The sequence below is a fragment of the Adiantum capillus-veneris genome, chromosome 5 (assembly GCF_014529385.1).
Source record: "Adiantum capillus-veneris isolate H3 chromosome 5, ASM1452938v2, whole genome shotgun sequence".
NCBI classification, from domain to species: Eukaryota; Viridiplantae; Streptophyta; class Polypodiopsida; order Polypodiales; family Pteridaceae; genus Adiantum; species Adiantum capillus-veneris.
This window is the reverse complement of record NC_140935.1, coordinates 171736804-171808892: the sequence shown is the minus strand read 5'-3', so window position 1 is coordinate 171808892 and position 72089 is coordinate 171736804. Positions and strand designations below refer to the sequence as shown.

The 72089-nt window shown below is 40.9% G+C and overlaps 1 protein-coding gene across 2 annotated transcripts; it reads right to left on the bottom strand.

Annotated features, from left to right (window-relative positions):
• Positions 1-41295: 41295 nt before the first annotated feature.
• EGY3 (ethylene-dependent gravitropism-deficient and yellow-green-like 3) lies at positions 41296-46342 on the bottom strand. 2 transcript variants are annotated; one of them, XR_015188243.1, is made up of 8 exons: positions 45950-46342; positions 44886-45392; positions 44592-44789; positions 44278-44502; positions 42811-43049; positions 42400-42554; positions 41713-42254; positions 41296-41628 (listed from the first exon to the last, which is right to left on the bottom strand). XR_015188243.1 is itself a non-coding variant. In XM_086513216.1 (7 exons), the coding sequence occupies exons 1-7, from the start codon at positions 46340-46342 to the stop codon at positions 41899-41901; spliced, it is 2073 nt and encodes a 690-aa protein (XP_086369342.1). In that variant the 3' UTR covers positions 41296-41898. The 2 variants fall into 2 exon arrangements, 1 of the variants encoding a protein (XP_086369342.1); XM_086513216.1 differs by having other exon boundaries at positions 41296-42254.
• Between the last annotated feature and the right edge of the window lie 25747 nt (positions 46343-72089).

Below are 72089 nucleotides of genomic sequence, written 5' to 3'. Positions count from 1 at the left end.
GAGCCATCACTTAAATTCCACCTTGTGTGATTTCTTCAAAAAGGTAAGCATATCCATCATTATGTTGGCCCCTTTTGCACACAAAGTCTTACCAAGAATACTCCAAAGTTGGTGTGAAACCATGTTGCATTCTGCTTGCAATTCAGTAGAGCTACACATTGTATGCTAGCTCCATTTGTACATTTTAGCACAATTGTAATCCTTGTTGGTGGTTATGTAGAAGATATATGCCTTTTGTACTCATAAATACCGCCAAGATCTATTTTTGACTCCTTGGATTTGTCTTCACTTTGCATCCCCATATGAATTTGTTAGTTTGCATTTTTAGAGCTTTCTTTATAGCTTCATGAAGATCCGTTTTTCCATTTTTGATAAGTTCATATGACTGACTATCTTCTTGCTTTGTTACATCCTTTGCAACAACCACTATCTGCACTATGGATTGTGTCATCTTGCCGATATCATTGGTTGTAGATTTCTTCTTCTTTGGGGTAATCACTTCAATCCCTTTGGTTGTGTCCATTTGAATAACATCCTTGATTAAGCTTTCATAAGTGATTGTTTGGAGATGCCGCTACATACCCCTTCTAGCATAATATTCCCTATAAAAGCCGCATTGTAATATCTAAATGGCCCAGGCCCAATTTTTGGTTATGCAATTTGTAAAACCCACTTTCACTTTGTAAAGATTATACCCATGGGAATGGAACCTAGAGCTATGTTGAGCCAGCAGAGGATCACACCCACATTTTTGCTCACACTCATCATTTTGTAACCATTGATTGTAATAAATTTCTTTCCGACATTAATTTTGATTTGAGCCATTCATTAAGTAACGGGACTCAATTGAGTTTCCAGCTTGTAATCCCGAAGTAATTTCACTTGCTGATGTAATTAGTTAGAGATGTTCTCACCTCCAAGGCTGAGGTATATAAGCCAAAGTTTTTGTAACCTAAAAAAAAGGCAGATTATTAATCAAAGTGAGTTTTTGAGCACCGTGACTGTGTCTGAGAGAGAGAGAGAGAGAGTCTTATCTACTTGCTATGCGAGCTACGGAGCCGCCATTGGAGAAGCAACACCGCCATTGTGTTAGCAACGGCGAGAGCTACGCACAGATACCAAGAGTGCGCGCTATCGACTTCTATGTGTGGTAAGTTCCTACGAGCTTCGGTGTGAGTTTTCTTCCAACTCGTGTGTCAGAATTGAGCGTGCAGTATATCTATAGAACCACAACGAGTAGAGATACACATTAGTACCATCGGGGTCAAGTTTCGGTCACCTGTATATTTCGGCCTGTCTTCATACGCGTTTACCGCACGGAGTGGTTATAGGTTGATTTTGCAGCTCAAGTCTTTAGGGTGTTGTTCTTACCTAGTGTATAGACTTCCCCTTGAGTTTGAGATCGATTCAATGATTCTTGATCCTGTTTCGTATAGCATTCGTTCGTAGTACGGATTTCAGTCACTTGCGTATTTTAGAACTTAGATTTGATTTCCTTAGTAGTGATTGTCATTAGAAGGTCGAGTAGGTGATTTGACACCCACCTAGTTGTTTCCATGCGCCTGCGGGTCAAGCTCTGTCCTCGTCTGACAAATTCTGTTGTTGGTTGAGTTCTCGCTATTTAGCTTCCGCTAGCGGCGTAACCGCCTTAACATTTGGCGCCGCTGCCGGGGACGAGAGCCCTAAGTAGGTGACCTTAGACTAATCCTACTAGGTGAGTCGTATAAACTACTTTGTATACTTTAGTTAGAAAAGATCTAGGAGTGGTGGACTCCGAAGATCTCGAGAGATACTAGGAAGTGGGGTATTCCTGGGTCTTCCGTGTTGACAGTATTTTTAGTTTAGCTTAGATTTGTTTGTTGTTTTGTTGGTGTTGAGTAGTTGTTGATAGAAGAAGAATTTGCTAGTCCGTGAGTGACAGTGGATCTCTTTAAAATCACAATTACCAAACCCATCTTATGATTAGGAATAGCTTAGGTAGGACTTCATTTGATCCTGATCTGGAGCTAGTAATCATTGGAGTATTTGCTTGATATGGTTGATTGGATGATAGATCACTAAACCGTCGAGTTAGTAGTGAAACTTGCAATAAACAAAAGTCAAAGAAATTTTCTATGTATCTGAGAGCTGCTGAGCACTTGAGAAAGCTTTAGGAAGGATTGTGTGCCAAAAAACTGGAAATCTGCAACTTTAGACATCATACGCGTATGATGTCTAAATGACCAAACAGAGACCAAAACAGAAATTTTGACTTTACCAGAGTGTTCAAAAGGGGGGTTATACCCTAATTTCAACTTAAAACAAGAGCATCAACACTCAAAGAAACCCAAAAATACAAGCCGGAGTCCAAGAAACGCAAAGAATAGGAAATTTTGGATTCAGATCTTGTTTTTACATTCAAACCTGACAAAAACACTTGAAACTCAATTATAAACATTGGAGAAGGCTTAAAACCAAGAATAGTCAAAATCTGGGATAAAAGACATCATACGCGTATAATGTCTTTTAGCACATCCACTGCTTATTTTTTATATCTGACCTGACAAGATTGTTACAAACACTGTAGAAAGCATAAATATCAAGTCTTGACCCAAATTGATGAAAAAGACATCATACGCGTATGATGTCTTTGACCTAATTTTGGACATATTTTGATACTTTGCCAACACAGATCCATTGTAATAGCTGTCTAGAGGTTATGTTTCAAGTTTCATCCCATTTGGATCACAATTGACCCAAAACAAGTCAAAAGCGGAAAATTGCCAAGAAAAGCCTAAATTAGCCATAACCTTCTCAAACAGAGTTCAAACTGAATTTTGTGAGTGGACAAAGCATAAGGGGGCTACTGAGAGTGAGCATAACCAAAATAGTCCAAATCTGTGAAAAAAGACATCATACGCGTATAATGTCTTTTTCAGCATAACTGCAACAAAATTCTCACTTGATGAAACAGAAGTTGTCCAACTGACAAGATTAAACAATTGACCAAGTATCAATCAGTTTGGATCAATTCTAACCACAAAAACTTGGGAAAACAAATTGCCGAGACAGAAAAGTTAAAGTCCTTTAGGGGAATTGATGAATTTGAGATCGAGCAGGAATCTCCAGAATAACCAACCAAAACAAGGGGAACAAGAAAGTGTCATATTAACCGAGGGAAGTGTAAACCAAAGTTGGGTGCAACCATTAGAGCCGATCTTTGAAGGAAGTGTTTCTGATACTTCTTCGGAGAGATCTTACGAGATTTTCACCGAACACTTGGAACACTTGAACCTGAACAACAGAGAAAATATGGCAGCAGGATCATCAAACCCTTCCACCACAATGAAGCTATTGTTCATAAAATATCAATACGACAATGAGTAAGGTGCCAAGATCTACAAAGATGGAATGGACCGCTATTGTGTAAAGATAGAAGATAGACCTAGTGAGTTCAAGGACTTAGTGCCTGTGAGCTATAGCGGAGATAGATATCTAGATGACGAGGGTACCATGTACTTGGTAGTCCTAAACCCTAACATTGTGGACAAGTGGGGATTGATGGGCACCAAAGCCAAAGTAGATGAAGAACTCGAGGAGAAAGCACCAATAATGAACTTCCCTGATGCGAGGTTAAGAAAAGAGAATGAAACTACAAGGATCAAAATTGATAACATCTATGTGGGGCTATACAAATATAATAATGGGGAGCAAGATCTCTATTATAGATGTGAAGAACCCTACACCGGAGAGTTGACAGACAAAAAAAGACTTTATATCTTTACCTACACAGAGGGATCGGAAGTGAAAATTGCCGCTTGCGACAAGTATGGGAGGAAATACTCAACAATGGGCAAGAAAGAATTAGAAGGATATACATACTTTGGGGGACCACTACATCAGTATTATGTTACTTCTAGCTCACAAAGACTAGCACCAACAAATGGAGTGCAAAACCCAATGACGACAGGAGGACAAAGAACTCAGGCTGCTGACTCTTTCAGTCAACCTCAGTACTCGAAGCCCGGACCAGTGTGGCATTGTTTTGTAGCCTAATGGGACAATCGGCCACAAGATGTGGACCTCCACACTCATAGCATTGAAGAGGTGTTCTCTTGGCAGTGTAATTGATATTTTTGCCTCTTGAAGCAAGAGCACCTACTTGATAGACAGGTTTGACTTGTTCCCAATAGTCCTCCATGTAGTATTGTGGACTTCCTTCAAGCGCATCAATCCCATAGGCAGTATTAGGGTCTATATCTTCCTCACAGCCTTCCAAACAAGTAATAGATGACTCACAACCCACTTGATTCAAAGAAGTGATTCTCAGATGTGGTGGTTGCAGTCCTAGCACTGGAGGTGGTAAGGGTGTTGTTTGAACAACACCCTTACCACCTAGGGACCATGTGTTGTGACGTTTGTTCAAGAGGTGGGGCCGACGTCAATGCAGGCACTCGAGGTGTGTCTGTCCATGCTAACATTGGTCTATTGGCCATCGTGTGCTTAAAAACTATGCAATCCTTAGCTTGATGACCATACCTCCCACAGGCAGTGCAATTCACATTGAATTTTACTCTAAAAGTATGGAATTCTCTGGTACTATGTGGACCATAGTATACTGAGCACCATTGTTGCTCCCTTCTTAGATACATATAATTGTTTTGTGGAGCACGATTGTCTCTAAGACTCTCTTGAATGTCGTTGGTGAGATATGCTAAAGTCATCTCAAATATCTTTGGCTCCTTAGCAATAGGCTTTAGGGTCATTGGCTGATGCCCTGATGCTTGCGAGCTAGTAGATTTAGACTCAACTGACACTCTTTCTCCTTGAATCATTAAATTATCCTCCAGCTGGATCGCATTGGTGGTGATGGCTTCCCAAGTTCTAATGACTAGGTCATTGTAGATATCCTCATGTCGTAATCCCCTAATGAATCTATCAAGCAATTGATTATTACTGAAGTGCTCATTCGGATAACAATGAGAATTCAAATGCTTCCAGCGACTAATAAAGTCTCTCACCGAATCTCCTTCCTCTTGTTGGGCTTTTTGGAGCTGAGAGGCTACACCCCAAAGCACTCCCTCTCGTATTTATTCTTTGAAGAACAGTCTCCTAAGAGTATCCTTTTTTCTTCCACCCTTAGGGTTCTATACCAATCCCTAGCCTTCCCACTTAAGGTTAGGCTTAAAGCATTACTCTTATGCAGATCATTGTGTTCTCCTAGAGAATCACATATTTGTTCAAACACTTTGATATGCTTTCGATAGCTTGAGAAAATGTGGCCAAGTCACCTAAGGGAGCAGGCACCGTGGGTGAAGGTGCTCTAGAGAATACGTGTGGAGTAGGTATTGTGGGATGGTTGCTTGCTTTAGTTTTGACTAAAGAGAGCATTTTTCTCAAGCAGATCCGGAAGAGGATATACCAAGATCAAGTGGACAGCCAGTAAAGCGTGTGTCTTGTTGAGGGTCTACGACTAGATAGATTTAGTTAGGATGTCTAGTATTGGTTGTAGACTAGAGTAGTTGTTGGTTGAGTGATTTGTGAGGCGATAAAAGCGTTTGTTAGTCCATGTGGTGTGACAGTGAACCGTTTTTCCACTCATAAATGCAAAAACCCATATGATGTGTAGGAGTAGCTTTAGGTAGGACATGTTGATTATGATCTAGAGCTATTCATCACTCAATTATTTGCTAAAGTGATTGTTTGCATTTAAAATCACAAAAAGTTGATTTTGAGGATGAAAATGCAATAAAAAGGTTTTTGTTGACTTATTTTCATGATTGAGTAGTGTTGTGCATATAAGAGGGTATACACGTATGATGTTTGCACCAGGGTGTTTAGAAGGGGTGTTTTACTTGAAGTACAACAAAAGACGGAGTGTCAAAAACGGAAAAAAGAGAAATTTGTGATTCTGAGCATATCTTTGCATGAAAATTGGTAAAAGTGCTTGAAAACCAATGCTGGAGATTTAGGGATTCTTGTGGTTAAATTTTGGCCAAAATTTCATCAACAGACATCATACATGTATGATATCTAAAGGGTAATTTTGGCAGCCAAATTGAACTTTTGACTTTACACCCCTATCTTGCATATTGTGTTGAGCACATACACCAAATTTCATTTCATTCGGGGGATTTCCTTTCCAAAAAGTGGTGATTTTGTGCAATTTTGATTTCCAAAATTTGGTGTGAGCATATATTCTTGTTGTACTCATCAAGAAGCACCTTGGGTAGAAACAAAACTTCATTCCGACCACCTAGACATCATACTCCTATGATGTCCTAGAGGCCAAATTTGAGGTCAAAAGATACATTTGAGTGCACCCTTATGATCTGAAAGTCCAATTGCACTTTTGACCACACAGGAGGTTTGAAAATGATGATTTAAGTCTGTTTGCAAAATTTCATCTCATTTGGACACATATCTTTGAATTTAAGAAGATTTTTGTAGATCCAAGAAGGTTAAGGTAAAAAAGTAGGGATTTTGAGCAATTTTGACATCCAATTTTTTTGTCAGCACATGTTCTTGTTGTATGCATCAAGGAGCACCTTGGGGAGAAGCAGAGTGAATTTTGAGCCAAAAGACATCATACATGTATGATGTCTTAGAGGCCATCAGATCTATGTCAAATTAAACAATTGAGTATACCATAGTGTCCTAGAGCATAAAAGAAGTCCCTAGCCAAAATTCCATTGCATTTGGAGCACATTTGAGCTAAAAAGTGTCAAAAGACAAAATTTGAGCAAGATTCATGCTTGTATTGACCATAACTTGCACAAAAAGTGTTGGAATTGAATTTTGAAAGTTGTTGAGAGTTGCTTGAGTGATAATGAGTCTGTGGAATATAAGTCACTTCATTTTGCCACAAAAGACATCATACGTGTATGATGTCTCAAGTGCCAAATTAGAGGTCAAAAGTTACATCTGAGCTTACATACGTGTTTGCCATCACAAAATAGGCATAGAGACCAAGTTTCATTCAATTTGGATCACTTTTGGCTTAGTTAACCTCCCAGGGCAGTTGCAAGCAACCAGACAGAAAAAGGAGTGATAGACCTGTCTAAAAGTGTCAGAATCACAAAGTGATACTTGGAATAGAGTACATCAAGGAGAGTCTCACATTTAAAGTTTGGAGCAATTATGAGTCAGTAGACATCATACGCATATGAAGTCTCCAGGCACATGTAGACTGTTTTGGCCATAACTTGAGCTCCCGATATCGGATTTAGAAACCTTTTTTTATCAAAACAAAGCTCCAAAGTAGCTCTACAATAGTTAGTGAAACCCCTAAACAACAATCAAATATCCTTTGGGTCACCTATTTTTTGTCAATGCTCAAAAAAACGTCGTTTAAGGCCTCAAAATGCATCCAAAAGTTAGGGGTGTCTAAAATGAGAGAATTGTAAGAAAATGCTCACAATTTCGGACATAATTTTGACTTTTCCCCAACCAAAGAACTTGAACACATTGAAACAAGTCTCCTTGCATCAAGCTAGAGGTGCTAAGCCCCAAAACCATGTCTACTTTAGATTCAAATTCAGCTTATACAAGCTTCAAGATCCAAGCGAGCGATAGAGGAGTATCACCCATAATGGATCTTCCAAACTTGCAATTGATAAAGACCAATTTTTTTGAGAGAGTTTGGATGATAGATCATGAGAGTGAAGGATTGTATAGATACATTGACGATAGTGAGGTGAACCTTTATAGGTGCTTAGAGCCATATTCAGGAGAGCTAACAGATTACAAGCTCTTATATGTCTATACATACAGAGTTGACTGTCAATGGAAATCTATAGTTGTTGACAAGTATGGACAAGAATACAGAGCTGTAGAAAGAACAAATCCACGGATTGCATTAGAAATAGGTGGATCTTTGGTCAATGAAGGACCATAGATACCTCCACTAGGATTCCTACGAGAATTTAGAAAGGGAGCCACATGGATTCCCTCCTAGAGCGATAACGAGAGATGAAGCGATCACTGAGATGGCAGACATGCTTCCTCAAGTAAATCTCCCTTATGGACCAATCTCCAATAGAACAACCAATCCCTTTGAAGAAAAACCTAGGCATAGTAGAAGGCCTAAAGCTAGAGAAGGAGTGGGAGAGTCTATGGATAGACTTGTAGATAATTGATAGGTTAGACCATCCCAGTTCCAAAAATGGGTAAACAAAAAATACTCCGAAATAAAGATACAAGAGATCACGTAGTGGATTTCAAAAGATTAATTAAATCAGAGGAAGTTTTGAATTTTGTGACACAGTTTGCGGGATTCGGACTAACTCTGGAAGATGACATGGCTACATGATTTGACTCAGTGGAAAGATGGGATTTTGAGACTTTAGACGATCTGTTTGAGGAATTCTCACAGAAAGGCATAGCTCACAATACAGTCTCACAAATTCAAAGATTCAAGCAGAAATGAGAGTGAATCAATACGCAAGGCATCATTATGATTCAAGAGATATATCAAGTTATGTCCAAGAGCCAAATTTCTTATGCATGCACTATTGATGCTCATATTTATCCAAGGAATGAGACATGTGGGTCTTCAGAAGGATCTGCATATGATAAAGAGATTGACACTAAATGAATTGAGCAAACCAGCTCTTTATCTAGAGGATAATATTGAGGAATATAAAGAAAAAGATTGTAAGAGTCAAGAGGATGACACATCCTCTCAGCACAGTGATTCACAGATGATTGAGTCCATTGCAAATCAATGGCACCTATTGATCAAGAAAATTTTATCAATGAAATGGTCAAGAGGTTAACTAGTCTTGTAAGGAATGATACGAGGGAGCCTAAGTGGTGTGAAATTGAGAGTAAATGGACAAACCATACGAGGGAAGAGTGTAACTATAGCATGGAATAAGCTAGAGAGAGTTATGTATAACCTATTCTAGTATCACCTTGTTAACCACCGGCGTTTTTTCGGTCCAATAGGAAAGGGTAAGAGTGATTGCCAATGAGAGGTACACTCTAAATGGAACATTCAAGGGTTAGTTGGCTAAGCATGGGTGCCCAAGTGTGAATGGGCGAGCTCATATAAAAGTCACCTAAACCTCAAAATCACTCATTCTCTCATTTGTGCAATTGAAGAGTGCTCTTGCTCCATCTCCACCTTCTTCATCTCCTTCTGTGTGTGTATGTGTGTGTGTGTGTGTGTGTGTGTGTGTGTGTGTGTGTGTGTGTGTGTGTGTGTGTGTGTGTGTGTGTGTGTGTGTGTGTGTGTGAGAGAGAGAGAGAGAGAGTTATCGAGCATTGCGACGGCACGGTGGCGGTGAGGCGGTTGAGAAAGGCACGGCGGTAGCTCCCTCTTCTTTGCGGCGAGAAATCCTCCATGAAGGCGAGCATAGGGCGGTGAGTGACACACCCTTGCTCTCTTGAGCTTGCTAAATTAGTTTGGTTGTGTGCTTGCAGCCATTTGTGGCTCGCACACAATGTACGACAAGTCCCTTGCTTTGACACGTGCGACAGATGCACACATTTTTGGCGCCGTTGCAGGGTAAATTCCTTGCACTAAGCTCAAATAGCAATCTATGATGCTTTGTGGTGCATTATGAAATGTAGGAAAGGTAGAGAAAGAAGGTGTGTGGCTTGTTGAGAAGGATGTGTGACCTTTGTTTTTGCTGCAGTGTACTATTTTCTGTTAATAAGGTAATAGATCTATAATTTTAAATCTGTAAGGTACAGTAAGTAGATCTGTTAGTTAATTAGTTGTTGTATTAGTGTGTTAGTATGTAACAGTAGCTCTGTTAGTTACAAGTAGGTAGGTTAGTTGCAAGTAGGTAGATTAGGTGTGTGTGTGTACTCACACACGCGGCGCGATCGTGGGGACCTTATCCAAAAAAATTAAAGAATAAAAGAAATTAAAATTTTTAAAGGTAGGACCGAGATTGGGAATATTCCCCACGCCCAAGCCCAAGCCCACGCTCAAGCTCAGGCCTCAGTCACCCTTTAGAATTACTTATTTTAGCCTCACACCTAAGTAAAAATCGACCCTTTTGAGGACCAATGGAGCTTCATGCAACCGAACGCTATGCTATGAAGCACACCATGACCCTCTGAGTGATACGCTTCTTTTGAGCTATCAGACGCTCTAATCCAAAAATTGATCATAAAAAAACATTTAAAAAAATTCAAAAAATAAGTGAAAACGGGGTGAAAATTCCCAAAAAAATTAAGCGGTTAACCTTCGAGGGTATTCGCCGAAGCTTGTAGGGTGCCAAAGGCACATGCATCTATGCTTTGGTCGTGTGCTAGAGGTCGAGCAACTAGCAAGAACTTTGACTTATGTGGGTTCTCAATACCCACCTACATTAGGTTTTGGGCCCTCGACGGCGACCCAAGGTAGTATAACCCAAGACCCAAACATAGCGCTAGTGACTCTTCCTTTGACTAGAACATCATGGAGGGTTACCCAATACCTAATCTTGATAGCTCAAGCCAAGACATGCATGCCATGGGCCCACGGTGCGGGCTGAGCGTGCTTAGCCGCTTGAAAGAAACCTTTAGTAAAGCCACTCTCTCTGAACATGGAGCTAACGATGTAAATGAGGGGGGTGGGGAAGTAAATTTTCCATTCATGACCAACATAGAACCTATGATCTTAGAGAGTGTGCACGTGAATGGACCATTCACTGCACCCCCTGACTCTTTAGAGCTATTCCCCTCCGAGGTTATATTACCTAGTGGTAGAAGCCTTGCCGAAGTGCAAGAGGTTGAGATATATATCATTGCGGCTAGGAAAAAGGAAATCAAGAGCTTACGCAAGGTGGAGCAACAAAAAAAGTTAAAAGCAAAAGCCCCCATGTCAATATCCTTGCTAGGAGAGCAATCGAGTGCTCCTGAATTAGCGACCACTAAGGGTCAACCCATAGAGGGCCACATTGCATCTAGTTCAAAAGACACCCCTAGCACCTCAATCCTAGATGGAGCGCTCTTAAATGAGAACTGCGAGTACAAACTAGAAACGGAAACTCTAACCGACCTATACATAGGTCACACCTATCACGTGGGTTTCTTAGATGTCCTACAATCCACAACGGGTGCTACTAGTATAGAGGATCAACAACAAAGAGTTTGTGAGGTCATCCATAAGGTTATTGAGCTAGAGAGACAGAACAAGGGGGTCTACATGCCTTTAATGGGTCTCATGAGATTCTTGGATACAGGGAAGGCTAAACAACCAACCTTGTCGCAAATGGAGACTCCCTCGGTAAGTCCAACGAATCCTCCATATGTTGTTTGATAGGGGTCTCAGTGCAATTTGAGCCCACAAGTGATAGCTTTACCTTTCCAAGTCTAGCTCATCTTTCCCTTGATGACACCACGGCTACCATGCCTACCCCAATGATGGGCATGCCAAGAAATATGCCATGGACCTCATTTGTTAATAAAGCACCACTACATTGTAGCTCAATGCTTGCAATAGTACCTACAAGTCTACACCAATCGTATACACCTATGGATCCTCATACTCATGTAGCCTCTACCCCTCCCATTGTTTCAATAACCTATGCTCCACAACAACAACAACCAAGCTCTTATTTCAACGGGACCATACCGGCTAGCATTAGCATGCGACATCCGACGTCTGATATGCCTAGGGCCACACATATGAACTTTGGGCCACCACATGGCATAACACCGTACCAAACTTGGAGCGAATCACACCACCTATAAAGTGAATGCAACACTACCTAGATCAACATAATTTCATTCAAGGACAAAGATGACAAGATAGGTACACGAAGGCAATCTCTTTATCTTGTCAAGCTAAGACCGTCCCACACATACAACACTCTAGAAGGCTAGCTAAACGACAATCAAGAATCTCACTGCTTTCAACTACACCACCCAACCCACATACACACAAATGGAAGGAAGCTCACCAAACCATACCAAATTCGTACAAAACTTAAAGAACACCATGCCTCCCTCACTAGGATACACTTGTACCAAAGCCTCTTTAGTCGATATTTTTTAATTAACGTTGGTCAATTTAGTACTTACTTTAGCCCTAGCTCTTGTGTACTTCTCTTAGAGTCAACCTAATAGACCTTAACTCAATTGAATTTCATTCATGTACTACGCTTGTTCTAGTTGGCAATGTTACAATTCATGATTTTTTTATTTTTATTTTTGTATTTCCTAGAATATCATGTATGCATCTCACTTATTGCACGCCTGCACATGCTGCCTTTGAGCTTTCACAATGTTGTTTTTTGTTTGCTACAGAAACTTCTATCGTGGATCCAGATGCTACGTTGTTATATTCCGAGGAAGGAATCTACATCAGGAAGGGGGGCATGTTACCACCGGCGTCCACTTCTATAAGTAGTCATGGGCCGGATTTTTCGGTCCAATAAGAAAAGAGTAAGAGTGTTCGCCAATGAGAGGCGCACTCTAACTGGAACATTCAAAGATTAGTTGGCTAAGCATGGGCGCCCAAGTGTGAATGGGCGAGTGTTAGCAGCAAGCTAACTCGGATACCATTTTTTGGAGCTCTCATTGTAAAAACACTTATTATTTTGAGAAATCGAGAATATTGTAACTCCTATTTTTCGAAAATAGGATAAATCTTTGTAATTGATGAGCCGAGGCTACAAGCTTCCAGATCTTTAGTTAGAGCTTCTAGATTATTAGTTTTGACCACCAAAAACCTTCGCTACGGTATAAAAGCCAATTTTTGTAAGTTATTTTTAAGTTTTGGATAATGAAATACACAGCGTGAGCTAACGACGCTCACTTCTCTCCTTCTCGTGCTTCCTACTCCCTCCCCGGTTGTCACATTGTAGTCGCCTTTGTTGCATTTCAACCGCAAGACGTAAGAGCTCTACGCATTGACGTAAGCATTTCATAGTATTTTGTAGCTTTTGACGTCGCCGATCCGCGATCTAATTTCATCATAAATATAAATTTACACTTCAAAATCAAAAACTAAGTATAAGTGGGGTATATGGGGCATCATTGCTAAGCATTTAGATGCATTCTGGGTCAAAAACGATTAGGTCAAAAATCCACTGCTGTTAATAATCGTGATTTTTGCACTTGACCTAAAGTGGGATATGAGACCATAAGTAGGTGTGGTTAGGTCGTATGAACATGTCCTAGAAGTTTCATTACGTTTGGATGTCATTTGATGCTGTAACGGATGTGATTTGTTTGTCGATGAGCGATTGGCTTTTGGTGATTTCAGTCACTTGAGTGTAGCTTGAGTTAGATGTGAGTTGTTTGTTGTTTTCCGAGATATTGACAACCTTTTGTAGTCTCTATGCACTAGTCGAGTCAGCTTCGTTCCATGGATTGACACCTAAACTAGGGAAAAACATGAGCGTCTTGTGAATTTATCATTTAACTTTCTCTAGGATCTCCTAGAGGGGTTGATTTTATTTGCGAGTTAATCAATTCGTGTTTTTTTGCTACAGGTGATGCTTTTTCGAGTTTATAGAAGCATGGATTCCACTCATATGTATGCTCTCTGAGGTGGCGTTGTGGTATGTTAAATAAGTACCGAGGGAAGGAGAGAGAAGAAGGATTAGACGGAGAGAGAAAAGCATACTTGTGAAATAGAGATAGGATCAGGGTGTGAGAGTACCGACAACGAGAGAGAGAGAGAGAGAGAGAGAGAGAGAGAGAGAGAGAGAGAGAGAGAGAGAGAGAGAGAGAGAGAGAGAGAGCCTGAGAGTGGGAGATGAGGGGGAGAGAGGAAAGGTAGGTTCAAAATGAAAAAAGTCCGGCTAAAGTTTGGGCAAGAAGGTTCTCAAGCCAGTTCAAATTATTTCATTTAGTAACTTGGTATAGAATTGTTTATGTGTTGGTTTAATGTATATATTTTATAAATATCCTACATTTTAATTGAGATGAAAGTGGAGTTAAGTAAAAGTGGAGTTTTGTTGTGAAGAAGGAGGTTGTGTGCACGTTTTCTACTCACATGTGTGTGTGTGTGTGTGTGTGTGTGTGTGTGTGTGTGTGTGTGTGTGTGTGTGTGTGTGTGTGTGTGTGAGAGAGAGAGAGAGAGAGAGAGAGAGAGAGAGAGAGACTGGGAGATGAGGGGGAGAGAGGAAAGATAGGTTCAAAATGAAAAACGTCTGGCTCAAGTTTGGGCAAGAAGGTTCTCAAGCCGGTTCAAATTATTTCATTTAGTATCTTGGTATAGAATTGTTTATGTGTTGGTTTAATTTATATATTTTATAAATATCCCACATTTTAATTGAGATGAAAGTGGACTTTTGTTGTGAAGAAGTAGGTTGTGTACACGTTTTCTACTCACGTGTGTGTGTGTGTGTGTGTGTGTGTGTGTGTGTGTGTGTGTGTGTGTGTGTGTGTGTGTGTGTGTGTGTGTGTGTGTGTGAGAGAGAGAGAGAGAGAGAGAGAGAGAGAGAGTTTGCCTGTTCATATGCGTGTGAAAAGGTTCCAAAGCCGGATCCACAAATAATGTTTTCCGAGCCCTTAGAGAGGCAGTTAGTGTTGTCTACTCATTGCACTTTTAGATGCTTATAAATCTTATAGGGGAATAATAATCGTAGTGACAAATCATGCATATTTTATTGCACACCCCACTTTAAAAGTTAGTGGTGGAGTAGTAGACGATTATAATATTCATATTGACAAATCATGCATATATTATTGCACGCTCCAATTTAGCAGTTAGCATATGCTGCGTGGGACCCCTCATGTCACTAACACATGCCACTCTTCCATCACTATCAATGCTTTTTGAGAGCATGGTGCTTTAGCCTATATAAATGTTACAAGGCAAGCACCATATGCTGCACAAGTGAATCGGAGGTGCTAATCAAGAGAGATTTTTTCATTTTCCCTGTACTTATACAATGCTTGTAGGATATGCAACTACTGGTAATGAGGTAGTTGCAAAAATCCATGAAGAGCTTCACAAACTCCCCCCCAACACACCCCTTGAAGAAAAGAAGACGTTTACACAGAGAGAGCGTGACACAAACAAGGCGATCCGGATGTTCAACCACCTTAATCGCGCTCGCAACACCGGGGACCAGGAACTCAATGATGGCTTTGAGACAATGCGAGAAGCTCTGGGAAAGTGGGAGACATGGGGGTACATAGATAGCTCTCAAAGGGCCGCTTTACAGGCGGAGATTGACCATTTGCTTGTCTGCAAACGCACAATCAACCTAGTCGACATCTCTGGCTCTAATGTGGTTGAAGATTGAGGAAAGATTTAAATAATTATGCACTAAATAATATAGTTAAATAATTATGCACTAGCACATGATAAATTGTACTAGTGTGATGCAAGTTGTACTGTGTGTGTGCAGGTTTGATTCCCTACCTAATCATGTAAACAACTTATTTTAATTATATGATGCTTATTTTAACTATATGATGGTGTTCCACTCTTCAATGCCTTGGCGAGAATAATTCATATGTCTCTGTCTGACTTATTATTATTGAAGTAGCTGTGATACTTTTAATCGGCCTGGTCTACTAACACATCTTCAAGATCTGTCATAATTTAGGGTATTGTTGATATCTTGTAGCTAAACTGAACCGTCAAATGTAACTACAAGCTGTTTGAAAGCCAAATGTAAAGAAAATCTATGTGAGTTTTTTATATAATGCAAGAAAAAGATGAGCATGTCTTTAATATTTACCCTACTTTTAGTAGAATATACTTTCCTGTCCATGTAGGTGTTGTTGCAAACAAGGATGAATCCCTAATAAGCCAATTTGAAACTAGGAATCTAAAAAATATTGATGGTTGTACTTGTTTGGGCGAAGACCTCAAAGTAATGATACACGCATAGACTCTTGAATATAAAATAGTAATTAAGAACACTTTACTGAGTTGAAGAACTGCATACGTACATAAACACACACATATAAATAACTATATATATTGTATAAACAAGTACTTAAAAACACTTTACCGAGTTGAAGATCTCCTTACGTACATAAACACACACATATAAATAAATAAATAAAAAGATATTATATATATATATATAATATAAATATTATATATAAAACTATATATATTCTTAGACCGACAGTGTAAAGAAATACTGACAAGCAAATGAACTTTTGACAGCATAACAACGTGAAAAATAAAAATAAAACCATTCCATACTTGCTTCTGTGAAAGCTTGCCTAACTTTTGTTAAGCTTTCCTATTCTATACTTGCTTCCGTGAAGCTTGCCTAAATTTTGTGTATACATGAAACCATGATTATGTTTCTAAACATGAACAAAAAGCATGATTATATTCATAAGCAATCAAAATTTCGACAGCATAACGGCGCGAAAATACAAACAAAAAAATTTCCCATTCCATACTTGCTTCCGTGAAGCTTGACTAACTTTTCTGTATACGTGAAATCATGATTATGTTTTCAAACATGAACAAAAAGCATGATTATATTGATAAGCAATCAAAATTTCGGTAGCATAATGGTATGAAAATTCAAACTAAAAAAATTCCCATTCCACACTTGCTTCCGTGCAGCAGCGAATGCTCACGGGAAGAAGAAATTACATAAGGAAAAAAGCATATGTTGGTATATTACTTTGGTAAATCCAAAGCTCTCAACAAACTTCTATCTAGTATAATAAATATGAAATCATGGCTGAATTGATAAGGACGATCAACACCAACAACATGTCTTCAGTAATACCAAAAAAGTGGCACCCAAACACCATGGTCACACGTCGTTCCATAAAAATCACAAACTAGAAAAAATGATAGATAATACCAATGTTGATGTCAATCAAGGGCAATGTGATCCGGGTTCATATTGTTGCCAATCAGTCTCCTCATCGCTATCTGCATCAACTGCTGAAATAGCACGTACACATGGAGCCTTGAAGCGTGAAAGATGTTGATGGAAGACCTCTGGATCACTATCTATGCAGAGACAGTGTCTAGACAACTCAACGCAAACATTGCCCAAGCCACCACATCCAGAAAACATATCAACAATGTAGGTGTGCTCCGCAGTAAATGTCCGCACAAGCCAGCTAAAAAAAGCAAAAAATATGTGTATTTTTACTTTATGTAACATAGTCCAATAACGCATAGTAGGAAGCATATATTCTTACCGAAAGAAGTCAAGGCTACGCTCGGCGGCACCTCTAAGAGCGTGTTCTCCAATGTACTCTCCGTTGGCGCACTCCACCAGTATTCCAGACTTGGTATCGAAAGAGTTGTTGTCCATGCTCTCTCCATCTCGTCGATCGTAAATAGGACGTTGACCCTTATGATAAAACAATCCTAGCAATAGTGTTTCCACCTACAAATTACAATTAGAATGTGATCTAATTGAAGAAAACTACAAGCATGCTTTTCAATCAACAAATAAATTTACTTACTTTCTCAATCTCAATGGTCTTTCGCACATAACCATCGGGGATCAAAATAAGGATGGTGTGAATCATTTTGAATCCCATCTCGATGGCATGGCTAGACACAATGCCAAAGTGATCAGTGGAGCTTAGGGTGATGTACCACCCATTGTCTGCCACATACTTTGAAGCTATTACGGCCACTTTCTAACTTAATTTTTGAGAGAATTGATTCCATGGAGGGACCTTCATAATACGCATTGTTAATTTAATTAAAGTTCCAAAACTATCATAGACTGTCCATTGTGGTTTTGAAGAATGCATACCTCGTTCTCTGAAAAATTTTCAACTTTAAAGTTTGTTGGAAAATCCGCAAACAAAAGAGAGGCCACTTCATTGCTCTTTTCCCCATCAACATGGGCTGAATGAAGAAAATCCAAGATCCTGCATACGATCAAATAAATGTATTTCAAACATTCACAACACACGCCACACATAGTTAGTCTTTCTTTTCACATGTGTTTACCATTTCTCATCATCGAGAGAAATTTTGTAAACATCTAGCATGTTCCCAATAACGTTCACATCACAATCTATGGAAGGCACTGCATAATCAGAAAATAAAATATTTCACCAAGAATTGTTGAGTAGAAAGAAAGTGACAGCTAGATATCTATACAAGCAAGTTTACCTGTGGAGCCTTGAGCACCTTTTTGGTTCTTTTTGGGAGACTTCTTAGGCTTCTCGGATCTAAAACAATCCAATCGTTTCTTTATAGAGGAGATTGTATTATTGTTTACTCTTTTCGAAGAGGTGGCTTTCTTGGAAGCTGAGCCAATCTCCTCAATACCATTTTCATTTCTTTCAAGAACGTGCTCTAAAGCAAACAAAAATATATTTCTCACAAACATAATCTAAATAGTATGAGCACTTTAACAATTTTGTAGTTTTTATAAATGCCAAAAATAACCTTTATATAAGTTCCTTTCATCACGTGGGTAGGTGCCTTGAGTGTAATCTAGCCACCAAGGGCAATACTCAATTTCCCAAGCAATCAAACCATAATCTCTCATCCATAGTGGATACATAAACTCCTCACAAGAGAGGTCCCTCCAACTTTCAACAACAATTGGCAACTTCTCCAACAAAGTTTGATCGTAAAGCTGAATTAACCATCTACATAAAATGCAGTTAACTTTATTTGAGCTCCTTTCCTAAGTGACTTATTTATTATACAAACTCTAAGTAAAAAATAGAATAACAACCATAAAGATATCAATTGTATTACCTGAATAATACTCTCCTTGAAAATTCCATAAGCTCTGGAATTTTTTTATCCGACTCTTTTGTGTTGAGCTTACTCCAAAGCTCCACAAAAGCTTTATCAATGTGGTCCCTCAATTGGTGATGAAACCATGCTTCAAAGCCCTCCGGCATTTCTTCAATCATTTTCCCTTTGATCCTCAAGCATTGCTTCAAGATACTTCCCCAATACCACTCTTTACGCAAGTACATTCTAAATTTCATTGCACTAATATAACGCTCATAAGTAACATCATCTACACAGCAATGCATCAAAGAGTGCAATATTTCCTTTTTTCTATAGAGCAAACAATAAAGAAACCATAAATGCATTGATTCATTTGATGATTTCATGTGTATTTTTTATCCAAAAATTATTACCTCTCTTGTGATATTTTAGAAGTTGCCAAAGAGTAGACTTTGTCTCTTGTAAGGCCCACTTGATCCTTTTCTCTTATCCAATTGAAGTTAAATAATAAAGAGAATAACCCTTGGCCATTGGCGGGGTTGGCAATGGCCAACATCTATGTTACATTAGCACGAGATCAAATCAAATCAATTTTTCAATCAAATATATCAAATTCAAATGACATGTCAACTTACAATTTTGTAGAAATTCAAACATAAACGGGGAGAAGAGAAAGTGTTTACCTTATAAGCTCTTTCTTTGAATATTTTTTCTACTCTTCCTCAAGCAACCATTTTCTTTTCTGGCAGTGAAATCGAGGGATCATTGATCTCTTGCATCTCTTTGATAAGAGACAATTCAAAGTCTTCCTTTTGTAGAGCAAATGAAAAAAAAAAAGTAAGATTTTACAAAATAATGTCAAGCTTTAGAAATTACATAAAAAGTGTACTTTAAGGCAAAAAAATATACCTTCCATATGAGCATTGCTAATAAAAGAGCAGGAGCGTTGTACCAACTCCCTTTAGATGCCTTCTTCTCACAAGCAAGCTCTACCTCTATCCATCGAATTCAATCTTGGGGAAAGTCTTTCATTAAAGAATCTTTGCTTGCCACAGCCAGTTTTTGGAACAAGAAGATCTCCTGGCCAAAATTTGTGCTCACGGTGGTTCTACCAATCCTAAACCACAATATCTTAAATTAAATGGCAGTAGAATGACATTGATAAAGTAATAGCAATAACGTTCAAAACAACAAATGTGCTTATTCATTTTGAGAGCGCAAAGCTAGCATAAGCTCCCCCTCTGCACTTCTATCAACAAAGACAAATTGACATTTCACAAAACAATGTCTCCACTTTATCATTGAAAATTCTACAACAACAAAAAAGAAAATTAGAAAGCATAGAGTAATACAAGTCAACTTTACATTAAACAAAACAGAAATCACTTACGTGTTTTTATTAAACGCATCCAAGTTTTCAAACGGTGATTACCATCCCAAACGATAATTTTTTTTCCCCTTAAGTTTTCCCACTCAAGGGGAAGGGAATTATCAAAATCATTGCTTATTTCTCGCCAAATAGGCCCCCATTCATCTTTGTCTAAGTCGGAAATATAATGTTGATCATGGCCTGGCTTCTTAAATGACACAAGAAATGGAGCTCCAAGCACACTGTATCCAGACATCTCAAACCTTTTCACCAAGCCCTCAGTGCCTGGACCCACCGCTCTAATGGCTTCATTTTCCATCAATCTGCAAAGAGGAATTCGAGGAGGTTCCCCACCTCTCTTTACAATAAAACCCTCTACAATCTCCTCCAATATTCGACCATGAACATCCTTTCCGAATACTGTTGGATGATCGGGAGGTTTAGCAACAATTGTTGTTGCTTCAGACACGCTTTGAGCCACCAATTCACCTTGTGTAGCACGAATATCTATGAACACCTCTTCTTCATGCACATCACTCAATATATCCTCTTCTTCATGCACATCACCCAAAATATCCTCCTTTCGATGGACATTGGAAGAAGCAATGGAAGATCGTGCATTGGCCCTATGCCCTGTAGTGCCAGACCTTAATGTGTATCCTACTCCTACAAGCAAAAGACAATAAGAACACAAATAGTTTAGTGAGTATGATGAGACAAAAGAAAAGAAAACAAATAGCTTAATGTATTTGAACTTACTTTGAGAGATACCTGTCCTGCCACATTTAGATGGTGTACGAGCCATAATCTATTAACCACAAACAACAAAAATCTTCTTAGCAATGACAATATAAATATAAAATTCTAAATTTTGGCAGCATAACGGCGTAAAATGCAAATTAAAAAGGTCGATTTTTAGCTACGTGTGAGGCTAAAATACGTAATTTTAAAGGGTGACTGAGGCCTGAGCCTAAGCATGAGCTTGAGATTGGGTCTGGACTTGGGTCTGGTGGATATTCCCGATCCCGGTCCTACCTTTTAAAAAAATTATTTTTTTATTTTTTTGGGATAAGGTCGTCGCGGCCGCGATGTGCGTGCGAGCACACACACACCTATTAACCTACCTACTTACCACTAATACAGCTACTGTTACACACTAACACACTACTACAACAACTCACTAGCTAACATAACAACTTACTGTACTTTACACAAAACTAACATTATGGATCTACAACCTTAATAATAACACCTTATCATAGAGAAAACACAGTACCTTTCAAAACCTTATTAACAAAAAAACACAGTACCTTTCAAATTCTTATTAACAAAATAATACACAGCCGCAAAACAAACTCTTCTTCTGAACACACACACCTTCCTTCTCTACCTTTCCGACAATTGAAATTGCACCACAAAGAAGCATGTATGGCATTCGCAAGCAACGGTGCCAAAAATGTCCTCGTCTATCGCCCGTGTCAATGCAAAGGAACTTGCCGATACACTGTGTGCGAGCCACAAATGTCTCCAAGCACGCAACTAGCCTAAACTAATAAGCTCAAAGATGGTGATGGTGTGTCACTCACCGCTCTACGTTTGTTGTCGTGGAGGATTCCTCGCCGCGAAGAAGAGGGAGCCGCCGCCGCGCCGCATTCAACCGCTTCACCGCCGCCGTGCCATCATCGCAATGCTCAATCGCTCTCTCTCTCTCTCTCTCTCTCTCTCTCTCTCACACACACACACACACACACACACACACACACACACACACACACACACACACACACACACACATACACACACATATACACACACACACACACAAGGAGATGAAGAAGAAGAAGATGGAAATGGAGCAAGAGCACTATTCAATTGCACAAATGAGAGAAGAGTGAATTTTAGGTTTAGTTGACTTTTATATGAGATCTCCCCATTCACACTTGGGCACCCATGCTTACCCAACTAATCCCTTGAATGTTCCAATTAGAATGCGCCTCTGATCAGCAATCACTCTTACCCTTTTCCTATTGGACCGACAAGCCCGGTACGTGACTCTACCAAATAAATAATACGACGTCCCTCGTAGGTGATAGGAATGTGCGTGAGGGTTAACAATAGACCAAACCATGTCACATTCTCCCGGCATAAGAAACTTGGTACGGCCGTTTTTCTTTACTTGGTGATACTTAAAATAGTTAGCACTTGCTCGGGTTCGTTTCACTACACATGAATGACTGAAATTGACAATAATACAAACGTAAGTGTCTGGGTTTGAACAGGACACAAGTCATATCTAGATGAGGGATTAAGAATGGAAGGATTTAATTGGTCAAACATGATACATTCATACAATGTTACAGAGTAAAGTTGGTTTGATAATATACACGTAATACGAAAGAGAAACACTTGGATGTTTTCAAACAATGGTTTTTTGGAAAAAACTGCACATATCTGTATAAATTGAACAAACCTTGGTACACAGTCTAGGCATGGGAAACTTGATACTAGCAAGTGCTGTTAATTTATAATGAAACACAAAAAAGGCATCATGGCTGAGGCACCTCTATTGAAAAAGTCTCGAAAAAATGATTGTTAAAGAGCATATTATCATAGGGATGTTGGATGCATTGTCAAGGATAATTTCTTACTGTATTTTTTATCAAAATGTTGGGATTTAAGCATAAGCAAATATATGGATAGACATGTATCGCATGAATGATTTTGTTTACAGGCTGACTCGACACCTAAAATTGTCAAACACAAGCAAGCTGCTAGGATGTCAATGGTTACTTGTCCAGAGAAACACGAGTTTATTAACCAAAAATTAGCAATTCACCGGTCAATTGCAAAGTACTCCCCATGTAGAAATAGACCCTTTCTGCCTAGGAAGGCTAAAAACCATGAATTAAATACACAAATAGAAGAAGTGGGTGAGTGAGTGAAACATCCTGGGTAAGAGATAGCAATAGCAAGTGGTTGAGGCTGCCTGGTACCTGTCTTCCCATTAAGGGCATTATAGGTTCTAACTTGATGTTGTTTTTGGATGGTGGCAGGTATAGGTCTCAGTCTTCTTCATCTGGGGGCATTCGCACCTCTTCTTCATTCATTCATTGTATCAATATCGCTCGTTTATATTAACAAAAGCAGGATTGGTTTTGTGAAACAAAAGTTTGTATACATGATGTCAATAGTAAAGGTTTTTTATAAGGTCTTGTTTAGTTATGTTAACTATACAAATTATACTGATGGGGATAATCAATCATAAACACACACATATTTGTTTCCTCGACTACCCGTGGAACGGTAGTCTTATATAGTTAACTTAACTAGCTGACCAATTCTCGTTATATACATGGTTTGCTTTAGACCTAACGTTTAAATTTGTGATACAGGCAGAATGGATCACTTCCTTGGTAAAACTTGGGTACTCTCTTGAAAAAGAGATCCCAGTGTCACCTCTCACAACTCAAGTTGTGAAACAAAAGTTTGTATACATGATGTCAATATTAAAATTTTTTGATAAGGTCTTGTTTAGTTATGTTAACTATAAAAATTATATTGATGGGGATAATCAATCATAAACACACACATATTTGTTTCCTCGACTACCCGAGGAATGGTAGTCTTGTATAGTTAACTTAACTAGCTGACCAATTCTCGTTATATACATGGTTTGCTTTAGACCTAACATTTAAATTTGTGATACAGGCAGAAGGGATCACTTCCTTGGTAAAACTTGGGTACTCTCTTGAAAAAGAGACCCAGTGCCACCTCTCGCAACTCAATTTGTTTAATCTTGCTTCACAAACGCTTCTTAGATTTTGAAAAGAGACTATAACTAGCAGATCATTGTTTGCTCTCAAGATTGCTTCTCTGAATGACTGGATTGATATACTTGCAAAGTCTAGAAAAGATCCAACTAATCTTATCCCGGATTTTGATAACTTATTACTTTCTCTCTACTTTATAGATGCACAAGATAGTACTGACATAGAGTTTTACTTCAGTTCTTTGCCCGCTATATTGAACAATCTTTATCTCTTTAAATACTTGCCATCCCTACCAATAGAAATCAAACAAACTCAGAACATCATCAACCCCTTGCTCGATTTGGATCTCTTAGATCCTCAAGAGAAAGAAACCTTCTCTTTCCTTGGTAATGCAACAACTGAGTACAAAAGTGATAAGTTTCTATCCCCCGCCTTTGCTGGAGTTTTACCTTTACTTCCACCAAGGCAAGTTGAGCTAGATGCCATTAGACTAGAAAACAAATTAGGAGACTTTGAACTTATTAATCACTATGCTCCTTTCACTATCTCGTCTTTAGACCTTCTTTGCTCCATCCCTATAGAGGTTGTTGAGCAATGCAAAGCCAATGCCCTTCAAGCCAAACCCCTCCTATCATCAGGCTTTTCTTTTAACCTAGCCCAAATCTCTTTTAACAGACGTGGATTCCTCAAAATGCAGCTCCAGCATTGACCAAGAAAGATCTCTTTAACATAAAGTCAATGGGTTGAAACATCTTGTTCGTAATAAAAAAACTCATGGTAGATACATTCACTTAACATTCCATAGTAACTTTATGGATTTCATTCATCCGCATCAATTCTTTCAAGATATGTTAGTACATTTTTCCATTCCTCGAACTTTGGCATATTTCAAAATTCAATTTGGATGGAAATTTACAAAGAATTTACAAGCAATTATGTACAAACCTTGGTCACGTTTGCTATTCCTTTTGATACATCGGACATTTGTTGTTGTGTTACTCATAATCGATTCACATCATTTTGCACAGAATTTAAAACATTTGGTCGTCACGCATTGACTACAGACCCCAAAATTGCACATCATCCAAAACTTTGGGAGTTGGTTGGAAAAGGTCTTAGTCATATACCACAAGTACCTCTTGATTGGGTGAAAACTGCTAAAAATTTTCAGCTAGCATGGGAAAAGGTATGCAAAATTATTGGTATTATAGAAATACCTGAACATCAAGCTTTTCATTTGATGAAAACTTCAAGAAAAAAATACTTACCTATTTCCTAACCATATAGTCAACCAAGAATCTTGGTTTTTAGACGAGGTTATTTTCGATGAGATAAAATTCTTATTAGAGAACTCGAATGGTAGAAAACTTGCCAGAATGGTAGCTCAAACTCGAATCAATTTGATCAAATTCAATACCTCGACAGACACTAAAGAAGATATAATCTCAAAGGTATTTGTAACTAGGGTATTTGTAACTCATCTTCCACATATCCTCATATTAATGTATCATGCAGGACTCTTTGAGATCCCTCTCTTGTGTTTCTAAGAAGGTGTAGACTCAAATAGTTTTCTTGTGCTATTCATGCCACCTATTCAAGCTTTATTGACGGCATTGCTGAGGTTAAGAGGTAATAGGTTCGTTCTCCTCTCTATTCTCTCATTGATCCCTTTCTCTCACCCTCTCTTTCTCTCTCTGTAAGAGAAAGGGAGCGCCATCTTGGGTTTCTCCTTCTTGAATCACTTGCCAAGATTCTTGGTTGGCTGCATCTGACAGGGTGGTCTGCTCAAAACACATATCAACACACACACACACACATAGAGTATTGGTACTGGTACTTGTATGGTAGTACTGGTACTGGTACTACTACTACTGGTATTGATACTGCTATATTGCTATACTAGACTGGTAGTAGTAGTGTTGTACTTGTACTCTATATAATGGTACGGGTACTGGTACTTACTGGTACTACTAGACTATATTGGGACTGATACCGGTATTGTATTGGTATTGATACTGGTTCTGACACACCCACACACACACACAGAGTACTGATGCCGGTACAAGTAGTACTGGTATTGGTACTACTACTATTGGTATTGATACTACTATACTGCTATACTAGACTAGTAGTACCAGTGTTGTACTGGTAATGTATATATTGGTACCTATACTTACTGGTACTACTAGACTATACTGGTACTGATATTGGCACTATACACTACTGGTACTGATACTACTATACTGCTATACTAGTATTCGTAATACTGGAGATGTCTTGGTACTGTATATACTGGTACTTCGTGGTATTGGTATTGGTACATGCACGCGTGCGTGCACACACACACACAAACACTCTCATGGCTGACACAAACACTCTCATGGCTGTTTATAGTGTGTTGTTATGTCCTTAGTATATTTTTGTTGGGACTGTTGGCCTAGGGTACCTTAGTGAATAACTCGCTTAAATTCACTACGTAATTTTTGTAAGGTAGTACCTTAATGGTACCTAACCCTTAGATACTAAATGGGTTATGGGCGGGTTACCCGGCTCTGTAAATGATGTCGTCTTTTCCATAATAGCGAGGTGACTCCCTCCTCTGACAGGTCTACAATAGTGCGCTCTTAAGTGCTCTCTCTCTCTCTCTCTCTCTCTCTCTCTCTCTCTCTCTCTCTCTCTCTCTCTCTCTCTCTCTGTCTTCCCCCCTTTTTTTCTCTCTTTGTACATGGCAGCGCTGTTACACCATTCCCTTCTTGAAGTTGGGCCCGCCATACGGCTAAGCAGGAAGGTGGCCACTTGCTCCAAACCCTATAAAAAGGTGAGCTTAGACTTACTGGTACTGATACTGGCACTATATACTACTGGTACTGATACTGCTATACTACTATATTGATATACTAGTACTGGTAATATTAGAGATGTACTGGTACTGTATATACTGGTATTGGTACTTAATGGTACTAGTACTGGTACGCGCGTGCGCGCACACACACACACACACACACACAAATGGTTGTTTATAGTGTGTTGCTATTTCCCTAGTATATTTCTATTGGGACTATTGGCCTAGGGTACCTTAGTGAAAACCTCAATTAGATTCACTACGTAATTTTTGTAAGGTATTAACTTAATGGTACCTAACTCTTAGATACTAAATGGGTTATGGGTGGGTTACCCCGCTCTGTAAATGATGTCGTCTTTTGCTTAATAGCAAGGTGGCTCCCTCCTGACAGGTTTGCAATATTGCACTCTCAAGTGCTCTCTCTCTCTCTCTCTCTCTCTCTCTCTCTCTCTCTCTCTCTCTCTCTCTCTCTCTCTCTCTTCCCCGCATTTTTCCCTCTCTGTACATGGCGGCACTATTACACCATTCCCCTCTTGAAGCCGGGCTTGCCATACGGCTAAGAAGGAAGGTGGCCACTTGCTCCAAACCCTATAAAAAGGTGAGCTTTACTCTCACTTAACATTGGTGGTGTGTATATTTGGGATAAGTGTTTGTACATTAGGATTGTGAGGACTTTACCTGCAAAGGGGTAGTGTTAAGTGTCGGATCTATGGCAAACGGCAAGGATAAGCAAGCTCTTGTGAAGTTGACTGCTCCAACTCAATCTCTGGTGACTTTTGGCATTGAAATGGACTGCTATCCAAACTATTTGATGGTTGTGAGTATTCCTCATGCATATGCCGGTAGAGGCACTTGAATAGCTTCTTCTGTTGAACTTTATCTCATGAGAGCTTGTAAAGCACAAGAGACTTCATATGTTTTTTTCCCCTTGAAAATGATTTCATCTCTAAATATATGATTAGCTTAACCTTTCTTATTATTTATCTTTGAAACCAATCTAGTTGGGTGACATCTATAACATTTGGGATACCCCTGCATCACCTGCATACGGTACCAATGCTAACTAAATGTTGTGTTGTTTCCATGGGTGCAGGTGAGGGTTACCTTCTCAACTATGTTTTTCAAAGTTCCTTGGCTTGAAGATGCACACTATTATATCTTCTTGCTCTTGATTTTAGCACTTGTGTATAAAGACTATTCTGTACTATGAATGGGAATTATACCTCCTTTCAATTGACATAGTTTCTAGTGCCTTTTGTAATCTGCAAGGATTCTTTCGTGTATATCTTATATTGTTATTGAAACACACACACACACACACACTAGCATGCACGATCATTGAACACACACACACACACACACTAGCATGCACGATCATTGAACACACATAAGCACCCCTACGAGGCTTGCATGGATTCTCCATCAAACACACATTTCTCCCTCTACTCCACAAAACACATGCGCTACCGTTCTAGTTTTTTCTCTACCACAAAATTCTTGTACATGCCCCAATAGCTTGCTCTGAATAGAGGGTTTTGTACTCCTCTATTGTTTCTCAAATACACACACACACACACACACATTTTGATACACAAAATCTCAAGAATCCTATATGGGTGTCCCTTGTCTATAGCCATAACATCATTGATATAGGCTTCCTTGTAGAGGCAAGGAAGATTGTGGTATGATCATAATATTGGCAACATCAAGTGGCCTTTTCTCTCTTGGATAGAAGGCATCCCACACTTGCTAGCACAAAAAGGGGTTCTCAACTTGGGAAAGGATAAACCCTTTAATGGTTTACCAACATACACAGGTAGGTCCCCATGCACTTAGAATTTGGTCATATTATGTTGTTCTTTTTAATCATGAATTGGTGAATTGTTTTGTAATGGAATTGGGGTTTAGTTGGGTATAATCTCTTTGAATTGGTCATGATAAAAAAATTTAATATTTGATCTTAACATGTAGTGGGTCATTAGGATGCTTATAAGATTTTGGTTGCCTTTGATTAGAAGACACAAGATTCCTTCCCTTTTTTTTTGGTATTCAAGTCTTTAAACCTCTTATAGGGGATCTTTGAAAGAGATGACTTTGATAGTTTTTTGAAAAAATCTCCAAAATACAAGAAAAATGTTGGTTAAACCTAAGTAAAATGATGCTTAATTTATTGAATCGTTTTTTTTTTCATTAAAATTAATTTTTAACCTCCTACAAGTATTTTCCATCTTAAATTGACCACTTTAGCATTTTAAAAAATAAAAGAGACAAGAGGAATTGATTAAAGTGCTTATATACTTATTTAGGTCAAATGCTTGGGACCAAAGGAAAGAAGTCCATAAAAGAGCAAGGAAACTTTCTATTTAATTATCCCAAGTGAAAGGTACAAGTCAAAGAAGGATAAGTCTATCCTGCTCAGTATTGATCAAAGAAGAAGATAAAGGGGACTAATTAGAGCAAGTATAGGAGTCTAAAAATAGAAACTACCTGTGTAAATTTGAAGTAATTAAATTCACTTCATTAGAATTAAAGTATGAAGTCTAAAAAGCCTTATGGTAAAAGTTAACTTGCTAGGGATAGTCTAAATTTAAAATATCTAAATTAAGCAGGTTTTGGGACCACTGTGGTACCTCCAAAGCAAGGTGCTAAGTTTTTGCACATGGGGTAAAGCTCTAAATCCCAAGGGTGAGTTTAGCTTTCACTAGAGTCCATCCTAATTTAACAGATCCTACACTAGTAGGTAGACTCTAGCCCAAGTCAGCTTCATAAAGCCTCCAAAGGATAATGCAAAGGGCTTGCACACGAGCTAGGTAAATTAAAAGTAAGACTATGGTTTTTAATTAATGCAAGGAGAAATTTTAAAACCTAAGGTTAAATAAGCCCCACCATATTTGATAAGTTGACTCTAGCTCTTCTTTACGAAAGTAGCTTACACTTACTTTATGTGAAGTTGGGCAAGTGTGTGTGTGTGTGTGTGTGTGTGTGTGTGTGTGTGTGTGTACCCTTGCCAAATTCAAGTCAAGAGAGGAGGGGGTGAGTTGTTCAAGGATAGGAAGATTGGTCTCTCTCTCTCTCTCTCTCTCTCTCTCTCTCTCTCTCTCTCTCACACACACACACATGGTAGCTCAAGAGTGTGTTTCTACGCTCAAGCTCTTGGCTATGGATCCAACTATTATGTGCATCCATACAAAAAAATTCAATTAGAATTAGCTATGTTTATGCATGTTTCAAGTGTTAACATTGGACCGAGTTGCTATCCATGTCACAGTTGTAAACCTAGTGTATAGCTTATCGTGAGATTGACCATTAGTTGCTTATCCTAAGATTGACAATTAGTTGAGCTTTGAGTAAGATAAAATATGTTTGAAATCATATGTATTCCAATAGTCACCGACTTTCCCAAAAAAGATGCAAGTGTCTACCATTAAATGTAATGCTAACTACTAAATATAATGTATTTAGAGGTAAAAGATCAATATAAACAACTTGACCAAACTTGGGCAGCATCCCATTGTTAACCCTCACGGCTCACGGACACCCTATCACCTACAACAAACGCCGTATTATTTATTTGGTGGAGTCAGAGACCGGGCTTGTCGATCTAATAGAAAAAGGGTAGAGTGATCGCCAATGAGAGGCGCACTCTAACTGGAACATTCAAAGGTTAGTTGGCTAAGTATGGGCGCCCAAGTGGGGCGAGCTCATATAAAAGTCACCTAAACCTAAAAATTACTCATTCTCTCATTTGTGCAATTGAAGAGTGCTCTTGCTCCATCTCCATCTTCTTCTTCTTCATTCCCTTGTGTGTGTGTGTGTATACGTGAGAGAGAGAGAGAGAGAGAGAGTGCGATCGAGCATTGCAACGACGGCACGACGACGGCGAGGCGGTTGAGCGCGGCACGGCGGTAGCTCCTTCTTCTTTGCGGCGAGGAATCCTCCATGAAGGCGAGCGTAAGGCGGTGAGTGACACACCCTTGCTCACTTGAGCTTGCTAGATTAGTCTGGTTGTGTGCTTGCAGCTATTTGTGGCTCGTACATAGTGTATTGGCAAGTCCCTTGCATTGACACATGCGACTGACACACACATTTTTGGCACCACTGCTGCCGGGAAAATGCCCTGCATTAAGCTCGAGTAGCACTCTATGTTGCTTTGTGGTGCATTTTGAAATGTAGGAAAGGTAGAGAAGGAAGGTGTGTGATTTGAGAAGGAGTTTCTTTTTCTGCAGTGTGTTGTTTTGTTAGTAAGGTGTTGAAAGGTAGTGGGTTTTCTTTGTGATAAGGTGTTAGAATTAAGGTAGTAGATCCATAATGTTAGTTTCGTGTAAAGTATAGTAAGTAGATATGTTAGCTAATGAGTTGTTGTAGTATTGTGTTGGTGTGTGACCCAAGCCCAAGCCCAAGCCCACGCTCAGGCTCAAGCCTCATTCACCCTTTAAATTACTTAATTGAGCCTCACCCGTAAATAAAAATTGACCGTTTAGAGGACCAACGCCTTCGAGTAACCAAACACTGTGCTATAAAGCACACCACGACCCCCTGAGTATAGGCTTGTTTCAAGCTATCACACGCTCTAATCCAAAAATCGATCATTAAAAAAGATTAGAAAGCATCAAAAACAAGTGAAAACGGGATGCAAAACGCCCAAAAAATCAGGCGGTTAACCTTTGAGGGTATTCGTCGACACTTGTAGGGTGCCAAAGGCACATGAATTTGTGCTTTGGTCGTGTGCTAGAGGCCGAGCAACTAGCGAGCATTTCGACTTACGCGAGTTCTCAATACCCACCTACTTTAGGTTCCGGGCCCTCGGCGTGAACCCAAGGTAGTACCACTCAGGACCCACATATAGCGTCTAGTGACTCTTCCTCTGACTATGACGTCATGGAGGGTTACCCAATGTCTAATCCTGATAGCTCAAGCCAAGACATGCATGCCATGGGCCCACAGTCCGGGACGAGCGTGCTTAGCTGCTTAAAGGAAACCTTTAGTAGAGCCACTCACTCCGAACATGGAGCTAACGATGTAAATGAGGGGGGTGGGGAAGTAAATTTGCCATTCATGACCAACGTAGACCCTATGCTCTTAGAGATTATGCACGTGAATACTCCATTCACTACACCCCTTGACTCTTCAGAGCTATTCTCCTCCGAGGTTATATTACATGATGGTAAAAGCCTTACCGAAGTACAAGAAGTTGAGCGGTATATCATCCCGGCTAGGGAAAAGGAAATTGAGAGCTTGCACAAGGTGGAGCAACAAAGAGAGTTAAAAGCGAAATCTCCTATGTCAATATCCTTGCTAGGAGAGAAACCGAGTTCTCCTGAATTAGCAACCACTAAGGGTCAACCCATAGAGAGTCACATTGCATCTAGTTCAAAAGACATCCCTAGCACCTCAATCCTAGAGGAACATTCTTAAATGAGAACTGGGAGTACGAACTACAAACGGAAACTCTGACCGACCTATACACAGGTCACACCTATCACGTGGGTTGGTTATATGTCCTACAATCCACAACGGGTGCTACTAGTGTGGAGGATCAACAACAAAGAGTTTGTGAGGTCATCCACAGGGTTATTAAGCTAGAGAGACAGAACAAGGGGATCCACATGCCTTCAATGGGTCTCATGAGATTCTTGGATAGGGAAGGCTAAACAACCAACATTATCGCAAATGGAGACTCCCTCGGTAAGTTCGATGCATCCTCCATATGTTGTTTCGCCAAGGGTCTCAGTGCAATCTAAGCCCACAAGTGTAGCTTTACTTTTCCAAGTCTAGCTCATCTTTCCCTTGATGACACCACGGCTACCATGCCTACCCCAATGATGGTCATGCCAAGAAACATGCCATGGACCTCATTTGTTAGTAAAGCACCACTACATGGTAGCTCAATGCCTACAACAGTACCTACAAGTGTGTACCAATCGTATACACCTACTATGGGTCCTTATACTCATGTAGTCCCTACCCCTCCCATTGTTTCAACAACCTATGCTCCACAACCACAACACCCAAGTTCTTATTTCCATGGGACCATATCGGCTAGCATTAGTATGTCACATCCGACATCTACTATGCCTAGGGCCACACATATGAACTTTGGGCCGTCGCATGACAAAACACAGTACCAAACATGGAACCCAAGGGCTTCCTACGCGCCAAGACCAATGCCAATACCTACTCCACATGTAGTCTCTGGAGCGCCTTCACCCACGATGCCTACTCACTTAGGTGACTTGGCAACCATTTGCTCAAGATATCAGTCGATCTATTGCTGAGAATATGCATAACAGGCCTGATAGAGAACCTAGAAGTAAGGCAGTACAAATAGCCAAGCTCGCACAAAAATTTAGTGGCGACGGGGATGTGAGAAAGCATATCAAAGTGTTTGAACAAATATGCAATTCTCTAGGAGAACACAATGACCTACATAAGAGTAATGCTTTAAGCCTAACCTTAAGTGGGAAGGCAGGGGATTGGTATAGAACCCTAAGGGCCGAAGAAAAAACGATATACCCTACTCTTAGGATATTGTTCTTGAAAGAATACATATGAGAGGGAGTGCTTTGTGGTGTAGCCTCTCAACTCCAGAAAGCCCAATGAGAGGAAGGAGAATCGGTGAGAGAGTTTATTAGTCGCTTGAAGCATTTGAATTCTTGTTGTAATCCAAATGAGCGCTTCAACAATAACCAATTGCTTGATAGATTCATTAGGGGGTTACGACATGAGGATATCTACAATGGCCTAGTCATTAGAGGTATCACCACTTGGGAAGCAGTCACCACCAATGCGATCCAATTGGAGGATATTTTAATGATTCAAGGAGAAAGAGTGTCTATTGAGCCTAAATCTATTAGCTCGAAAGCATCAGGGTATCAACCAATAACCTTAAAGCCTATTGCTAAGGAGCCAAAGATATCTGAGATGACTTTAGCAGATCTCACCAAGGCTATTCAAGAGAGTCTTACAGACAATCGTGCTCCGCAAAACAATCATATGTATCCAAGAAGGGAGCAACAATGGTGCTCAGTATTCTATGGACCGCATAGTACCAGTGAATGCCCTATGTTTAGAGTAAAATTCAATGGGAACTACAATGCCTGTGGGAGGTATGGTCATCAAGCTAAGGATTGCATAGTATTTAAGCGCGCGATGGCCAATAGACCAACCTTAGCATGGACAGACACACCTCGAGTGCCTGCATTAATGCCGGCCCCATCTCTTGAACAAACAACACAACACATAGTCCCTAGGGCCCAAAATGTTGCTCAAACAACACCTTTACCACCTCCAGTGCTAGGACCGCAACCACCACATCCGTGAATCAAGTGGGTTATGAGTCATCTATTGCTTGTTTGGAAGTCTGTGAGAAGATATAGATCCTAATATTGCCTATGGCGTGGATATGCTTGAAGAAAGTCCAAAATACTACATGGAGGACTATTGGGGACAAGTCAAACCTGTCTATCAAGTAGCTACTCGTGCTGCAAGAGACCAAAATATAAATTACACTGCTAAGAGACCACCTCTTCAATGCTATGAGTGTGGAGGTCCACATCGTGTAGCCGAGTGTCCTATTAGGCTACAAAAGAACGCCACACTAATGCAAACCAATCAAGCGAGCACGTCTACAATGCCGATACTCATGTGTAATCGATGTGGCATATATCATTTGATTGCCCAATGTCCAAATAATCCAAATGCACCGAAGGTCATGCCATTAAACTTGATTGAAGTTACCGAGGAGCCATCACAAAGTACAGTTGTGGTACCAGTATACGTACTCACACGATCGATCCTCCAAAACAAAATTATATTCTTGAGGAAAGAGACAAGGCATCAATTGCCCAATCTCAAAAAAGGAAGAAAACACAAAGGAAGAGATCGCAAAAAGCAGCAAAGTCAGACCCCAATTCAAAGACCAACGTAGGGACTAGTGACGACCCTATATATACGAACGAGTTGAAGAGGATTCTGATTCAGGTGAAACCATGGAGATCAAAATGACCACTAAGATAGAAACCAACAAGGAAGATCTCATGAGCCACAATGGCCAGGATCCAAGAAGAAGATGGAACTTATCCAAACCCTACAGAGGAGATCGAGCGAGTCAAGCAATTAAGTAGTTTGGTAGAAGATACCCAAAGGGAGCTAGAGCCAACGCCTAGGTAGATCCATATTACAAAAACAATGTTCCCTACACAACAACAACCTCACCAAGTCCATAGACCCTTAGCCATACCTAGTGTCATCCAAGAAGAAAGTGACTTAAAGTCATGGGAAAGTGGGCATACTCACTTCTTGATGGAAAGAATGTTTATAGAGGGACTACCTGACTCTATTGAAAAAATGGAGATCCCATATTCCTCACGTCAAAGGACTGAAGCCCAAAAGGTGCCGTTAAACATTGCCAAATTGATGGATTTCATGGCTTCAGAAGTCAGAACCACCATCATGTCCAAACTATATGGAGACCCTGAGCTATTCTTAGCTCTTTGAGCTTTCCTCAATGGAGAACTGAAGGTCGAGCTACCACAATTTTCACAGATGGATGGAGCTAGGGAGATGCCAATAGAGGAGGAACGCTTAGATCCACAACCCAACCTAGATGAGAACCTTGTTGTAGAAATACTTGTCAACAAGTTGGGACAATACTTTGAGGGTGATGAATCCAATGCAACCATACCAATCACTACCAAGGGATTAACTGTGAAGGGAATCCTTGATGGTGGCATTGAGGTTAGCATTGTAACTAAAACTTGATGGGAAACTGTGGGAAGACCTCACCTTGGAACCACAACCATAGTAGTAAAGATGGCCAATGGGTCTATTGTTAAAACTATTGGGATGCTAGAAGATCTCAATATTAAGGTCTTTGGATATAAAATATGAATTACCTTCATTGTTATGTATTTCTCCAAGCACACTATGGCATCTGAGATGATCTTAGTACCTCCTTTCATGAGGGAAGCAAAAATGGTGCATGATTGGTCTAAAAACCATGTCTACTTGCAGTTCCAAGATTTTGTCATTCGAGTGGATCTTGTAACTTATAGAGCACATCCTCTAGGAAATAGGTTTATAATTAATCATAGATCTGACACCACAGTTCACTCGGCCCCATTGCAATATTGTTACACGTGTAAAGCGGACACCTGATATTGGGGAAGATTCTCCTTACATGGATGTACTACTTGGGATGACTAAGTCGGACAATGTGGATTGGGTCCACCTAACAGAAACCATAGTCACTTGGGGAAACATGTAGCAGTAAGCAAAACACTATTATTTACCAGTTAAGGCTTGCTTTATGTATTCATGATAGGAGTTAGCGTTTAATCATGAAATTGAATAAGAGAGAGCTAGATCTTTGTCTTATCTACCAACAGTAGTGTCTACAAATTTTTTCCTCCAGATCGACAATTAGATGAATTTTAAAAATATGTGTATATGAGATATATGAGACCCTCCGTGGGAGGTTTACGGATTCACTAACAAAAATAGTAGATAACCCCTCTATGTATATACGCTTTTTGAATCTCTATCAAATGATATATATATATATATATATATATATATATATATATATATATATATATATATATATATATATATATATATATATATATATATATATATGTATGTATGTATGTATGTATGTATGTATGTATATATATATCTAGGTACATATATATACATATATATATATATATATATCTATATATATACATACATATATATCTATCATAGATATATATGTATGTATATATATAGATATATATATATATATGTATATATGTAGACAAATTTATTTTCTATGTTTGAAAGCATGTATATTCCATAGCTTTTTCAATGCAATTAAAACATAACCACATTTAGTCCACACGAAATCAACCATTTAAACAAACACAACCAACCTGATTTTTCCTTTGTACTTAGCCACCAATGTAAAATATGTGCCTGCTAGTAACAATCTACTTATCTACCAGCTAAGGCTAGCTTTATGTATTCATGATAGGAGTCAATTTTTAATTACTAGCTTGAATACGAAGAGCTAGATCTTTTTTAATGTATTCATGATAGGAGTCATCGTGATTTTTTAAATTACCAGCTTAACTAAGAGAGAGCTAGATCTTCATCTTATCTGCCAATGCCAATGTATACAAACTTTTTCCTCCCTAGTGGAGTTTGCTTTTCCTCAAGGTAAATGTTCTTACCAATGAAACAAAAGATTCCATAATGACCAGCAAAGGTTTAACCAACATTTTGCGTGCATTTTGGGGATTCTTTTTAAAAAACTAACTCTCTTTCAAAGACCCCCTATAAGAGAATTAAGGACGACAAAACCAAATAACAAATATGACCAGATTCTAAGTAGGTGCATGTGCACCTACCTCTGGAAAAGGGTTTATATGTTGCCAGGTTTATAGGTTGCCGTGTGTGTGTGTGTGTGTGTGTGTGTGTGTGTGTGTGTGTGTGTGTGTGTGTGTGTGTGTGCGTGCGTGCGCGCGCGTGCATACGTTGAGCACACCACGCTCGAAGGAGCAGAGGCAACCAACCAAGAAGTTTAGCGGGCGAGCCATGAAGGAGAAACTCAAGAGGGCACTCACAGAGAGAGTAAGAGAGTGTGAGAGAAATGAATCAATAAGAGGCGAGCCCCTTTCTTTGAATCACAATTGTAGATTTCATGATAGAAGAACACATGTGGGTTAGTTATATTGCACCTACTACCTCTTAACCTCAGCAATGCGGTCAACACAGCTTAAATAGGTGGCATGCATAGCACAAGAAAACTATTCGAGTTTGCATCTTCTTAGAAACTAAAGGGGGATTTCAAAGAATTCGAGATATTCCTGCATGATCAGTTGATCCAAGGATAAGAAGTTATAAATACCCAAGCGCAAGTAGTTTTGATTATAATATAGTATAAATAAACCTAGATTATCTCACAATCGCTTGTCAACCACCAATACTAAAAGACAAAAAAGGTATTCCTAATGGATTAAAAGGTATTCCTCATTCAAAGATTCCCTCAACAACAAAAACGATGTGCTAGTCTATAACACGTGGCGACAGGCAATGAAGAAACATGTAGATTTGGAACAGTATTAGCTAAGAGGGACAGTTACAACATTGTGTGTGTGTGTGTGTGTGAGTGTGAGTGAGAGAGAGAGCAATGACACTTTAAAGAGAAGAAGAGAAACACCTCTTTTTATAAACACAAAAGGTCTTTTGACTTTCCACCTTCATTTGTCTTTTCATATGGTAAACTCACCCTTCACTTATACACATACGGTTTGAAAGAAATTTATTTTTTCATGATTGAGGAGACTTAATCGCTTCTCAAGACATGTAAATACTTAAAAACCAAAAAACAAGGCCCACTTGCACCCATACAATTCACAAATTCCTATCCACAAAGATTTGTAATCCATAAAAGCAATTCCGCTTGAGTATTTGCAAAAATTAGCATGAATGCTAGCATGCTAATAAAGGGGGATTTACAATTGACAGGTTGCTAAATCGAGTAGAGAAAGCAAATCTCTACCCGAATTTGGAGTCTTTGCCTTTAATTTGGTCCAAAACTACACATATTTTACAATCTGGCAGAATTTGGAATTTCCTTTTGCTGGCAGAGTCACTCTCTATGGAAGATTTTTCCAAAAAAAAAGCTTCTCTCTAACTTACGTGTTCTATATCCTTTGTTATAGTGTGGCACCCTTTCTTAGCTGATGGTACTACTGCCTTAGTTGATTCTGAGAGCGTTACTTTATGGGCTAGGAAAAGGTCTTTTTGTGTCCTTTTCCCCATAAAAAAAGACCCCATGGGGACCGACGGGGAGCCAGGAGCCATGGCGGGAGCAGTTTTTACGGAGGAAAAGGTATGTAAAAGACCTTTCCTAACCTTCAAGGTGAAGGTCCAAGGGAGGGGGGCCAAGCACTCATCTCTGACGACGAAGGGAGGGTGCAGTTCTGCAACGCGCGTATAGGGCCACATACAATTAGATTACGCAAGTTGTGATGTTGTACAATCATTGGCAATAATGATTACTGGTGTTGACGGTCAAACATCTGACGAGCCTGGCAAAAATTAGTATCCATAATGGTTAGTAGATGAACAGCAGAGAGCTCCTATCCAACGACCCTGAATCTTGATGGTTATGGCGGTGGTTCCTGGTGCTGCTTGTGCAAGGAAGTGTGATTGTAAATAGGGAAAATTACCAAAATACCCCTCTAATTTGTGGAAATTCCCAATATACCCCTCAAATTTCAAAAATTCCCAAAATACCCTTGTATCTATTTTTGTTGGATCTTCAAGATTTTCTAATCTTTATTCTTGTTTGACAATTGAGATCGGTTTTTGAGTGCTTAGCATGTAATTTTTTGCAAATTACCTCCCAAAAAAAAGGCAATTATGTCTAGAAATAATGAAAGAATTCATCTCCAAAGCCTACATAACCAGCTCAAAATTTAGTTTTAACATCCTGTATGGTATGGTAGACAATCACTCTTCTTATGAAAAGCTACAAGTTTCTTTGGTTTTCAAGAAATTTACTCTCACAACCAGGGGTATTTTGGGAATTTTGGAAAATTTGAAGAGCATTTTGGGAATTTACGACAAATTATGGGGGTACTTTGGGAATTTTTAAAATTTGAGGGATATTTTGGAAATTTCCACAAATTAGAAGGGCATTTTGGTAATTTTCTCTTGAAAATATTTCATTTTCTAATATATTGTGGTGTGTGGTCGGGCATGCCCGGGTGTGAACGAGGGTGCCAAGATAATGTAGTCCGTTATACCTTCATGATAATCAATATAAGCGGCTGCCTTGCTATCGAAAGGTTGGCCTACTTGGAGCTATTTCTGTGCACTCTACATTGGTGGAGTTGACGGGCACTTCTTGCTAGCTCCAATAGGTTCTTGGCCATTCACTATGATGGCGTTCTTCTGGCATGACCCTGGCTAGTCTACACACAATATCTTTTCTTCTTGCAACTCTATTATTCTGCAACTTTTTTGCTACCAGCTCTCAATAAGCACTAACGCACAGTAGCTTGCGCTGTTTTCTCCTCCACAGATAGTTCGAAAAAGTCCAGCCTAACAAGGCTTTCAATTCAACATGATGATGCCTTTTAATGACCTGTTGGCTAGCTCTTGCTTTCTCGCTATCTTCTTGCTGTTGTCCGTCTTAATCACCATCACGGTTGCACATTTCCTTCAGCCCCTGATCGCAAGAGCTCTGTTTTTGTTACAAGTTGGGCTACCCATTTTCTTCAGGCCTTTCATCAAGGCCAGTTGGAAACAAGCTACACGTGTGCGGTGCCTCCAAAGCTTCTTGCTCATCTTGGAGCTGCCTCAAGATGATGAGTCGATCCATGGTATGCAACCCTTTAGCAAGCTCATGCATTGTACCGGACTCACCAACAACAACAAGAATGTCACCTATTCATTAGCAGCGGTAGAGCTGTCAAGGACCAAATCAATATGTATGAACACAGAATCTGATAAGCTGGCCAAATCTCTGAAGGTGACATCTACGACACATGAACGTGTGTTGTTCTCCCACCACTACCCAGCTGTGACCCACATCATTCTTGCTCTTCGATTTTCCTTAGCGCCTGGATGGTCGTCAACAGAGAGCTACTCAAAAACACAAGAAAGTATAGCTCTTTCCAGGCCAACGACAATCAATCCCAGCAAAGGAGTGGCCAATTGGTTGATGCGTATAGTTTTTCGTGATTGTTTTTTGCCATTTAGGTTTCCACTATGTTCAAAGATCCAAGAGTTGTTGCAGTTTTCTTGCAGAGGTGCCTGGTCTTTCCATTTTCATATTGGTGATGCAGACTCTTAACCCCACAGCTTATCCTTTTCTCTTTTATGTGTTCCTCAAGTTCTCTTAGTGTTCTTAGTGTCAAACTTTGTTTAAATAACTTCTCAACTCACACTCACCAAGCCTCTTATGGAGAGGGATGCATGTCGCCAAAATTTATCTCTTTGTTTCTCAATGGTCGTTCCTCGTCTTGTCCATTACATTGGGATAACGACCTAATGTTTGCATAAGCAAGATGTACGAGTTCCGTGCCTTGATGACGATCGGCACGATGTCGAGTCTAGCCCCCAAGTTCAGTTTCTAGCCCCCTAAACTGTTGTATGATCACTCCCCCTTGATGAACGTGTTGGAGTTGATGCAATCCATTCAGTCATGTCTAGTGCCTTCTCAATCCAATCTTGCATCTTTTTCTCCCTAAGGGCGGAGGGGTGCTGTGGTCGGGCATGCCTGGGTGTGAACGAGGGTGCCAAGATAATCTAGTCCGCTATACCTTCATGATAATCAATATAAGCGGCTGCCTTGCTATCGAAAGGTAGGCCTAGTTGGAGCTATTCATGTGCACTCTACAATATTCTCACTCACATAATGTAAGTTGGGCCAAAAAATTAAAAAAAACAATGGCAAATTTTGCTTCAGTGAACAAAAAAAAACGATAATGCACAAGACTACCATTTCTACTGGTTAGCGTGGATCAATTCCTTTTCTACGATAGCATGAATCTATCCCAAAGAGACCATATTGTAGTAATCCGTCCACATTTCGCTCAACTACGGGTTAAAGTCAAAAGTGAATTTGGTGAAGGCGACGTCCTGGATTAATCTTTCAATGCTAGATTCCAAAATCCACCGCTAGATTTCAAACTTGCCTTGGAGAAAACCGGCAAAAAATTTACAAGTTGGTGTACATACGAGCAAGAAGAGTACTAAGCCTTCTTTTCATCAGTTGAAACAATTTAAAGGCTGCATTCCAACAGAATACCACTTCAATGGGCAAAGATTTTGTCAGGCAATGTTAGCTACAAAACATAGATTTCTTCCATCGCACAACCTTGCCACCAAATAGAAAGAAATCACTCATAGCAAAGCCCACTCTACAGCTCTCTCGAAGCTCGAGAGCACACACCCAAGAGCGAAAGCTCAAAGGGTCAAGAACATCACAAAGTATCTGCTACATGAATTTCCCTTCTTCACCCTATGTTTCTGCCCAAAGCATCGTCAACATAGCCAAGACTCCATGAGACCACTGTATGACACCAAAAACACCCCTTAGTCTCTTATTTCGAGAGCAAAATGTTCTTGTAAGGCATAGGTCAATTGCAAAGCTCACCTCTACAGAGAACATTGTAGTACACCTTATGATACATTGTATTACACACCATATGTTACATATGATACATTCCCTGCTTGCATTACCAAGACCAATGGAGCTGCAAACACAGCAGGGCTGTTCCCTTCTTCGTATCCACAATTTTCATACTTGTACGACTGATCCTTCCAAAATGAGCATTCCTCATCAAAACTCTCCTCTGAAGAAAGGCGGAGTGTAGAAAGCACTCGGAAAAGTTCCTGCACTATTCGGGAACAACGTCAAGAAGCAAAGGGCGGCTAGAACAAGGCCCCACACATAACGACCTTGACCCAGAGGAGTAATCTCATCTTGAGCCGGAAGCTCCTCCCCTCCACGGAAGAAAGTTGCAATAAAGCCCCACACTAAGCACAGGATGCTTCCAGTCAGCCCCCCTAGTCCGAGACCCAAGGAAGTGAAAATTGAAAGCCGGTTTGCTACCTTTCTCCCAACAAGAGCCTGTGCAATACGTCCACCTTCCAACTTACCACAGGGCAGCAAATTCAGTGAGGTAACAACCATACCTGCATGGAACACTGGCATTAGGCCCAATTCCAGCTCATATCATACATGGCAATCAGAAACTCTTTTGTGCACGACAATCGACGAAGTCAAGAAAAATTCACGTGCTTGAACAAACACCAGATGATCACAGAACAAACTACCCACCCAAAAGCCCAGCAAATGCAAGGGGGTCCACAGGTACACCGACACCCGGCACAGCTTGAGGAAGAACATTCCCAAGCTCATCACTGTACGGACCAGTAACATATTGAATGAATGACAACAACGGATTGTTGAAGAAAAACTGTGGCCTAATGTACCTGCACAAGGGCAATGAAATCACCCATCATCCAAAGAAAACTGGAACATCTGTGTAAGACAACAAAACAGAGCATGATGATATGATCCTTCAGTGTTATGCTTTATCCATTCATATCACTATGTATTTTCCCAAGCTCTATATGCATGGCCGGAAAGACTCAGCATTATCGCACATGCGCATGCGTATATGGATGTACATAAGTAATGCACATAAAACTTGATCACTATGATACAACCGCAAAAGCTGTCACTTACAAAGCATTCTCTCCACCATTGATGCTACCATCCAGCCAGAATGCTACTAGCGCCAGCAAAAAAGATGTTACATATGCACTGGTGGTACGAGTAGCTGCAATGTCAAAGAGAGCTTTCTTGTTGGGCAACAAGGATTCATAATTGTTCACGACCCCCAGGCAACCAGTCCAATTAGAGGGAATAAGGAAGGATGGGCTCAGTTTTACTCCGTAGGAAGATGCCACCCATCTTGTTGCCACCTAGAAAACTCTCAAACTCTCAAACTCTCTCTCTCTCTCTCTCTCTCTCTCTCTCTCTCTCTCTCTCTCTCTCTCTCTCTCTCTCAAACACACACACACACACCCATCAACAATATATTTTATATATTCACAATCTCAAAAAAAGGAATTTTTTTTCTATTAATTTAGGATGAAATGTTGAGAATAGGAAGGGGAGCTTGAAAAATGGAAGGTTTTAGGCGAGGACTGCAAAGAGAAGGGTGAAAGTGTAGGCACTGAAAAATGTCAGAAAATTGGAAAGTCAGAGGACTTTGTATCCTCTATATAAAGAGGAGGTTGGGCGAGCATGTTTCTTTTCTTTACCTTTCCTTTTCTCAGTCAAGTTCCATGGCACTATGTACGTCTTGAGTTAACTTTTTTGAAAACCATCGGTTCTCCAAAGTTTTGGTAAGATAGAAATCCTTTCAAAATATCTCAAACGCACACAAGTGAAGGGCGGGTCTAGGAAATGAAAAGCCTCATGAAAGCTTAAAGTCAAAAGACTTTGTATGTTGATATAAAGAGGTGGCCTAGCCTGCATGCAATGTGTGTGTCATTTTACATGTGTATCTTCTTTCTCTTTACCTTTCCTTCAGCATTTTCTTCTCCTTGCACACGTATAGACCTAAAATAGCCGCGATAGTAGGCGAAGGTACTCATTCCCATGTGGGATATTTGACGCATGAGCTGCATCACTGCGCGGGTCGATAAACGCTGCAATTAATATCCATCGTTTGCGGCTAGGACTACTGAGCTATCTAATCCCATTTGCTCCAGTGTCATTGTCAGCCCACCAAAGTGCCTTCGCCTCTGGTGTTTTTGTTTCTGGAACCCATGCAGGAGATTAGGAGATCACAAAGCGCTTTAGCACACCCCTCTGTAATTATTTCCACTCTCTTAAAGAAAGAAATTTAGTGAAGAAAGGCTGCAAAAGTGACTTGCCCGTCCTTTCTTCACTCTAAGACTTCCAAGCGAGATGAAATGGTTCCTTACCAAGTCTTAGTTTTGATCATGTCTTGACTAAGTCACTTTGTCTTGAGATTCACTACGTAAGCCCTCATCGTGAAAGAGCAGATGACCCTAGACGTGTAGTTTTATTTGCATAAAAACTTGACTTTGATGGTTGTGTGCACAAGGTAAATCCTTTTGTATCATATTAAAAGATTGATACTAGTAATAACATAGAATCTTGGATACTGAACTCACGTACCTCTGAAACACCAATGATTGTCACAAAGCCCCCTGCAAGAGGCAGCACTCTTGACACATAGTCGTCAAATGTTGCATTTGGTTGTAGAAAGAATCCACTCATCACAGCAATGGTTCCAAGAGTTGTAACACCAAGAAGAAGCGCAGTAATGTTGCCCCCAAAGGTGCTAAGTTTACCTGATTCAAACTGCAAATCTATCTCTGCCTTTGGTTGCACAACGCATACCTATACAATGCGAGAAGCCAATTCAAAATTTGAAGAGGAGAAGAAAGTGACGAGGCAAAGAGAACAGAAAAAGCAAAAGTCAGTCACACCTGCTTTGTTGAATCATTGACTTGTTCTTCCATGAACCAAAGCACAACCTCCCTCCCTGCAGCTTCAGTAAGCCGCTTCTCCAGTTTGTCCTTTACTTCCTCCAAAGGTCTCCTTAGATTTCCGATAAAAATCCCACCATCACCAAACCTCCGCACATCGTTTGCAAAGAAGGTATCAAAACCAAAACAGCTTCGTAACTGCACACAATCCATCCACCCATAAAATACCAATGCGAAGACAAATTAGAATTTTTTCAGAACCCTTTGCATAATTTGTGAGTACACAACACACACCTTGCTCAGATCAAGAGCTTTAAAAGTTGCCTCTGCCTTTTCTAATCTTTCCTTCTCCTTCACCAAAGCATTCTTTACTAAACCTGAAAACAAATTTTGGAAGAAATTTCCACCTCTTTCCTTCTCTAGCTGCAGAAGTCTTTGTTCTGCTCGCTTCTTTTCCAACTTGAGTGCAGATTCTATGGAGGGATTGCTCATGAACTTCTTAAAATCACTATCTAGTTTCCAATCTACTTCTTGCTTGTTCTCATGTGACTCTGCTTTGACATTTTCCTCAGGGGGATTAACTTCTGGATGTTGAGTGCTGCCATTTGTAGCATCAGGCTTGTCCTCTGCACTCTCCTTTCCTACATCGGACAGTTGAGGTCTTTCTTCTTCTAAGACATTGCCGGTCTTTGCAGATCCATCAGTCTCATCATTTGACTGAATACTTCTTAGTCTGTGTGATAAACTCTTCCTCGCAGATAAATGATGACCAGAGCATGAAGAAATGTTTCCCCCCCAGACCTGAAAGTAGACCAAAGACCAAAGGCCAAGGTTAATAACTTTTGACCAAGTGTCTTGGTATAAGTTGCCCTAAAGCTAGCCTGCACAATCCAGATCATTGATGCACAAAATGATGCATACGCAGATGTTATTAAAATGGCCTCTCCGTGCAACTTGCAGAGCCCCCATTGCTAAAAGTTTCCCAATGCTAGCATTAGTTGATGCAGTCAAGCAAATGGCTTGACTGGCTAACACAGACCACAGTGTGGTGTAGCATAGGAGCTCAACCTCGATTGAAGTACAGCAAAATCCACTTAAACATGATTGCGGTCGGCCCAGGACAAAATCAAGCTGGTTATTGAAAAACGTTGTGGTTAGATAAAAAATATTTGCTGACAACATTGTAGCTTGAACTCCAAGAAAGAAATCGAGGGGCCTGCGGTGTATGATACAAGACCAGGTCGAAAAAATCTTCTGGATTGCGTGCAATACTTCTCATTTGCATGCAATCGTGCAAGACAGTAATATCCGGTGCGATTGCTGCATTGCCAAACAGTAGCTGAAAAGGGAAAGCGAACCTGCGAGATAAGCTTCCATTTGCGGGGCTTGCAGCTTCGGGACGACGCTCTCACAGAACACCTGAGCTTAAGGGATTGTAGCGCGCTGCTGCGATGACAGTGGAAAGTACCCGTGCCGGAGGAAGAAGAAGAGAGTGGCTGCATCAGAGACGCCATGATAGATATCCGGTGTCGTTTAGGTGTGGAGACTGGAGAGAGAGCGGAGGCCAGAGTAGAGGCGCGCGCTGGACTTTGCTCTAGTAGCAAGTGGAAAGGAACCTCGGAGGCACCCAGAATGTTCCAGGCGGTGCTGTCCTTGAACCTCCAAATGTACGAAAAACTCGCAGCTACGCTTGGAGCTCTCCCATTGGGTACAATTGGACCTCTCCAATTGTAGCGCTCGCTCTCTCCCATTACAATCCCTTGGTATTACCTAGAGCTCCCTTTCAATTTAGGGAAAATTACCAAAATACCCCTGTAATTTGTGGAAATTCTCAAAATACCCCTCAAATTTTAAAAATTCCCAAAATACCCTTGTATCTATTTTGGTTGAATTATTCAATCTTATCATTCCTTCATTGTTTTCTAACAATCAAGATCCGTTTTTGAGTGCTTAGCAAGTAATTAGTCACAAATTACCTCGCAAAAAAGGGCAATTACATCTAAAAATAATGAAGCAATTCATCTCCAAAGCCTACATAACCTAGTCAAATTCTAGTTCTAGTATCTTGTATTGATAGACAATCAGTCTTCTTATGAAAGGTACAAATTTTTTAATCTTTAGAAAAATTTAATCTCACAACCAGGGGTATTTTGGGAATTTTGGAAAATTTGAGGGGTATTTTGAGAAATTATGACAAAATATCGGGGGTATTTTGGGAATTTCCAAAAATTAGAGGGGTATTTTGGTAATTTTCCCTTCAATTTATTACAAGGAATCACCTCAAGAGCATTTCTAATCGAGCTCCCTGTCGTTTAGCAAAGTATCCTCCCCGAGTAGAACTTGCGTGCAACATAGATCCACTCTACTTGAGCCACTCTAGACCATTAGCGCAACAACTCTTGTCTGTCAAAAAGACTGCACATTAAATTTCAAAAATGTATATTTCTCGGCTCCCCTCCGTCGCATCCCACTTGCAAGACCTCTCCTCCCCCCAACCTCCACCAAAACACCTCAGCCCCCTCCTGTTTGCACAACTTGCAGCCTCCTGCTTGAGCAATCCCCTCTCCGCCACCAAAACATAAGAGCGAATATACTCTCTTAATAAGCGATTTCTTGAATTTCCTCCAGCTTGTATCCCCTACCCCCTTGACATCCCCCCCCCCCCCCCCGGTCTCTCTCTCTCTCTCTCTCTCTCTCTCTCTCTCTCTCTCTCTCTCTCTCTCTCTCTCTCTCTCTCTGAAAAAGAGCGCACACATGCAGTTGAACGCTCGTTGCAACGAGCGGCAAGACAATATAATGTTGCAGGAATTCCTACCCCACTGCAACAAACCCATCAAAGTAGGGCTTTGAATGTGGTTTGCTGTTGTAGCCCATCAATCTAGCTAAGAAGCAAAGTGAGAGAGAGCGAGCTCGATGGAGATGACATAGATCGTGTGTGCGAAGAGGGCTTGGCGATAGCGTCCTTAATTTTGGGTTGCACAAAAGTCCTCGCTAGCAAACTATCATGTGCGCACCCTTTCAAAGGAGGGCTCAGACCCTTTTGTATTTACATAGCAAATTACAAATCCCGTATGCATCACAAGACAACCTGGAACTCGTAGTGAAAAAACTCCTGAAGTACAACAATAACCACAAACCATAGGAGAAAATTTTTGATACACAAATAATATGTATTCTATGGTGGATATGTAGAAATAACGGAGCCTTGATTGTGTGCATTTGGCATCAACCATTAGATCTTAAGAGACTATAGAAGTTGCTTTCAATGTGTTGACCACACAATAAATAGACATTAGAGTACCATCAACAAATACTTAATTTTTTTCCTTTGATCTTTTCGTTTTATTTTTTGGCCATACTCACAATTGTGAGTGGAGATTATATATGAATTTAGTAAAGAATGTACAGTGAACCTCAAGCACTACATGTGCCTTGATGGGACAACATTTCCACGAAAGGGCGTGTACAATTCATCAGTATGAGTCAATGATACAACTTAGTGCATGTTTCCATTGTTCGGCTTGCGCATTAGATCTTATTGTTTACCCTATTATAAATATAAGCTTTGTGCTTTCATGCACGATATCCTTGAATTGGAATACTACAAAGTTTCTGCCAAAGACCCGAGTGTTCCTCACTTTCCAAATTTTTTCAGGTAACTATACATGTTAATTTGTGTGCATACTGAAATTGTTACACTGTGAAACCTTCTCCCTCCGATGGCCAAGTCATTTCTAAAGAAGAGCACCTTCCAATTCTTCTGCACTCATCTACAATTTTTGATAGCAAGACCTTGCGAGGAAGGGCATTCTTTAAACTGATGCAAAGGATCCTCTGAAGCTACTTTGCATCAAAAGGAAGTGTCTCGGCCAAAAGTCCTCTAGCAAGAATATTGTTTCCAATTGGGATAACCCCCCACAACACCTTCCAAGTGAATATCTTCATTGAGCTTGTCCATGTGATGGGATTTGATTAACAATTATCTATTGCAGATGGAAGGTGGCAAAGCATAATTGGTCTATGGATTATGCAAAGGATAGAGAGTTTATGGATATTTTATTAATGAAGAGCTCTTTATGAGCAATGGTCATTTTTATGTTCGGACATACATTTTAATTATTTTGAGCATTGAAGAAATCTATAAATTAATGTATGTGCAAGAGGAAAATGTTCACTCTTGCAAACAGGGAGATTGTACCCAATATGCATGTGTCTCTCTTCTCCTACTCCCCTTCCTCATCTCTTCCATCTCTATGCAAGTGTAGCACTCCACTATGGGAGGTACATATGCACAAAGCTCTTTTGCTTATCTCTCGCTCTCTATTCCTCTCAAAATAAATTCCGCTTTGGATAATGTGTGCTATGATCTTTCAGGTATGCAATCTGGTTGGTTTGATCATTTGTAGCATTTTGTTTTGTGTTTTTATGGGCCCTCTATGCTCCCATCTGGAGCAGTGGTATCAAAGCTAAGTGCTTTTATCTTGATGATTGGTAATTTATGAAGCAAGAGCTTAACAAGTGATCTACCATAGCTAATGTTAACCCTCGCGCACATTCCTATCACTTATGACGGACATTGTATTATTTATTTGGTAGAGTCAGGTACCGGGCTTGTCGGTCCAATAGAAAAAGGGTAAGAGTGATCGCCGATGAGAGACGCACTCTAACTGGAACATTCAAGGAATTAGTTGGCTAAGCATGAGCACCCAAGTGTGAATGGGACGAGCTCATATAAAAGTCAACTAAACCTAAAATTCACTCATTCTCTTATTTGTGCAATTGAAGAGTACTCTTGCTCCATCTCCATCTTCTTCTTCATCATCTCCTTGTGTGTGTGTGTGTGTGTGAGAGAGAGAGAGAGTGAGAGAGGGAGTGTGTGCGATCGAGCATTATGAAGACACGACGGCGGCGAAGCGGTTGAGCGCGTTGTAGCGGTGTCTCCCTCTTCTTTGCGACGAGGAATCTCCACGACAGCAAGCGTAGAGCGGTGAGTGACACACCATCGCCATCTTTGAGCTTACTAGTTTAAGCTTGTTGTGTGCTTGGAGCCATTTATGGCTCGCACACAGTGTATTGGCAAGTTCCTTGCATTGACACGTGCGACATACGCGCACATTTTTGGTGCCGCTGTCGGGGAATGCCATACACTAAGCTTGAATGGCACTCTGTGCTTCTTTTGTAGTGCAATTTCAATTGTAGGAAAGGTAAGGAAGGAGGGTGTGTGTGTTGAGAAGAAGGATTTTGTGTTACTACTCTTTATTTTTTTTGTTAATGGAGTTTTCAAAGGAACTGTGTTTTTTCTCTTTGTAAGGTGTTAGTATAAGGTTGTTAGTTCTGTGTAATGTAATGTACAGTAAGTAGGAAGTAGATTTGTGAGAGCTAATAGAGTGTGTTAGTGTGTAACAGTAGGTGTATTAGTTGGAAGTAGGTAGGTAGAGTGTGTGTGTGTGCTCTCGCGCAGGCCGCGGTGACCTTTTTTTTTAATTTTTTTAAAAATTTTAAAGGTAGGACCGGGATCGGGAATATCTCGAGACCCAAGCCCAAGCTCACGCTCAGGCTTAGGCATCTATCGCCTTTTAAAATTACGAATTTTAGTTTCACACGTAGCTAAAAAATCGATTTCTTGAGGACCAACGAAGCTTCGGGTGACCGAACGTTGTGTTGTAAAGCACACCGTGACCCTCTGAGTGATACGCTTGTTTTGAGCTATCACACACTTTAATCAAAAAAACCAATCATTAAAAAACATTAAAAAAAAACGAGTGAGAGCGGACGCCTAAAAAAGTAAGCAGTTAACCTTCGAGGTTGTTCGCCGCTTGTAGGTTGTCAAAGGCACATGCATCTGCGCTCTGGTCGTGTGCTAGAGACGGAGCAACTAGAGAGAATTTCGACTTACGCGAGTTCTCAATATCCACCTACCTTAGGTTTCGGGCTCTCGGCGGGGACCGAAGGTAGTACAAACCAAGACCCGAACATAGCGGCTAGTGACTCTTCCTCTGACTACGACGTCATGGAGGATTTTCCAATGCCTAATCCCGATAGCTCAAGCCAAGACATGCATGCCATGGGCCCACGGTCCGGGCCGAGCGTGCTTAGCCGCTTGAAGGAAACCTTTAGTAGAGCCACTCGCTCCGAACATGGAGTTAATGATGTAAATGAGGGGGGTGGGGAAGTAAATTCTCCATTCATGACCAACGTAGACCCTATACCCTTAGAAAATGTGCACGTGAATACTTCATTCACTGCACCTCCTGACTTTTCAGAGTTATTTCCCTCCGAGGTCATATTACCCGATGGTAGAAGCCTTGCCGAAGTGCAAGAGGTTGAGCGATATATCCTTGCAGCGAGGGAAAAGGAAGTCGAGAGCTTACGCAAGGCGGAGCAACGAAGAGAGTTAAAATCAAAAGCTCCTAGGTCAATATCTTTGCTAGGAGAGCAATCGAGTGCTCCTGACCGCTAAGGGCCACCAACCCCTAGAAAGAAACATTGCATCTAGCTCAAAGGACACCCCTAGCACCTCAATCCTAGAGGGAGCGTTCTTAAATGAGAACTGGGAGTACGAACTACAAACGGAAACTTTGACCGACCTATATACACGTCACACCTATCACGTGGGTTGGTTAGATGTCCTACAATCCACAATGGGTGCTACTAGTGTAGAGGATCGACAACAAAGAGTTTGTGAGGTCATCCATAGGGTCATTGAGTTAGAGAGACGGAACAAGGGGATCAACATGCCATCAACGGGTCTAATGAGATTCTTAAATACAGGAAAGGCTAAACAACCGACCTTATCGCAAATGGAGACTCCCTCGGTAAGTCCAATGGATCCTCCATATGTTGTTTCTCCAGGGGTCTCGGTGCAATTTGAGCCCACAAGTGATAGCTTTACCTTTCCAAGTCTAGCTCATCTTTCCCTTGATGACACCACGGCTACCATACCTACCCCAATGATGGGCATGCCAAGAAACACGCCATGGACCTCATTTGTTAGTAAAGCACCACTACATGGTAGCTCAATGCCTGCAACAGTACCTACAAGTGTGTACCAATCGTATGCACCTATGGGTCATCACACTCATGTAGTCCCTACCCCTCCCATTGTTTCAACAACCTATGCTCCACAACCACAATACCCAAGTTCTTATTTCCATGGGACTATACCGGCTAGCATTAACATGTCACATCCGACGTCTGCTATGCCTAGGGCCACACACATGAACTTTGGGCCACCACATGGCACAACATCGTACCCAACGTGGAACCCAAGGGCTTCCTATGCACCAAGCCCAATGCCAATACCTACTGCACATGAAGTCTAGAGCACCTTCACCCACGGTGCCTGCTCACTTAGGTGACTTGGCAACATTTGCTCAAGCTATTGGTCGATCTATTGCTGAGAATATGCGTAAAGCGCCTGATAGAGAGCCTAGAAGTAAGGCAGTACAATAGCCAAGCTCACACAAAAATTTAGTGGAGACGGGGATGTGAGAAAGCATATCGAAGTGTTTGAACAAATATGTGATTCTCTAGGAGAACACAATGACCTGCATAAGAGTAATGCTTTAAGCCTAACCTTAACTGGAAAGGCTGGGGATTGGTATAGAACCCTAAGGGTGGAAGAAAAAACGATTTACCCTATTCTTAGGAGACTTTTCTTGAAAGAGTACATACGAGAGGGAGTACTTTGGGGTGTAGCCTCTCAGCTCCAGAAAGCCCAACGAGAGGAAGGAGAGTCGGTGAGAGACTTTATTAGTCGCTTGAAGCATTTGAATTCTCGTTGTAATCCAAATGAGCGCTTCAACAATAACCAATTGACATGAGGATATCTACACTGCCCTAGTCATTAGAGGTATCACCACTTGGGAAGCAGTCACCACCAATGCGATCCAATTGGAGGATAATTTAATAATTCAAGGAGAAAGAGTGTCTGTTGAGCCTAAATCTATTAGCTCGCAAGCATCAGGGCATCAGCCAATTACCTTAAAGCCTATTTCTAAGGAGCCAAAGATATCTGAGATGACTTTAGCAGATCTCACCAAGGCTATTCAAGAGAGTCTTACAGACAATCATGCTCCGCAAAACAATCATATGTATCCAAGAAGGGAGCAACAATGGTGCTCAGTATTCTATGGACCGCATAGTACCAGTGAATGCCCTATGTTTAGAGTAAAATTCAATGGGAACTACAATGCCTGTGGGAGGTATGTTCATCAAGCTAAGGATTGCATAGTATTTAAGCACGCGATGGCCAATAGACCAACCTTAGCATGGATAGACACACCTCGAGTGCCTGCCTGCGTTAATGCCGGCCCCACCTCTTGAACAAACAACACAACACATGGTTCCTAGGGCCCAAAATGTTGTTCAAACAACACCTTTACCACCTCCAGTGCTAGGACCGCAACCACCATATCCGAGAATCACTTCTGTGAATCAAGTGGGTTATGAGTCATCTATTGCTTGTTTGGAAGGTTGTGAGAAGTTATAGATCCTAATATTGCCTATGGCCTAGATATGCTTGAAGAAAGTCCAAAATACTACATGGAGGACTATTGGGGACAAGTCAAACCTGTCTATCAAGTAGCTACTCGTGCTGCAAGAGACCAAAATATAAATTACACTGCTAAGAGACCACCTCTTCAATGCTATGAGTGTGGAGGTCCACATCGTGTAGCCGAGTGTCCTATTAGGCTACAAAAGAATGCCACACTAATGCAAACCAATCAAGCGAGCACGTCTACAATGCCGATACTCATGTGTAATCGATGTGGCATATATCATTTGATTGCCCAATGTCCAAATAATCCAAATGCACCGAAGATCATGCCATTAAACTTGATTGAAGTTACCGAGGAGCCATCACAAAGTACAGTTGTGGTACCAGTATACGTACTCACACGATCGATCCTCCAAAACAAAATTATATTCTTGAGGAAAGAGACACGGCATCAATTGCCCAATCTCATAAAAAGAAGAAAACACGAAGGAAGAGACCGTAAAAAGCAGCGAAGTCAAACCCCAGTTCAATGACCAACATAGGGACTGGTGACGACCCCTTATATATGAACGACGTTGAAGAGGATTCTGATTCAGGTGAAACCATGGAGACCAAAACGAAAACTAAGATAGAAACCAACAAGGAAGATCTTCATGAGCCACAATGGCCAAGATCCAAGAAGAAGATAGGAACTTATCCAAACCCTACAGAGGAGATTGAGTGAGTCAAGCAATTAAGGAGTTTGGTAGAAGATACCCAAAGGGATCTAGAACCAGCACCTAGGCAGATCCAGATTACAGACACAGTGTTCCCTACGCAACAACAACCTCACCAAGTCCATAGACCCTTAGCCATACCTAGTGTCATCCAAGAAGAAAGTGACTTAAGGTCATGGGAAAGTGGGCATACTCACTTCTTGATGGAAAGAATGTTTACAGAGGGACTACCTGATCCTAGAAGAAATGGAGATCCCATATTCCCCACGTCAAGGGACTGAGGTCCAAAAGGTGTCGTTAAACATTGCCAAATTGATGGATTTCATGTCTTCAGAAGTTAGAACCACCATTATGTCCAAACTATATAAAGACCCTGAGCTAATCTCAGCTCTTCGAGCCTTCCTCAATGGAGAACTAAAGTTTGGGCTACCACAATTTTCACAGATGGATGGAGCTGGGGAGATGCCAATAGAGGAGGAACACTTAGATCCACGACCCAACCTAGATGAGAACCTTGTTATAGAAATACATGTTAACAAGTTGGGACAATACTTTGAGGGTGATGAATCCAATGCGACCATACCAATCACTACTAAGGGATTAACTGTGAAGGGAATCCTTGATGGTGGCGCTGGGGTTAGCATTGTGACTAAAAATTGATGGGAAACTATGGGAAGACCTCACCTTGCGACCACAACCATTGTAGTGAAGATGGCCAATGGGTCTATTGTTAAACCTATTGGGATGCTAGAAGATCTCAAGATCAAGGTCTTTGGACATAAAATGAGGATTACTTCATTGTTATGGATTTCTCCAAACACACTATGGCATCGAAGATGATTTTAGGACGTCCTTTCATGCGGGAAGCAAAAACGGTGCATGACTGGTCTAAAAACCATGTCTACTTGCAGTTCCAAGATTTTGTCATTCGAGTGGATCTTGTAACTGGTCGAGCACATCCTCTAAGAACTAGGTTTATAATTGATCATAGATCTGACACAACAGTTTACTCGGTCCCATTGTAGTATTGTTACACGTGTAAAGTGGACACTGATGTTGAGGAAGATTCTCCTTATATGGACGTACTACCTGGGATGACTGAGTCGGACAATGCGGATTGGGTCCACCTAGCAGCAACCATAGACACTTGGGGAAACAGGGGGACGACCTGGGTAACACCTGAGGGGGATGAAATGCCACCACTCATACCGTTAAATATGCTAGAAGCAATGCATGTAGCTTTTGACAAGACTCATCCTAATATAAAGAAGAAAACATAACAGTGGGTCCCTAAAGCTTCTTTAGCGACCATAGCTAGTGCTAAAAAACAGAAGCCTTGTAAGAAATGTCTCACGCTCCAAGAAATGTAAGGAAACTTGGCGGTGGATTCCTAAACGACTATTGGAAGCCCAAGGCTACTTACAAGGAAATGATCAAATCTGGGTGCCAAAACATAGATTGTGTTCTTACTTGTCACCTGACCCATGTGTGCCCAATCCCGTAGCTCCAAAATGAATCAACGATCACGGAAAGAAAAAAGTCACAGAATGCTACACACCCGCTCCAGAGCTAGTTTGGGTACCGAAGAAAGAACGATTTGTTCCACCTAGCTCAGGAAGGGGGGAGTCCCATGAAGCTTCTAGCTCCTCATGTAATGCATCCATAGAGGTAAAAGCTTCTCCACATCCTCCATCTACAATAGTGGACCTCCATAAATCTACAAAGGAATCCACACCTCCCAATATTCAATTATTACCAGATGCACTACTTCAAGTTCGATCCTGGGAGAGTACCTTACCACCCTTGCAACTCGATGAGGCACCTAAGGTAATAGAAAACTAATGGAAAAAATCCTCACCCATTACTAACTGGAACAATCGGTTTCAAAGGGTGACGAGCACATTTCAAACAATATGATCTACCCAAGGAAGGGGGGAGTGTTTGCTGACAGTCATCATTCACTCACTCCCCTCTCAACCTTCCTCCCTGACCTCTCAATCTCCCAATCTTAGGGAATGTACATATAAATCCTTATACTCACAAAAAACAAAAAAATAAAGAGCAAGAGCAATTAGCAAACAAGTATGCACAATAAAAGTCAAAACATTAACTCAAACCTACACATTCGCATCCGCTACACTGAAACAGAAACCTATTCCATAAAACACCTTTGATCCTCATCACTCGAGTGATGGAGGGTAGGTAGAATTAGTATGATAGGAGTGTTTCTGTTTTAGAGTTGAGTGATTAGCAAAGTTCCTTTTTCCCACTGATGTGCCTCCTAGAGGTATTCTTTGTGTTTCCTTGTGTGTATAGGAACGTGTTGTTGTTGTTAGGATTTGGACATTAATGGAATCTTTCTCTCGTTCACACTTCAAATCAAGCGCAACCATCAACATAAACAGGTGTTTCTTGTCCATTAACATTGCCCCTTATCTTTTTGCATCCATGTTTGTCTGCTTTAATTGTGATTGGTAGCATGATCTTCGGTACATTTATCAAACATTAAATTCAATGTAATTTTTTGTCATAATCACTTGTCTAGGTTTAAAAATCAAGCAGTCCGACTAAGCTAGTTTGACCAAGCTAGGTGTTAGAGATCTTCTCTTAATACCATGGGGAATGCCTTCCTAATAACCATTGGTTACTTAGGTTCTTAATCAGATTTAGACAGCATTGTGTGAAATGTACTAGGGCTTTCTAGTGGGCTTAGTCTCTATTGACCTTTAGCTTAAGTATTATAAAGGGAGTTTACTAGTGTGATGAGCCTGGGGAGGGTAACAATGTTATATGACCCCCCAAAGCTACAAAATTAAAATGCTAAAAACAAACAAACAAAAAATCAAAGCGCCACAATGTAAAATCTTAAGCTGGAAGAGAAATCTTAGCTTGATTTGGTACTTCACTCACATGTATCGCCTATGGTACTAGAGCCCTAGAGGTTCCTAGTGTGGGCGCTTTCCCTTGAAAAGCAAAAAACCCAAGGCATACAAAATAAGCACACACATCAAAATTGAATCACTGTGAAAAGACTTTGGGGGGTCAAAGAAAAGATAATCAGTTAGGCGATGATTTCATGAGAAATTCCTTTTATCGTAGCTTAACTACAAGGTCTTCTAGGTATAGCCTCTAGTCAACCCTCGAACATGAAATACTTGGCTCTCGCGATTAAACAACTTAATTGACCAAAGAAAATTAAGCTTACCCATGGTATTAATAGTCGATCTTTAGTGCCTTTCGATCGTTAAATTAACGACCCCGGACTTGTTTAATTTTTTATCTTTACAACTGTTTATGCGTTTGATTATATTGCAATTTAATGTTTATTGCTGACAAAAGGTTTAAAATTCTGTTACCAATCAAATTGTCTGCCTACAACTGCATATGCTTTTTAATTCCTTATGAGAATGCAATTACTGTGCCAATGTTGTTTGATTTTGCAGTGTGACTGAAGGAGGCTAAGGACCTTCATCTTAGAGGCCCTTCCACCTCGACGAACGAGCTTCAACTCAATAGCTTCTGAGGATGGAATCTACATCAGGAAGGGGGGCATGTTAACCCTCACGCACATTCCTATCACCTATGATGGACATTGTATTATTTATTTGGTAGAGTCAGGTATCGGGCTTGTCGGTCCAATAGGAAAAGGGTAAGAGTGATCGCCGATGAGAGGCGCACTCTAACTGGAACATTCAAGGGATTAGTTGGCTAAGCATGGGCGTCCAAGTGTGAATGAGGCGAGCTCATATAAAAATCAACTAAACCTAAAATTCACTCATTCTCTCATTTGTGCAATTGAAGAGTGCTCTTGCTCCATCTCCATCTTCTTCTTCTTCATCTCCTTGTGTGTGTGTGTGTGTGTATGTGTGAGAGAGTGAGAGAGGGAGAGAGAGGGAGTGTGTGTGCGATAGAGCATTACGAAGGCACGACGGCGGCGAAGCGGTTGAGTGCGGCGTAGCGACGTCTCCCTCTTCTTCGCGGCGAGGAATCCTCCACGACAGCAAGCGTAGAGCGGTGAGTGACACACCATCTCCATCTTTGAGCTTACTAGTTTAGGCTTGTTGTGTGCTTGGAGCCATTTGTGGCTCGCACACAGTGTATCGGCAAGCTCCTTGCATTGACATGTGCGACATACGCGCACAGCTAAGTGTTGTAAGCATGAGGTTGATAATTTATTTACTTATTTCTATTTTTTGATTCCATATTTTCACTTGGGATGCAAAATCTTTATGCTTGATTAATTCAAAGTTGGGTATAGTTGTGTGATAACATAGCAAAGATATTAACTAACCATGATGGTGCAAAGGCTAACCATCTGCTATAACAAATATATTAATGAGCATCATATTATACTTACGATAGTATTTAACACATGACTAATCATCCTAGTAATTGTCATAGGGAGAGTTTGATATAGAAAAGCAGTATATCAGTAAGAGAGTAGATATAAGGAGTTGACAAGATAGGTACTTGATGCCACATGACTAGTACTTATAGAGAATCATAAGAAGAATAGTGAAAATTTAACCCCACGAAAAAGAAACAGAAGAAGAAATTGGGGTTTTGAATCTCATCAAACATAGATTCAAGATCCATCTGATGAGTTTTTCATCAAGGGAACCAATCTCGAGATCTTTGTGGGGCGTGCTTTTTGTTATGGATGATCCAGAAGATTGCCCTCAGCATGCGAATTTTCAACAAAATTGTTGAATACTTGAAGTAGTATGAAGGGCTTCTAAAGATTGAAGTACCAAGCACCTACCCACAAACCAATTGAGCGGAGGAGATGACCACCCCACATTATCCATGTGAGGTCCCCAACCCCGAGAAGAGCTTCGTGTCACTCGCTTCGAGGCCATCATATCGTGATAGAGAAAAGGAAAGCTTCGCCATGAAAAGCAAAGTTATGGCTTCTTTGCTTGTCGAGAAGATGGCGAGAGAGAGAGAGAGAGAGAGAGAGAGAGAGAGAGAGAGAGAGAGAGAGAGAACTCAACAATCCAAGGGACAACACGATGGTGGTAGATATGGATATGGAGATAGGTTGAGGGTGAGAGGTTTAGGGAGAGAAGGTAGCTTTGGCATTATGGCAAGAGAACTTCTGCTTCTGAGAACTTCTTTGTGTGTGTGTGTGTCTTGAAAGTGAGGGAAGAGGGACCTTTATATAAGCTCTCAAGAACCAAAAGCACAAGTTAAGAATAGCAAAAAGCATAGAGATAAGTTCGCGTGTATTTGCGGTTGTTAAAAATAAAATAAATAAATAAGTATATATATATATATATATATATATATATATATATTGCGGGCATGCATTCTGATGCACGATTTTGAGTCTCTAATTTTAGGAGAAGCTTAACTTCCAAGAAAAGAAGCTCTCACTTCTCTTTCTTCTCTAAAAATACTTTTCTTTCCTAAAAGTACTCCTCCTACTCCTTCTCTTCTAAAAATACTCTTTCTACTCCTTCTCTTCTAAAAATACTATTTCTACTCCTTTCCTAAAAATACTCTTTCTTTCCTGAAATTACTCCTTCTTTCTTGAAAGTCAACTCTTATCTTTAGATATAGTCTTGAGGCTTAAGTTCCCCCATCAACCTATTGTTTCCAAGTAAATAAAAGCAATACTTAATAGTTTGAGAGTTCGATTTTCAATCCGATCGTTCCGTTGAAATGCTCTACAACTCAGTAAAATGCGAACCTTAAATATTTTTCCAAAATAAATGAAATAGTTTTTATTGAAAAATGTTGGGTACTTACAATCCCCATCGTCATCCAACCAACAACAACATGCAATAAGGAGATAGGGCAAGGAAAGCAAGATAAGCACCTATGTAGATTTAGGTAATAGGGAGAGGGCCACCAATTGGCAAAGAAAGGACAGGCGTCGTAGTACTAGGCAGAGTGCTAGCTTCAGGTAATGGGGAGTGGGCGATCAATTGGCAAAGAAACAACAATTGTCGTAGCACTAGGCAGAGTGCTATAACACCCATCCACCCGTCAACTCATGGTAACCATCCCCATCAATGGAGCTAGTTGACGGCCACCAATTGTAGCCTTACCCTTGTCTTCACCGTTGAGCCGCAGATATGATAGCAATAGCACATGTGCACATCACGATAGAGAGCAACTGTCACTGCACTCCCGTAGGCCTCTAATACCTCCCAACTCCCCCTTCATTTTTGGAACTACTTTCCCTAGTCGCTTTTCCTTGGCATGCAATGGGCACCAACCACCACATGGCATGCACTACCCATGAGTGCATGCAAATTGGAAGAACAAGCGGCACCAACCCACCATTTTGAGCGGCCACAAATCCACCAACCCATGATGCAATGGCCAACCATCCTTCAACCACCTTACTGCAGCATGCACCAACCCCTTCAGCCCTCCCACACCTCCACTTTAGACACACCATTTTTTTTCTTCAGAATGTCATGCATTATTCTCTTTTCATTCTCCCTCTCATCCTTCAAATCTCTCTCTCTCTCTCTCTCTCTCTCTCTCTCTCTCTCTCTCTCTCTCTCTCTCTCTCTCTCTCTCGACGACCAAACATAGAAGAAGCTTTTTCCAACTCTTTGTATCACTATTTTTTGAAATGGAATGACATTCTATAATGGTTTAAGCGGCCAATATTCTTTGTGGGAATGAGCCTCTAAGACGGAATTGTATATAAGCCAATTTTTGTAACCCTAAGCCAAATTTTGAATTAATCTAATCTTACGTTTACTATGCATTGTGTCTGAGAGAGAGAGAGAGAGAGAGAGAGAGAGAGAGAGAGAGAGAGAGAGAGAGAGAGAGAGAGAGAGAGAGAGAGATTTCTTCTCTTCCATATGCGCTCTACGGAACCTCCATTGCGAAAGCGACACCATCAATTCTTTGCAAACGGGTAGGGCTTCAATCCAACACCAAGCTTGCACGATTCCGGTGTCGTCACAAAGCGAGCTCCTACAAGCTTCCGGGTGAGTTTTCATGCAAACCATGTGTCCGTTTGGTGATTTCTTTATACCTGTGGATTCACGGCGAGTAGAGCTACAGATTAGGATCACACAAATTGAAAAGTGGTGACCTGCATTTTGCTACCTATCTGTATACGTTATTGTCGCACGTAGGATATCAAGTCAGAGTCCATAGGGTAATGATCTCTTGATGAGGAGAGTGTTTTCTATCAATTTTGTGACCTTTCAAATGCATTTGGTTTAGTTTCGGATAGCATGAGCATTGTAGGTTGAGTTGTATTCACAAGTGCATAGAACGTCTAAATTTGGTTTCCTTGAGTAGAGATTGTCTTAGAAGGTCAAGTAGGTGATTGCCACCCATCTCCTTGTTTCCATGCCCCTACCGGTTAAGATTCGTCCTTGGCTGACATAGAGTTGTTGGTTTTTTTCTCACTATGCTAGCATTCGCTCATAGCGTATTTGCCAACATTGGCGCCGCTGCCGAGGACGAGAGCCCTAGGTAGGTGACCTTAGACCAATCCTACGAGGTAAAAGTCTCTTTGGTTTGCCAAAATTTTGTTACTTTAATTTAGGTAGAATCCAACGATAGGACTTTCGAGATTGTAGAGAGGTTTGAGTGGGCATACGGCTTGCTAGGTCATCGGCGTTTGACAATTTTGTTGTGATTAGTGTAGTTAGGGAGTGAGTGATTTGTGAGGTGTTAAAAGCGTAAACTAGAAAAAGCAGAGATAGCGAGATTGATAGTCATTGGAGTAATTCCAACAGATCCAGTTGCAACTCAAGGCCTAAACCCTACCCCTAGAAAGTCTACAAATCCCTTTGAGAGTTAACCCTCACGCACATTCCTGTCACCTACGAGACAGACGCCGTATTATTTATTTGGTAGAGTCAGGGACCGGGCTTGTCGGTCCAATAGGAAAAGGGTAAGAGTGATTGCCGATGAGAGGTGCACCCTAACAGAAACATTCAAGGGTTAGTTGGCTAAGTATGGGCACCCAAGTGTGAATGGGGCGAGTTAACTCATTAATTCACAGAACTACTTACTATACTTTACACAGAACTAACATTATGGATCTACTACCTTAATTCTAACACCTTATCACAGAGAAAACACCTTATGAACAGAAAAAACACAGTACCTTTCAATACCCTATTAACAAAACAATACACAGCAGCAAAACAAACTCCTTCTCAACACACACACCTTCCTTCTTTACCTTTCCTACATCTGGAATTGCACCACAAAGCAGCATAGAGTGCCATTCAAGCTTAGTGTAGGGCATTTCCCCAACAATGGCGCCAAAAATGTGGGCTTCTACCGCACGTATCAAAGCAAGGGCCTTGTCTAGCACTGTGTTCAAGCCACAGATGGCTCCAAGCACGCAACTAGCCTAAACTAGTAAGCTCAAAGATGGCGATGGTGTGTCACTTATCGCTCTACGCTTGCTGTCGTGGAGGATTCCTCGTCGCGAAGAAGAAGGAGTCATCGATGCGCCCCACTCAACCACTTCATCGCCGTTGTGCCGTCGTTGCAATGCTCTCTCTCTCTCTCTCTCTCTCTCTCTCTCTCTCTCTCTCTCTCTCACACACACACACACACACACACACACACACACACACGCACACACGCATACACACACACACACACACACACACAAAAGGAGATGAAGAAGAAGAAGATGGAGATGGAGCAAGAGCACTCTTCAATTGCACAAATGAAAGAATGCGAGATTTTTATAGTAGTGTGATAGTGTGTAAAAGTAGCTCTGTTAGTTGTAACTAGGTAGGTTAGGTGTGTGTGTGCTCGCACCTACAACACGGCTGCAGCGACCTTATACCAAAAAATAATAAGAATAATAAATAAATAAATTTAAAATTTTTAAAGGTAGGACCGGGCTCGAGAATATTTCCCAAGCCCAAGCCCAAACCCAAGTCCAAGCTCACGCTCCAGCTCAGGCCTCAGACCCCCTTTAAAATTACGTATTTTAGCCTCACATGTAGGTAAAAATCGACCTTTTTGAGGACCAACGGAGCTTCGAGTAACCAAACGCTGTGCTATAAAGCACACCACGACCCCTGAGCGATACGCTTGTTTCAAGCTATCAAATGATCTAATCCAAAAAATGATCATTAAAAAGCTTTAAAAAACATCAAAAAACGAGTGAAAACAGACGCCTAAAAAAGTAAGCGGTTAACCTTCGAGGTTATTCATCGACGCTTGTAGGGTGCCAAAGGCACATGCATCTGTGCTCTGGTAGTGTGTTAGAGGCCGAGCAACTAGAGAGCATTTCGACTTACGCGAGTTCTCAATATCCACCTACCTTAGGTTTCGAGCCCTTGGCCGGGACCCAAGCTAGTACAATCCAAGACCCAAACATAGCGGCTAGTGACTCTTTCTTTGACTACGACGTCATGGAGGGTTTTCCAATGCCTAATTCTGATAGCTCAATCCAAGACATGGATGCCATGGGTCCACGGTCCGGGCCAAGCGTGCTTAGCGGCTTGAAGGAAACCTTTAGTAGAGCCACTCGCTCCGAACATGGAGCTAATGATGTAAATGACGGGGGTGGGGAAGTAAATTCGCCATTCATAACCAACGTAGACCGCATGCTCTTAGAGAGTGTGCACGTGAATACTCCATTCACCACACCCCTTGACTCTTCAGAGCTATTCCCCTCCGAGGTTATATTACCTGATAGTAGAAGCCTTGCCGAAGTACAAGAAGTTGAGCGGTATATCATCACAACTAGGGAAAAGGAAATTGAGATCTTACGCAAGGTGGAGCAACGAAGAGAGTTAAAAGTGAAAGCCCCTATGTCAATATCTTTGCTAGGAGAGCAATCGAGTGCTCCTAAATTAGTAGCCACTAAGGGTCAACCCATAGAGAGCCACATTGCATTTAGTTCAAAAGACACCCCTAACACCTCAAACCTAGATGGAGCGTTCCTAAATGAGAACTGGGGGTACGAACTACAAACAAAAACTCTAACCAACCTATACATAGGTCACACCTATCACATGGGCTGGTTAGATGTCCTACAATCCACAACGGGTGCTACTAGTGTGGAGGATCAACAACAAAGAGTTTGTGAGGTCATCCATAGGGTTATTGAGCTAGAGAGACAGAACAAGGGGATCCACATGCCTTCAACGGGTCTCATGAGATTCTTGGATACAGGGAAGGCTAAAAAACCAACCGTATCACAAATGGAGACTCCCTCGGTAAGTCCGATTGATCCTCCATATGTTGTTTCGCCAGGGGTCTCAGTACAATCTGAGCCCACAAGTTATAGCTTTACTTTAATGGATCTTAAATTCCTTAGGGTTAGCTTCATTAAAGACTTCCAAAGGTTAGTGTTAAAAGTCCTTTGACCTTAGGCAAGCTAGGGATGTGCTTGAGGTGAAAATCCGGCCCAAGCTTGAGGTGCTTGTCGTGCTTGCTGATTAAGGTGCTTGAGGTGCTTAATGACTAACGTGCTAAGGTGCTCCATGACTACTTGAGGGTCTTGAGGAGTTCCAAAAAGCAAAATAGATCCCTACTCAAGGGGGGTTGAGCCCTCATTGTAGGGGCATGAGAGAGAACACACACACCCTCACACACGGCAAGCTTAGTCTAAAGAAGCAATAAGGACACTTGTCAAGTTCCTCTCTATGTTGCCCTCATGGTGTGCCTAAAACCTATTGGTTAGCCTCTCAAGGGTTCCAATGATAATTTAGCTAATTTGATTAATTGTTTATCCATTTATCAAGTCCTCTCTCTCAAAGGGGAAAGGGGGAAACTTCTCCCAAGTCTAGCATGGTTGCTGAATTTAACTAAAGCATGTGATTGGCTAAGCTTGTAGGGGTCCAATCAAATTCTCTCATGAGCTACAAGAAGGGGTCTACCAAGTGAATCTAGGGGTGTGCTTGGGGGGTATACTCTCTCTCTCACACACACACACACACTCGCAAGCTCAGCAAAGTGCAAGAGCTCCATCTCCTTCTCCAAGCTTTGTTGAGAAGTTGAGAGCCTACACCAACACTCTTGGCTATGGGATGCAAATCCAACCAAGAGCCATGCTCCCATGCTTAAGCTTGCCATCTTCTTCATCATCATTTTTATACTATTATGCTATGATATGCCTATAACATTTAATGGCCTAGTAACTTGTGTGTAGCAGAAAATAACATGAACATAGTGAGCATTTCATTAGAATAGATTCCTAATGAGCATAGGAAGAGTGCTTGGATGGAGAGAGCAACAAAAGCATAACACCTAGTTAGATAGGCATGAACAATACTTCAAAAGAGAGAGAAATTAAGCTATTGACAATAGTTCCGGATTTACATGGAGCCGGTCCCCCCTCCAAAAGGCTTTGTATTATAGGTTTCCCCATCAAGGGAGACATTTTACGATACAATACTTTGTGTTCCTTCAATAACTTGATGGTGCAATGAAGATGGAAGCTTCAAGCACCATGCACACACTTATAAAACACAACATCAATTTCCTCACAATCTCAAACCCAAGACCTCATACACCTTTGAAGATGGTGAGAGCTAGCGGGGTATGACAGTAGATTGAGAGGAAGAAGGAGTAGTATTACGAGAAACAAGTATATCTCCTTACATAATCACTCATAAAATCTTAGCATAGCTTAGTAATTACAGCTTGATAAGGAGAGAGAGAGTTTTCTCGCTTCACACATGAGATTGTGTGAGTGTGTGTGTGATAATGCCTTGCCAAAATCAGCCCCTGTCTCTCTTGGTCGACCCCTCTTGCAAATTACTCTTGCTGGCACCCCATTGGACCCTGCAGAGCTTATCCATTCATAATTGAGAAGCATAAGTGATAGCCTTGTGACATGTGTCCCCCTTTCCCCTTTTGTGAGAGCTTTAGGTAATTAAATAATGCAACTAAACTCTCATTGGACCCCTTTGTCTTCTGGCCAATAGGAATCAGGCAAGCCATTGGGCTGTTGAATGCTCATTGGGCCCCTTGGGAGACTGTCCGATAGTCTTCTAGAGAGCTTAATTCTTATTGGTTCTTTTATTAAGTGTTTATATATGAATTAAACTAGATTTACTCTAGCCTAATTCTCATTGGTCCACCTCTATGGCCATCCAATAGGATTTGAGTGCACCTTGTGGGCAATTGGCCTAGGGAGCTGACATGTGTCTACTATGCCCTTTGTGTAAAGGGGTTTGCATGTGTGTGTGTGTGTGTGTGTGTGTGTGTGTGTGTGTGTGTGTGTTTCTCTCTCATCCCCTACTAAAAGGTCTCGCCCCCTCATATGTAGGAACTTGCAAAGACTTTTTGGCACACTACAAAGCATCCAATTTCTCCTAGGGTTGGACCATTTGACATAACCTTTGAATTTTGGGACCTTAGCGTTCTGGAAGTCTTAATGGGCTGAACCTTAGGGTCTTTGAAGCCCATTGTTGCACATTGCTCTTTTGCAGATGGTCCCCCCTTTTGGATCCCTATTTTCCCTCCTTTGGATCCCTACTGTGGCCGGTCTGCCAGCTTAACCAATATTCTAGCTTTTTCTCCCTTGGTACTTCCCCATATTAAATGATCCGTTTAACATAAGAAAATCACTTAGGAGAATTAGATATTACTTATTATGACAATGCCAGTAGAGTGATGATAAGTGAGGAACTATCTCTTTCTCGTATGTTACTTCGTCTTCCTCTTTCCTATCCTCGTTCCCCGCTAGCTCTCTCCACCCTTGAAGGTGTTTGAGGCCTTGGGACTGAGGCCAGGGATGGTTAATGCTTTTACAAGTTTATGTTATGATCCTGATGCATGAAGCTTTCCATCTTCATTGTATCAGTTAGGTCACAAGGAACATAAAGATTGTATTGTACCAAGTCTCTCTTGATGGGAGAATCTATAATACAAAATCCTATTGGAGGGGGGACCGGCTCCACATAAATCCGATCCTCAACTGCTGTCATGTTCTCTAATTCTCTCTCTTGCAAAATTATTGTTCATGCCAAGTTAATTAAATATTATGGTTATGTTGCTGCCGCTAATTAAGTTACCTTCTATATTCTCAAAGTAGTCTCATGAAAATACTCATTCTAATTCTCTTAATTCGCTATCCTCAAAGTTATTAGGCCATTTCCATTACATTGGTATCAAAGCTATTGGTTTCTCTTTTCTTTATTAAGAAGAGAGGTCCTTAAGTTGTTTATGAAAGGTTGGACCTCTTCATTGCAATAGGGTAAGTGGGACATGGTCTATTATCTTGGTCGAGAAGGACTTAGTTCAAGGTACACCGTTGGGAACTATAGTCCTAATAGTAACGGAGTCTCTCAGGGCTTTCCTTTGGCTTAACCATTATTGAGCTACGAGCAACTCAATAGGAACAATAATCAACTGAGCAATGTTAGACCCTCTCCACTAGTCTTTGCAATCAACAGACTCTAAACCACGGGTGTGGTTGCTTAAGAACTAATTTTCAAAGGTAAAGAAGAGTAGCGACTAAGGTTTTTTAGGGTACCAAAGCACAAAGTAATCTATACATAAGTTTCATTAGGATGGATGATAATAACCAAGAGAGTAGTATGAACATTGATAACTTTGATTTTGCACATGAAGGTGCTAGTCCCATGTTTGTTAATTATCTTGTTACTAGGTTGCACCAAGCTATGGGCAACCCTGCTTTGCAAGCCGAAGTTACTCAACAACTTCATGCTTATGGGATTTCTCTTCCTCTTCAAGAGGAGAGAGAGCTTAGGAGGCCTCTTGATGAGACTCCCAAAAGAAGACTCTCTCCCATTAGAGAGGAGAAAGTTATGGGATGTTTTCAGCTAATGCAAAGCAAGGGTGTCTCTCCAAATGCAATCACACACACTTGCATCTTGAAGGAAAGAGGGGCAGGACTGGGAAGTTGGTTTTTGTTTTCAGTTGATGCAAAGCAAGGGTGTCTCTTGAGAAGGAATTCATCAACGACCACGTTTTTAATGCACGTGATACCAAGCAAGATGGTGATATGGGGTAAATAATTCATGATGATACTATTAGTTAGGGGTTAATTGCAAAAAGATGATTTGGGATAAATATTAGTCATGGTTTATTTGCAAAAGACATCAATCTTGGGATCGCCTTGATTGACATGGATGCAAAATGTGGTGCACTTGAGAAAGCACAACAAGTGCTCAAGGAGCTCTCAGTCAGAAATGTCTTCTCCTTGAGTGCATTGATTGTGACATATGCCCATAAAAGGTAGGGCAAGGAAGCAATGGGCTGTTTTTGGCGGGTCAAAAGCAAGGGCATCCTTCTAGATACAATTACCTAGTCTTGAGGAGCTTGCTGTGTGGATCATCCTCTGTCGATACACATTGATTGCGTTATATGTCCGAGAGGGGCAAGTCCAAGAAGTTGTGGGTTGTTTTTAGTGGATGATGCAAAGCAAGTGTGTTCCTCCAAATGCAATCACCTATGTTGTTTTTTGGGAATGCATTGGTCAACATCTATGCTAAGGGAAAAAAAATTTGCTTGAGGAGCTTCCATCAACTCCTGGAGTGCATTGATTGTGGCTTACATCCAAGAAGGATAGGGGGAGGAAGTAGTGGGTTATTTTCAAAACAGATGTGAAGCAAGTGCATGTACACAAAATGTGGTATACTTGAGAAAGCACAAAAGCGCTTTAAGGAGTTGTCAGTTATTAGGAATGTCATCTCCTTGAAAGAAAACGTAGTGCTTGCCACTACCTTGGTTGACATGTATGCCAAATGTGGTGCACTTCATAAAGCACAAAAGTGCTTGAGGAGCTTCCTATCCGGGATGTCCTCTCCTTGGATGCGGCAGGCCAAGAGGCTCTAGGTTGTTTTCATCGGATGCAAAGCATGGATGTCTCTCCAAAAGAAATCACATATGCTTGCATCTTGAATGCAAGGGTTAGGGTCAGAGAGAGGACATCTCTCCAAATGCAATCAGGTACATTTGCACCTTGAGGCATGTGGCATGACCTAAGATGCTGATATGGACAAAAAAATCATGATGATATTGTTAGATTGACGTTGTTGAAACAAAACATCGTGTTTGGCATTGCTTTGGTCGACATGTATGCCAAATGTGGTGCACTTCATAAAGCACAAAAAGTGTTTGAGGAGATTTGTGTTTGGGATGTCATCCCTCGGAATGCACCGTATGTGGGATCTACCAAACTTGGGCAAGGCCAAGAACCTCTCAGCTATTTTTGGCAGATGCAAAGGGAGGGTGTCTCTGCAAATGCAAAGAGGGGTAAGGCCAGGAAGTTATGGGTTGTTTTCAGCTGATGCAAATCAAGGGTGTGTCTCAAGAAGTATCAGCGACTGCATTTTCAATGCACGTGAGACCAAGCAAGACGGTGATATGGGGTAAATAATTCATGATTATTCTAAATTAGTCATGCATTATTTTCAAACGACAGTGATTTGGGGTAATATTAGTCATGGAATATTTGCAAAAGACAAATCACAAAAAGCACCTAGGAAGTTGTTAGTCACACTGTGAATGTCATCTCCTTGAAAGAAAATGTCATGCTTGGCACAACCTTTGTCGACATGTATGCCAATTGTGGTTCATAAAGCACAAAAAGTGCTTGAGGAGCTAACTGTCTGGGATGTCCTCTCTTGGGATGTGGGATATGCCCAACTTGGGCAGGCCAAGAAGCTATGGGCTGTTTTTGGCGGATGCAAAGTGAGGATGTCTCTCCAGAAGCAATCACATACGCTTGCATCTTGAACGCAAGGGTTAGGGTCAGGAAGCTCTGGGTTGTTTTCAGTAGATGCAAAGAGAGGGCATCACTCCAAATGCAATCACGTACACTTGCACCTTGGAAGGCATGTAGCATGACACAAGAGGTGTTGAAAGAAAACGTCATTTTTGACATTGCTTTGGGTGACATGTATGTCATAAGTGGCGCACTTCATGAAGCACAAAAACTACTTGAGGAGCTTCCTGTCTAGAATGTCGTCCCTTGGAATGCGCTGATTGTGGGGTATGTCGAACTTGGGTAGGGTCAAGAAGGTCTGGGCTGTTTTTAGTTGATGCAAAGTGAGGTTCTCTCCAAATGCAATCACATAGGCTTGCATCTTGAAGGCAAGAGGGGCAGGGCCAAGAAGTTATGGGATGATTTCAGCTAATGCAAAGCAAGGATGTCTCTCGAGATGCAATCACATACGCTTACATCTTGAAGGAAAGAGGGGCAGGGCCAGGAAGATATGGGCTATTTTCAAGTGATGCAAAGCAAGGGTGTCTCTCCAGAAGTAATTCATCAACGACTACGTTTTCAATGCACGTGAGACGAAGCAAGACCGTGATATGGGTCACAATGATACTATAAGTTAGGGGTTATTTTCAAAAGATGATGATTTGGGGTAAATATTAGTGAGGGGTTATTTGCAAAAGATGTCGAGCTTGGGAATTCCTTGATCGACATGAATGCAAAATGTGGTGTACTTGAGAAAGCACAAAAAGGGCTCAAGGAGCTGTTAGTCAGGAATGTCATCTCCTTGACTGCATTTATTGCGACATATGTCCATGAAAGGTAGGGCATGGAAGTAATGGACTATTTTCAGCGAGTGTGAAGCAAGGGCATCCCTCTAGATGCAATTACCTATGCGTGAGGAGATTGCTCTCTGATTATTGTCCGTCGGTACACATTGATTGTGGCATATGTCCAAGAGAGGAAAGGCCAAGATGAAGTGGGTTGTTTTTAATGGAAGTGTGTTCCTTCAAATGCAATTACCTATGTTGTTTTTTGGGAATGCATTGATTGACATCTATGTCTAAGGGAAAATAGTACGTCACGTACACTTGCACCTTGAAGCCACGTGGCATGACACAAGATGCTGATATGGGCAAAAAAATTCACGATGATCTTGTTAGAGTGGCGTTGTTGAAAGAAAATGTCGTGTTTGTCTTTGCTTTAGCCGACATGTATGCCAAACGTGGTGCACTTCATGGAGCACAGAAAGTGCTTGAGGAGCTTCATGTTCGAGATGTCGTCCTTTGGAATGCACTATTTGTGGGATATGTTGAACTTGGGCAAGGCCAAAACGCTCTGGGATGTTTTTGGTGGATGCAAAGTGAGGGTGTCTCTCCACATGCAATCACATACCCTTGCATCTTGAAGGCAAGAGGGGCGGGGCTGGGAAGTTATGGGTTGTTTTCAGCGGATGTAAAGCAAGGGTGTATCTCGAGAAGAAAATTCATTATTGATTTCATTTTCAATGCTTGTGAGACCAAGCAAGATGGCGATATGGGGTAAATATCTCACGATGATACTATTAATCAGGGTTTATTTGCAAAAGATGATGATTTGGGGTAGATATTAGTCAAGGGTTATTTGCAAAAGATGTCAAGCCTTGGAATGCCTTGATTAACATGTACACAAAATGTGATGTACTTGAGAAAGCACAGAAAGTGCTCAAGGAGCTATCAATCAGGAATGTCATCTCCTTGAGTGCATTCATTGCGACATATGCCCATGAAAAGTAGGGCAACGACTGTTTCCAGCGGGTTTGAAGCAAGGCCATCCCTCTAGATGCAATTACCTATTGTTGAGGAGTTTGCTATCCGGATCATTGTTCGTTGGGACACATTGATTGCGGAATATGTCATCAATGATTCATGCAATTGATAATCAGCCCTCAAATCATGATCATAGAATCTAATTAAGCAAAAATCTTTGCAATTTAAAGAGATCCAATGAATCTATCTTGAATAGGAAAAAGTTTGGCAATGAGCAGTGCAATCGAACCCTCCCGCATGTTGAGTGCAATCGAACCCTCCCACATCAACACATGCAAACTTTGTGGCATCCATGGATTTTCTTGCTTATGAATTATGCATACCTTCTCAAAAATTCTCTACATGTAGAGACCCATAGTAAAGGATGTGATGAAGGGCTACAATTGCTAAATTGTAGATGTTGTTGTAGAGTCCATTGCAAGTATATGAAGCTACATCGGTCTCCTTGTTTGTAAGAGATTGAGAGAAGGAAATTGCTTGAAGTAAATCAATCCACAAGACATGGAAGAGCTAAAGAAGTATATGAGAGAGATCCTTCTTGTGCACACACACAAGAGAGAGAGAGAGAGAGAGAGAGAGAGAGAGAGAGAGAGAGAGAGAGAGAGAGAGAGAGAGAGAGAGAGCTTGTAGCAAGAACAAGAGGAGAGAGTGTTAACTAATGAGGGGAGATTGAGAGAGGGGGGGTTAAATTGTGAGTGGGGTCGAGTAGTAAGAAAGAGAGAGAGAGAGAGAGAGAGAGAGAGAGAGAGAGAGACTTCTAGATCAGCTTGTTCTCCCCTCTCTCACTTTCACTCACCCAACCTTCCATTCCCTTCATGCTTGCTT

What these genes read in the sequence shown, in the direction of transcription:
- EGY3 (XM_086513216.1), bottom strand. Translation starts at nt 46,342, where the DNA reads ATGGGAGAGAGCGAGCGCTACAATTGGAGAGGTCCAATTGTACCCAAT. An exon ending in AAGCTCTTGATCTGAGCAAG is followed by an intron (nt 44,790 to 44,885) that starts GTGTGTGTTGTG and finishes GATTGTGTGCAG; the next exon opens with TTACGAAGCTGTTTTGGTTT. An exon ending in TCAATGATTCAACAAAGCAG is followed by an intron (nt 44,503 to 44,591) that starts GTGTGACTGACT and finishes CGCATTGTATAG; the next exon opens with GTATGCGTTGTGCAACCAAA.